Source organism: Oryzias latipes, chromosome 23 (assembly GCF_053564925.1).
Source record: "Oryzias latipes strain Hd-rR chromosome 23, Olatipes_Hd-rR_3.1".
NCBI classification, from domain to species: Eukaryota; Metazoa; Chordata; class Actinopteri; order Beloniformes; family Adrianichthyidae; genus Oryzias; species Oryzias latipes.
In genome coordinates, this window is record NC_136259.1 from 10,200,197 (window position 1) to 10,272,285 (window position 72,089).

General features: G+C 42.4%; 1 protein-coding gene, 2 long non-coding RNA genes and 2 other non-coding genes across 5 annotated transcripts; 4 read left to right on the top strand and 1 right to left on the bottom strand.

Annotated features, from left to right (window-relative positions):
- Positions 1-3,142: 3,142 nt before the first annotated feature.
- Positions 3,143-5,930, bottom strand: LOC110017642 (uncharacterized). Its single transcript, XR_013653546.1, has 3 exons — positions 5,557-5,930; positions 4,428-4,537; positions 3,143-3,315 (listed from the first exon to the last, which is right to left on the bottom strand). It is a non-coding gene; the product is annotated as an uncharacterized LOC110017642 (long non-coding RNA).
- A 3,635-nt stretch (positions 5,931-9,565) lies between these two features.
- LOC144989404 (uncharacterized) lies at positions 9,566-16,039 on the top strand. Its single transcript, XR_013653547.1, has 3 exons — positions 9,566-9,646; positions 11,685-11,777; positions 15,940-16,039. It is a non-coding gene; the product is annotated as an uncharacterized LOC144989404 (long non-coding RNA).
- mir29b-2 (microRNA mir-29b-2) lies at positions 12,288-12,386 on the top strand. Its single transcript, NR_107209.1, has one exon. It is a non-coding gene; the product is annotated as a microRNA mir-29b-2 (primary transcript).
- Positions 12,425-12,526, top strand: mir29c (microRNA mir-29c). The gene has a single exon (NR_107210.1). It is a non-coding gene; the product is annotated as a microRNA mir-29c (primary transcript).
- A 26,701-nt stretch (positions 16,040-42,740) lies between the features above and the next one.
- Positions 42,741-48,392, top strand: net1 (neuroepithelial cell transforming 1). The gene is made up of 9 exons (XM_004082964.4): positions 42,741-43,042; positions 44,779-44,886; positions 44,972-45,136; positions 45,518-45,580; positions 45,799-45,972; positions 46,049-46,306; positions 46,387-46,557; positions 46,661-46,847; positions 46,927-48,392. Exons 1-9 carry the CDS (start codon positions 42,950-42,952, stop codon positions 47,346-47,348), a joined length of 1,641 nt encoding a protein of 546 aa, XP_004083012.1. The 5' UTR covers positions 42,741-42,949; the 3' UTR covers positions 47,349-48,392.
- The last annotated feature ends 23,697 nt before the right edge of the window (positions 48,393-72,089 follow it).

The following is a 72,089-nucleotide window of genomic DNA, read 5'->3' on the forward strand; positions in this document are numbered from 1 at the left end:
CCCCAACCTCAGAGATATTTGGGTTGAGGATGCTCTAAAGGTTCTCAATAGGGTTGAGGTCAGGGGAGGATGGGGGCCAGACCATCAGCTTGTATCCTTCTCTGCCTTTAGCAGCCAATGATGCAGATGTATTTCTTGCAGCATGAGATGGTGCATTGTCATGCATGAAGACAATTTGTTTACTTGTTCATTTTCACACCTTTAGGAACCCTAAAGAACGTTTACATAGAACTGGAAGCCTCTGGAGGATTCTACACCTTGATGTTGGTGCGACTCCTGAGACACCAGCAGTTTAAATTTGTTCTTGCTGCTTTGCATGTGTATTTTAGCAGCTGCTCTCTTGATCCAATGGATTTGTCTGGCAGACACCTTTCTCATTCTGGGATTATCACGCTTAAATTTTCCTGAAATAGCCAAGATTGTCGTACCTTGTCTAAGGTATTTGACTATTTCATGCTTTTCCTAATAAGTTGGAATGCACTGTATGATTACTTTGGGTACTTTAGTTGTTTACATCACAAACAGCTGAAACATTGGCCTAAAATTGAACACTCCCAGAGCTTCTGAGTGAGGCAAGCTGGGACCAGGTTTTGAAATCCATGCAGCAGCAGCAATATTAATTTCAGAAAATAACCTGAAGAACCAACAGGAAATGTCTTCAGTGTAAAGGAAGATGGATGATGACATCCAATAAGCCAATAATTGACCAAGGATTAATATTTTTGAGAAAGTTTTAAAACAGCAAAGCAGGTCTCAGCCGAGCTTTTTGGATGAATGTTTATTCAATGGTCCCTCCTCCCCACCCTTCCTCCAATAGACAGCATAATGGGGGAAGTACATTAGGCATGGAACAACCTCTCAGTCGTTATCATGGTGCAGTGACAGGTTTCTAAGAACCTTTCTAAATTTCCATACAAACAGTTGCCTTTCTGAAGGTCAGTTATTGTCCATTCACAAAATTGGATTATGAAGACACAGTTGGCCCTGAAAGTGTCTGTATACTCTTGTGAGGCAGACTGGGACATGAACTTTTTACACTCCACATCTACAGCATCCTTAATAACATATGAGGATGTGAACGTGGTTTCAAACAAGGAGCTTTTTGAGAAGTCATAGGGGTTATGAGTCCTCAGACAGGATTAGCAGAAGTGTAACCACATCCACTTCAGCCCATTCTAGGAAGCTGTCATGGCGCCAAGCCAAGAGGGAAGCAAAGGCTTGGCTGAAAATTTACAAGACGCTTTGCGGTTAGTGCTTTTGCTGACTAATTTTGTGTGTGCGTGCAGCTGAAGTGTCTGCTGGGCAGGAAGGCTGTAGTGTCGCATTATTAGTTTATTTTAGCAGAGCGTTGCCAGGAATGTGTAATTCAGCTTCTCTGTTTTTGAGTCAGAGCTCTACTGGTCTAAAGAGAAGTGTGTTAGACTGAAAACAACTGTGTGGAATTTGTGTGTGTGTGTTGAATGTGTGTCTACATGCCTGTTTATTTTGTGAGATTGGATTAGTGGTTTTGGGGATGAATGGGAGCTTTTATTGGAAGAAAAATGACTGAACTGGTTTACAGTAACTGTGACGTGTCATGGTTATGGCCGCCCCCTCTCCCCTGCACCCTGTCAGTACATCCCAAGAGCAGTCCTGAAAAATAATTTCTATTTCCCAGTGAGGAGGACCCCAGCAGGCCAGCTGGCTCTAGGACTGCCACAGGCACTGTGAGCCCAAACCAGTCCAGATGTTTAGAACTCTTTTGAAAGAGATGTGTTGTTCTGGCTCCTTTCTAGGGTGGAAATAGAGTTTAAAAAAAAGGATCAGCCTTTTCTGACTGTCATTTTGATTTTATGATAAATCACCAAAAGATCTCATCAGGTGTAATTTGTGACAGTCGTATAAGTTCTGCAGGTGAATTTATTCCGTTTACCACACTGAAGCCGTGAAAGACAGTGAGCTGGGACACTTGAATTTCTACTTAAGCACACTTAACTCTTTAGTTCCAAAATTGTTTCGAGAGCTAAACGAATGACTTGTGTCCTAAAAAGGATCACAAGAAAGGGCCGGTGGATAACTCAGAAAACACATTGCTTAAGATGCTAATTATGCTAACTATGCTAGTTATGCTAATGTGGCTAAAAGTGCTAGCTTAGCGATCAGCGTCATCAACTCACTCAGAAAACACGTGGCTCCATTGGTAAAAGCTACATGTCATGGGTTGATAAAAAATCCACTTTTTTCATAATGGCGTCTTTTTTGTTGATTTTATCTCCATAGCAACCATTTTATGTTTTAGTCGCCTGCGGATGATGAACAGACTGATGTTAGTTTCAGACAAATCTGAAAAAGTTAACTTTTTGATGTCCTTAGCAACAGAGGTTTTTTGCTTAACATGCCCTCATTCCTTATATGGCCATATCCAGTGTGTCTCTATATGTGCAGTTCCAGATATGGATGAACACATTACATTTTCACAGTATTCCATTGAAAAACACAAGAGTTATAACAGTATACCACATTTGCTAGCTCGCCACACGCACAACGGTTAAAACCTACAACTTGTAATTGTAACATTTTTTCCATAGTAGCTTGCCATTGATGCCTAAAAGGTTAGGAGATGATCAATAAAAAACCCAGCGACAAGTTTACGTTTGTTTCTGATAGTAGATGTGCTTTTTTTAATAATTCAAGCTGGCTGCCTTTTCCCGAAGTCAAATGCTGACAAAACTCCAGAGGTGGTTGTAGTCTTACGCTAGCGACATGTGCGTGAAATTTCGTGAAAATCGCTAGAAAAAAAGTTCTTATTCCCATATTATGTTTAAACATGAAAATCGCGAAAACTTTCACACACCTGGATGGGAGGGGTTTGTTCTCCATATACGCTCCGTCCCCTGGGGGAACGGTGCCCACAGCAAACATTGTGTGTCCTTCGGGTTTCTACCAGTTACATGTAAGACTTGAAGACTTTAAAACCTATTTCACCAGAAGCAGAACGAGAAACAAAAATGTGCGCCCATGTCAAAAAGCTACTACATTGTCTAAACTTAGCTTAAATTCAAGTACTAGTGGGAAAAGTTTCCTTACAAGTATTAAAGGATTCTTCAATAACTACAAAAGACACTGAGTTACTAGTTACTTAAAGAGGAATCCATCCATCAAAATGATTCAGAAATGTTGTCTTTGTCCATCTCTGACATTCGTCTGAGTCTCCATCCTGTTTTACAAGTAGACATTTCCTGTGTGTCTCATGTCCCCTTTGCTCTCCGCTTCATCTTGTCCTGAAATGATGCCCACTTCCCGCGGGGTGTCCTCTCTGCATGTTCCTTGCCTGACCTAAGGGAAGTCATGATGCGCAGCTCATGTCAGTGATGAGACGAGCTGCACTGGTCTCCCTTCAGCCTGGCAAAGTAGCATTCATTCATCCATTTTCCAATTCCTTTTGGGGTCACGGGGTTGATGGAGCCTATCCAGCCGGGATATTTTCCCTGAACTTTACAGTGCGACTTAGAGACACACAACCACACACACACATTACACCTATAGGGAGAATGTAGAGTTAACAACTGACTGGAAATGCATATTTTTAGACCATGAGAGGAAGAACCACAGATCATTATGGTGAACATACAAACTCCACACAATAAGGTCCAAGCTGGGATTTAAACCCAGTTTTACTGCTGTGAGGTGGGAGTGCTAACCACTACACCACTGACCAGTGCTTAAATCCTTTGCTCTGATCTGTCACTTATTTAAATACTGCTTTGACTGTTTGACTTTATTGAAAATAATCTTAAATGATCAAAAACAGCCACTAATGTCATGTTTTTACTTGATTGATTTTCCTGCATTCTGAATGGAATTGAACTGAAAGCAACAGAGAGGTTGCAATCATCATTGAAATCAGCGGCTTGACCTTCAAAAATGTATTTTGTGTTTTGAACTTTATTTTTGAAAAATGTTCTGGCCTAACGGGATGTTTGTCATAACCCCTTGGAGATCTTCAACTAGTTTTCGGTTCAGAGGGTAGGAAAAGGACCTTTTTTATCTTCTCCCCACCTCTCCAACACGCATAGTGTTAACTGGTTTGGTTTTTCTCAGCTGAAGGTGTGATGGTGCAGCCTGCAGCAGGTGGTACAGGCTGTGGTGTCACGGCATGACTAATAGCCCGTTGCTAAGTGGTGTGAACATCTTGTGCATCTGTTTTATTTAATTTGACTCCTACATTCACCTTCCAACTATCCCTCTTTTCACCTCTCCATCCTTTCATCGTCAACCTTTCATGCTAACTATTATGCATGTGATCACGATTCAAACAAAACAAAAATAAAAAAAGGAAAACCTGTTACGAGTTCAGTGTAGACGTTCAGTGTGACTCATCGAATCTGTAAATGGGGACAAAGAAAAAAATTCTAGATAAACTTCATCATCACGTAACATCGTGTCACCTTCTCTCCATGCAGACGGAGTCAGAGGTGTGGATGGACAGATTGGTGGACAGATGGAGGGCAGGGGGGGTGGTATCATGGCGAGCTGTCGCTGTCCGTGGTGTCACTTCCTGGGAGAGAATAGAGCAGGAAGCTGGAGTCAGATCTAGCAACAAGAGCAAAGGCGTTGCCTTTGCAAGGAAGTGTTTCCGTCCCAACGGTCAGCGATTGAGGCTACCTAACTCTTTTACCGTAAAGGTTTGTGGGGACGGAGCTGATGTGTCCCTGATGTGGACAGATGTAATTTTATCACATCAGACAGAGTGAGAACTGAACTTCTTCATCAACAAGCTACACCTTGGTCACGTAGATAAGAAAAGTCATCAGACGAATTATTTTTAAGGTGTCTGTGCTTGGAGCAAAAATGGCTAGAATCAGGGCCACACATAATGGGGCTTCTGGGATCAAGATGGTTTAAAAGTGGATGCTGAGAAGCTCAAGGACAAACCAAGGGCGAATTTTTGATGACCATCCTCCAGGAGGAGAAAAGCTATTCTCACCTACCTGCAGCAGGGTTCATCGGTTTATCATTGGACATTGGACCACAGAGGTCAGCGTTTTTGTCTGTTACATGCAGATTTTTTTTTATTTTGAAGGCTCTTCTTCTGTTTCCTCTCTGGATCTTTTCTGCATAACAAAACTTTCCAAAGATGTTTGTTTTTTGTTAACTTTGCTAGCTCAAGGGTTTCAATTTAGGGGTCCGTGCAGCTGCTTCAACAAAGTAGCAGATTTATATTTAACACTTGACTGAGCAGCATTCCTTAAGATGGAGTCAAATGTGGGGGAGAGAATCCAGTAGATTTTCAAAATAAAACCTCCATTAGATTATAAATTACATGGAAAAATGTAGGCTGTGTACTTTTTTTCTCTGCGGCTCGACACAAACTGTTACAAGCACCAGTACAGTCCACAGCCTGGGGTTGGGGATCACTGCTCTATAAGATTAGCTTATTTTCTAACGGTACTTTACCGTATCATCCACTGTTCTGAAACTTCTCAATATAAGTATCATGGTTCACAGAAACTACCACTTTGGCTGTATAGGAAATCTAATCTAAGTAAAGTAGAAGATGCTGAGGTGAAGACATACCTGTTGTTCTGCTGAAAAAAGTTCTCCAGTTCATCCAAAGCGAGGCCCAAACTCTGACATGGAACTGGAAGAGAGCATGCTGTGCACTGCTGCTGCACTGGCCCTTTAACCTCCTGCATCAGAACTATGTCCACCTGAGAATGCTGTACCATCTCCATGGCAACAGCAGCTCCATGTGAGACCTTACATTGCCCTCTTGTACATGTAATGAGGGGATTCATGGAGTGAATCCAGTTGCATGTTCTCAGAATGTTAGTCTTTAGGAGAGCAATCCAGAAGACAGCAGACAGAAGAGGCGTCAAACAACAAAAGTGGTTCCATCCTGGATGTGACTTTAGCCTCCTTGCATTTAACTGACGCCCACATTTCAATGTAATTAAAAGGAAAAGAAATGCTTGTAGTTGATCAGTTTGTAGTTTGGTTGCCATGACAACCCATGCAGTTACATAAGACCTCAGTGCTCGTTCCCACAAATGCTGGTGTGGGGAGGTCTTTGTGCTGTGACAACAGACACTCCACACACACCCCCACAGCTAATGCACGCACACACACACACACACAAACACGCACAGCTAATGCACGCAAACACATACACAAAGACGCACAGCTAATGCACGCAAACACATACACAAAGACGCAGAGCTAATGCATCTAAACACAAACACTCACAGTTAATGCATTCACACACAAACACGCACAGTAAATGGACGCACACACAAACATGCACAGTTAATTCACCCCAACACCCATAGGTAATGCATGCACACACACTCACACACACACACACAGAAACAAACATGCACAACTAATGCATGCACACAAACATACACAAATCTGTACTGTGATCATTTGTTCCTTCTTTGGGTGTCTGTTTGTCATCATGAACCATCTCAAGGAGAATTTGTCTGCCTGTTGCATTAGTTTGTCTAACTAACACCACAAGGAAGTACTACAAACCTCATTCGAAACTTACTGCACTAAAAATGTTGTAGCATTTTTCTCATGATGGAGGACACGACAAAATTAATATTAAAACTGAATTTCTGAGTATTTCTTTATTCAAACTATTGCGAATCAGGAACAGATGGTAAAAGGCCGTTGGAAACAGCTTGTAGGTGTTATGTAGCTACAACAGGAAGCCAAAGTCGTCCTGCTCCGCCCCATTCCGATGCATCCACCTGCAGAAAAATGGATCCATGTACGTCTTTGTTTTCCTTGTCTAAGCTGCAATCTGGATTTAACCCTCGTATTATCCTCAAATATTACTCACACACTTCACCTTTGGGGTCAATCCACCAGTCCTCCAGTGCAGTAAAAACATGTTTTTAAGTTAAACAAGGAACTAAACTACAGTCACTTTATTTTTTCTCTCATTTTTTACATTCATGTTAATTATTCTACTATTTATAGCCTCCACTATTTATAGTTCCTACAGTTGTTTTATTGTGGAATTTAAAGTTGTTTCCCCATTTAGACTGAAGCTGAAGAGAAACAGAATTTCAATTTCTATGTAAGTGGTAACATTGTAGAGATTTACAATAAAGTTACTTTAACTTGACTTGAATTTGACCCCAGGGATATTTTCCTTCAGAAAATGATTTACATAAAATTGTTTACCAAGTTTTTCTGTCAGGCACATTGTTTATTTGTTGAATACATAAATAACCCCTTGATAATGAAACAGATCGTTGGGTTGACCTGTTCTCTAGCACCACCATCAGGCCAAAACTTTAAATTAGAATGAATGCATCTTGAAAAGTTTTTATAAAAATCTTCTCAGTTTTACTGACAACATTAATGATCACAAGAGTATGAACCCTATTGGTTTTGGTGATGATATGACCTTTCCTGTAGTGCCACCATCAGGTTATACTTTCAGTTTTAGAGTTAGTGGATCTTAAATATCTTTCAACCAAATCTTTTCTAATTTGGGGTGCACATTCATGACTTTCACAGAATAAAGCATATTGGCTGATGTTAGTGACCCCCTTTCCTTTTATGAACATATTTATTTACTTAATTTTATTTTTTTGTGACAAATTTGTGGTTGTTCACTATAAAGTCTCACTTCCCCCTCCTCTTTTGTTATCCGGGCTTGGGACCGGCAGTGGCAGAGTTAGAGGTTATTTTTTATCTTTTTTTAATTTTTTTGTGTGAAACAGAAAATCATAATGAGAACATAAGTCAGATAGTCAGACCATGGCACAGTTCTTTATGCCCTGAGTCGAGCTTTTAGTCTGCACTATTGTACACAGAATGTGCAGAGAGTCTGTGCATGCTCCTTGCAGACATATTTCTTGCTTTGAGTGTGTCCCACCAGACACACAGTCAGCCATGTTGAAGACGAAGTCATTATTTGAGTTCTTCATTTGAGAGATGAGATTAAACTTTATTTATCCCACGATGGGGAAATTCTGTTGTCTGCGGCAGCAACAAAGTGACGTTTAGCAAAGTAAAGTGACTTTCAAGTTTTACAGTTCAACATTATCATATATACAGTATATAACATAAAATATGTAACGATCAATTGAAAATATTTTTCATGAGATGATAATTTTAGAGGGGAGGCATGTGTAGTTGGAAAGACTTGGATGTGATCGACTCACAAGCCCACATTGGGTTCCTCATTTTGGCAGGATTTCACACCTCACCACGAAAAATATCAAAGTTCTCGTGGGAATAGTTGTTTTCCCCACCCCCTGTTATGTATCAACTCAAAGTATCAACTCTGCACCTGCAAGTGTGGGGATGTTAGGTCACACACACACAGCTAAAACAGCCTGGGGTCAAATTGACCCCCGAGGAACACCAATGTGTGCACTATGTGTTTAGCACATTGAAAAAAATATAATCATGATAATTTTATGCTTAATCAGTTTTCCCCATCAAATTAGAAAAAGCCATGAAATATGAAGTAAAATCAAAAAGGTTAACTATTATTTCTTTAATGACAAACATTGAATTAGGGTCAAATTGACCCCAAGGATAGTAGGAGGGTTAAACTGTATGGCTGGATAGCTCTGATACTGCTCGCTATGTTTATTGCAGCGCTAATGTTAGCTTGGGGGTGAGAAGGTCCTGTAAACTAGTGGGAGAGATTATAACCAAAGGGATGATGGGAAAGTGTGCAGGGTTACTACATACCAGCAGTCCGGCCCACAACTCAGAGGTGAATTTGTATTATAAACATACGTATTATAAGCTCACCTGTGCATCTGGCGGCATGTTATTTTTTTTTTTACACTTTACTTTTAGCTTTTAATGTCAAGCCCTGGAGTTTTTAAATGTGTTTATTGATGTATTTTTGTATAGCCTTGCTTCTGCTGTCATCCCCCCCTTTTTTTTTCTTTTTTTGAGCAAATTATTTTACTATTCATTGGAATAATATGAGCTTCATTACAATTTTTTTAATACTAATTGAACATGCCAGTGACATTGTTGAGCTTTTTTTCAGCAGTTTAATTTTTTTTTCTATTTAGTGTAATGCTTATTTTGCTTTTTGTTTTTCTGTACAATTTTTCCCATCATATCTGAATCATTAAACCTCTTTACCTAAACTTTGTAGACTTTCTGTTTTAGTTTGTATATATTTGTCTCTAATGAAGTCAAACTTTGCTGCTACTGGAGAAGCTGCATAAAGCTCTGCTGAATCTGGAAGGAAAATTTAGTTTTAGCAATAAGTTAAGGTGATGATGATGATGATGATGATGATGATGATGATGATGATGATGATGATGATGATGATGATGATGATGTGGGGGGTAAGAAAACGATTTTGGCACAATTTTTCCCTCAAATCTTAAGGACTGATGCTTTTTTAATGAATTGTGACCTCTCACATGAACTTTTTAAAACAATGGCATTGGTGTGACACGCTCAGTCCCCACCTGCAAGACAGGTCCAGTCTGCCATCCACAGCTACATGCGCTGTAATGCTAAAAGATGAGCACTGCTGCATGTTGATGCATAGATGTATTCATGTGTTCATTCGCAGGGGCTTTCCACGCTGGTGTCATGTGGTTTTATTCTTCCTTCCTGCAGCATCGCCGACAGCGAGGCAAAGTCTGCGAGGGACACCGTCTGGAACGCAGTGAGTGTTTATTCATTTTTACTGAGCGTTGGTGGCGTCTGAACGGACAGCATTGCTTCACAGCTGCTGCTGTGCGCGTCTGCGAACACGTGCGCCATCATCATGTGGTGTCAGCCTCCATGTTTGTTTGTATTGACTTTTTCTCTCGAGCTGTTACCATGACAACAGTAGTGGTGCTTAAAGCATATGCCCTCTAAAAAGTGTAGATTTTGTCTTTCCTTGAAAATGTTACTCAGAATCCACATGATTGACTCTTCCGTTTGATTCTGCAGTTGTACTTTTGAAATAAAGAGGCATAGCAGCAGAAGTGACGACGAAACATCCTGGTTTAGAAAAACACTAAACTTTTATGTTTAAATATTTAGTATTTTGTCATATGACAGCTCCAATATGTTTTACCTTCACAAACTAGGACTGGGGCTTCAAATTTCTGTAAAGCCTAAAATATTGTGTTGTTTTCACCTAAGAAATGTTTCAATAACTGTAATTTCTATTGTTCTATTTTTCTGTTTAATTAATGTTATTCCTATGTAACATTGGAGTATATATAATCTGCCTTTTAATATGTGAGGCAAGTAAAGACACAATAATTTAGAGAAGTAATTTCAAAATTTCATTATTGGACTTCGACCATATTTCTATATGTTCTGTTTCAAGTTTATAGTGTGGAGCTGCAAAAACCTCACAAAATAAGAGGTGCAAGTATCATTATATGTAGGATTGGAGTTACCTTCCTTTGCTTTTATTCTTCACAGATGCTCTTTATGGAGAGGTAGAATTGGGTTGAAATGATTGCTGATAGAGAGTCTCCCCCTGCTGGTCACATTTAGAAATGCTCCCTGAAACTGCCTAATTTAGCTTCTGTAATGTTTTTGATGTGGGGTTTCAGTTAAAAATGTCTTTTGTCCTCACAATGAAGAAACCACACTTTCCGTAGCATAGACGATGTAAACGTATCTCTGAAATTCATTGATGAAAGAAGAACCTTAGCAGAGCGGGTCGTGTTTGTACTCAGAACCTTGAAACGACAGCTCTCAGGGCCAAGGGAACCTTTTTAGGTGCCTTCCTGTTCCAGCCAGACGATAGAAAGAAACACCAATAAAGCTTTAATGGACAGACAGAAAATCAAAGTTTTGAGTGATGTCATGAGTCATCAGAGTGAGCTCAGTCTTTCATGGTCGTGTAGTGTAGGAACGCCACTTTTTTTTCTAAACTGTCCAAAGACTTTGTGAATTCTGAGTTCTGGTGATAAAGTTTGGTTACATTTTTGTGTGATCATGGTTGTTGAGGCTGCTGAAGATGTTTGGAATCTGAATGTTGTCCTTCAGTGAAAGAGCTGGACTGCAGCCGCTTCACTTGTCTGCTTTTGAACTGAATGCTAAAAAGACATGGAAAGGCCTTCTTCCTCTAAAGCCTGGAGCAAATACGTAAAAGCACCTTATGAGATGCAGTTGCAGTGCTTAACTTTGTGATCATTGAATAAACTGAATTTACAATTTTATTATGATGAAAGACGTATTGAAATTCAGGTAGAGTTTTTCTAAGTCCTCCATTTAAAAAAAAGAAAGAAATCGTGTTCCAATACATTATTGGGATATGTATCGTATCGCCACACTTGCCAATACACACCCTTAGTTTGCAGCTTTGTCCCTGACACACAGAGATTACTTCCTTTTCTCTGACACTTTTGATCAAGTTCTACACTGAAGACTTAAAGATCTGCAAGTCTTTTGCAATTCAACAGTGAAGAACATTGTTTTGAAATACCCTTATTTATTTTACACACTTGACTGGAGAACCTTTTTCCATCTCCTTTTTACAGATGATCTGAACTGATGTCTGATCATTTAGTGGGTCACTGGATGTGCTTCTAGCTGAATCTTTTTCAAACATTTCTGCTTTCCATGCCAACTTTTGTCAGAAAAAAGCTCATTTAATAAATAAAAGTGTCACATGTCTGAGTTAGAGCCTTATCCTCCATGTTCTGTAGTGGCTTGTGCCAGCTCCATAAGTCCTCTCATGTTGTTTGTGTTGGCAGACATCCATTTCAACAACACGACACGAGCAGGACAGGAGCAAGGATGGCTCCTGTGTTCACTGGTGGCCTTGAATGCAGCTCCTCCCTCCTGTGGTAAGGCTCCTCCCTTGTGTGATGAAGCTCCTCCCTCCTGTGATGAGGCTCCTCCCTCCTTTGATCAGGCTTAGCGCTCTGGTGATGAGGCTCCTCCCTCCTGTGATCTGGCTCCAGCACACCTGTTATCCCCTCAGTTTAAGTGCAGCTCAGCTGTTTTCACTTGCATTGAAACTTTCTGCTGCAGCAGAAGCTGGTCACAGTAAAGTGACACTTTACTCATTTCATCTCTGCATTGGCTGTCTGAGAGGAGGTTATCTCATTAGGACAGATCCAACAGATAAAACCAAAGTGACCTTTAAAATAGCATTTAAGCTGACTGTGTGCTTTTTGGCTTGATCCTTGATGGGTAAGTTCAAAGGAGTTGTGTTGAATTATGTGAACATTTTCTAGAAAAGAATGCTTTGCTGCAGCTCTTTTTTTTTCAGTTTCCACTGGAAAAAACCCCATGCGTGTGGAAGGTTCATGGCATCGTGTCAGTCAGAATATCTGGCTTCTCTCAGTGCTGCAGTTGGTCTTCCCTAAGAAGCTGGTTTCACGTGGTGGTTTAGATGTGTCTTTCTGTTGTCTAGCACCATTTGAAATCAGTGTTCTTGGGGACAGCAGGACGGCTTTGGTGCAAGAGCTCCATAAGGACACATGGCACGTACATATGCCACTCAAAGATAACTGATTTCCTCTGGTGTTTAGAGCCTTCTGCAGCCTTCTAGCACCATTTGAAATCGGTTATGACACTGTGGAACACTGCATCAGTGCGATCTCCAATCCTTGAGCTTTCAGAAAGTGGTATGTAGTTTTGATTCTAAGATACTGTTTATGCAGTTCTAATTTGTTGAAAAACTCTTAGTTAAGCAAATGAATAGAAACTTTTCTTGTGCAAGCAGCAGCGGTGGTTTCTACAGCAGCAGTGCTCAGGGCAATAGTGAGAAACAAAGGAAAATGGCATAGAGCACTTGAAAGGAAAAAAAAATATATTGATGCAATTAAAGTACAAGAAACACAGTAATAAATATGCTTAAAGTGTTGTGTACAGTTTTTGGCTGTTTGACAGAGGAATCATTTGAGGATGTTTAGCATTCGTATGGCCCAGAGGAAGAAGCTGTTTGAGTCTGGTGAGTGACCTCATCGACCTCTTGATGAGGTCTCAAGGGAGGCCGGGGGCAGCCGATAATGTTCTGGCTTGTGGTGTTGTGCCTCTGCACAGCCTTTCTATCCAGTGCCGTGAAGCCTGGGTACCACACACCCGGGGAGAAGGTGGCTGTCCTCTCCATGGAGCAGTGGTAGAAACTCACCAGCAGCCTCTGGTCCAGGGGACCCCTCCTCAGGATGTGGAATAGGTGTGTCTAAAACCTGGACAGGTCAGCATTAATGATGGTTCCCAGGATCCTGTTAGAGGGGGTACTGTCCTCGCATTCTGCATTCATTTCTAGAGGGACATGTGCGTAGCCATGTCTAATAGAGTCCAAGATGACTTCTTTGGTCTTCTGGATGTTTAGGGACAGGTTGTCGACCGAGCACCACCTGGCCAGGTTACTGATCTCCGTCCTGTACGCCTTTTCATCACATTTGAGATTCAGGCCCAGCACAGTGGTGTCATCTGTGAATTTGAAGATTACGTTGGAGGTGTGGGAAGCGCTGCAGTCCAATGTGTACAGTAGTAGCAGCGCACAGCAGAGGGGGGAAAAAACAAAAAACACCGAACTGATCTCTGAGTGGTGCTCAGAACGCAGCCGTGTCATCTTTTTTTTTTTTTTTTTAAGTACAGTTTATAGACTTTTTCAGTATTTTTGTGCAACTTTACATTTGAGGCCAGTAAACTTTGACCCTAAACTTTGATTCAGATTTATTAAAATGTTTTTGTTTTCCTGTTTTGCAATTTTATTTTTTTACAGTGAAATTAGATTTTTGATCTGTTCAATAAAGTGAATCTTTGGATATGAAAACAGCTTCAGGTCAAGTCTGCCTGCTCTTTTTCTTGCAAGTAAAAAAAATGACATTTAAGGAAAGCTTTTTATTTTATTTTCCCCTCCCTTCAAATATTCCTCAGAGCAGTAATGTTTCTATAGGGATACCTTTCTCACCTGCTGTAGGGTCAAATACCTGTTCGCAACCATAGATCTGTTTGTACCACGTCACCATCTCTTTGAATGGACTCTCATTTTAGAGCAGCTGCAGCAATTTCTAAGTAGTTCAGCATGGGGGCGACAGAGCGCTTTTGTACACGGCAATCCCCCCCCCCCCCCCCCCCCCCAAATCACCTTTAAGAGGTCTGTGCATTAATTGCTAGGTCATTGAGAAGACACAAATTAAGAGAATATGTCAACCTTTGAAAAAAACGTGTGCGTTTGTGGGTGTATGTATGACACTGAATGATGCTTTGTCTTCACCCCCTCCCATGATAAAATACTTCCACGTCCCTCATTTGTGGCTGAAAAGCTCCCAAAGAGCAAGTTGCTCTGCTATCTGTACTGGGTGCTCGTTCCATTACTCTGAAATCTCCAGGTATGTACTCCGCAGATGGCTAAGAACTGGGACAGGTTGTTGGTGGGTTGCAGTTGGGCCCTTCAGTTGTGAGGAGGAAGGTGTCCTGTAGTGGATGTACTGATTCCTGATAATATCTGCAGCTGGAGGTTCAGCTGCTCCAGCAGAACTTCAGCAGTCAATCAGAACACTTCACGGTAACTTTAAGACCAGCACCAGGCCCTCCTTTACACTCTGATAAAGAGTTCTTATTTTGGTGAGCCTTGTAGCTAAATATTCAAATTTTACATAATTGTTAACTCAGATTTAACTCTAAATAACTATTTTAATTCTTATTCTGGTTGTGCAGGATGTGGAATGCACTGGAGGGCTACTTCGTTGACCCCAAACATTGCGGAGTGTGAGCATCGCAGAAATACCTGGACCCCCGTTAAAATATTTTCATAAAGACTCGATAATGATTTCTGATTGCTCTGATGGCATGTCACTGACCAGTGGATACCCAACACGTCAATAGATTAACATTTTATTGTTGCGTATATTTTGATATCCGGTGTCTGATTACCAAACATGAGTATGCACTGGTCCAAAGCCCTGAGATGTGGTGCCGTTACTGACATATTAAAGTGGGACCGATTCTTCAAACTGAAAGGAAGTTGAAAGGAAACTGTTGTGTTCAGGGGGGAAATAGTTTTACGCTCTATTTCACAAATGTTTGTTGTGATTTATAGAAATTCGGACCAGTTTAGTTTAGCAATCACCTGTTGTCTTTTATAACTAATTTCATATTTTGTATAATTAGTGAAGCCTGTTCAGACAACAGTGTTGTACTAGGGCTGAACAATTGAAACTTAATTGAATTGAATACAGTGATCCCTCGCTATAACGCGGTTTACTTTTCACGGTTTCGCTGCTACACGGATTTGCATCGTGCATTGTGTTCTGCATTCTGATTGGCTAAAAAGTCACTCCGCATCTTCTCTACCTGTGCGTCAATAACGTTGCAGTTTAATATGTACACGTACGTAAAACAGCTTGCCAAATTTACAACACGTACGTGCAAATCATCATGCAATTTCGAGTTTCTCTAAAACCCATAGAAAAAAAAGCGACAACTGCATGTCACTATGTTCTTCTCCAGAACCCACACAGCTGCACCGCGGGCTTCAAAAGAAGAAAACACTGCAGAGCGGAGTCAGAATGCAGGGGCTCAGTCTGTAGAGCAGTGAAATACACCTACGTCACTATTTGTCTGTACTTTGCATTTTTTTAAAAATCATTTTAAATTTTCTCCCGTTTAATCCAATTACTCGGGTCGCGGTGGGCGGGGCTAATCTCCGCAATATGAAGCCTTCTGTTCACATTGATGATTAAAATGATTATTTGACAGTACAGTCCAGAAGTTATTTGTTGAAAAAAAAAGTTTCTAAAGTACTTTTATTTGTGAAACAAATGCTTGAGCCTGTAAAATGGTTTGTTCTTCCTTTTCAATGTATAATAGAGTATTTAATTGGATAATAATTGTAAAAAAAAAAAAAGGTTTCTACTTCACGGATTTTGCCCATCACGGGTTCTTTTCGGAACGTAACCCCCGTGAAAAACAAGGGTTTACTGTAATGCAAATTTCTAATCAGCCAGTCAGATGGTGAGAACTCAAAGCATTTCTGTGGCCTTTTTACAGACGATCGGCTGCAGTTCAAACATCAGCATCAGAACCGGGAAGAAAGGGGATTGAAGTGAGTTTGAACATCCGAATAGTCCAAAAAGAGAAAATATCCAGTAAGCAGCAGTTCTGTGGGCAGAAATGCCTTGTTGATGTCAGAGGAAAATGGTTCCAACTAATAGAAAGGCAACAGGAATAAGAACCACTGGTTCCAACTGAGGTCTGCAGAAGAGCCTCCTGAACACACAACACATCCAACCTTAAGGCAGATGGACTACAGCAGCAGAAGACCACATCGGGCCACTCCTTTTAAAAACAGGAAACTGAGGCTACAATTCATACAGACTCACAGAAGATTGGAAAAACGTCTGGACTGATGAGTCTCCATTTCTGGTGCCACACCAACATTTTCATTGGAATTGGTCTTTAATAAAGTCTCTAATTGAAAAAAGGACTGTCCACTCAATGCACATTTCAAAGTCTGTTTTAGGCTAACTTTTCTTTCCTTCTGTTTGCATGAAAACCACTTCAGAAGAGCAGAAAATGATTAGTTTCGACCAGTTGACTGCAAATGATTGACCTTCTGCAAACATCCATTCAGACAGTTTTTATTGGAACTGGCACCTTCTAAAACATGAGATGAACATTCTTTTGGATGGTCAGAGGGATTATGTTGGACTCTCCCATCTGGTGTCAGTAAGCTAAGCCCCTCCCTGGTGTCCAGCTATTTCTGCATGAAAACATGGAAGAGCATCACCCAATATCTAACCTTCATGACAAAATTGGATGACAAAAAAATGCTGGCAAACCCAGGTAGGATTAGCTGTCACTGCTCGTGTGATTTTTGTTTCCCTGTTCTTTGGTTGCCAAGCAGGATTCAGTCAACTTTCAGGCCTGCAGAACTATGCACTCATTGTTCCTGTTACAGTATGGGCTGAGACAACATATAAATGCTTTTATGAGATGCTTGAACTTCAGTAAGCTAACATCTTCATAAAACTGTGGTCACTCTCTAACTGCCAGGGCAGCAAGGGACAAAAGCTAGAGGAAGGCATGCAGATAGTGGGGTCAGCAAAGGGGGAGTGTCGGAGTTAGCAGGCTTTCACAAAAATGGGCAAGGCTGATGGAATTTTAAAGCTTTGACTCATGCATCTCTCTGTGCCCTGAGCAGGTAAACAGTGAGGAAGAAGTCTTGTTTCCAGGCCGTAGGGGCCCACACATGCATTTTGGTCTAGATAATGTTTCCATGCACACTGGCAAATATTCAATTCAAATTTCATACATGAAAAAAACCATGCACGTGATGAGTCAGCCTAGTTCACACCCCAAACTGGAACTTAAGCACTTTGTTTTTGTTAAATGTTTAGCAGTTAATGCTTTCCTGCCACTGCATACTGGAAGAATGGCTAAATTGCAGGACAGCATTTGCACAAAGTGTCTGATAATTACAAAGATTATGTTCTATGTTTTGTAAAGATGGGTTTCAAAGGTCTCAAGCAAACAACAGAGTTTCTTTTCTGTCAACGTCACTTTTCAGTCTTTGGTCTTCATTTTTTTCAAGTTCTGCACTCAGTAGAGAAACAGATCTACCTAGGACGGATTAAAACCAAAAGGAAGTGGAGGCAAAGCAATTCAGTGTGCAGCCACTAGGCATCCTACAAAACCAAGCTTAACCTCTTAGCCCTATAAGATCATGGGGGGTTAGGGCTACAACTTGTATGACGTCAGACTATTTTGCCATTTTGGAGAACTTGTTTTGATAAAAAACCAGGTATAGGGAAAAATGCATCTTCATTACTTTTTTCTGAGGGAATTCCGCTTTGCTGTTTATTTTTTAATGTGGAAATTAAAAATCCCACGAATTACTTTTAAGTTTACCTTAAATATTTACATTAAAACATTCATTCCTTCATCATTCATTTTCTTCCATTTATCCCTTTTGGGGTCATGGGGCTGCCGGAGCCTCTCCAGGCCAGTTATGGGGGAAGGCAGGGGACACCCTGGACAGGTCGCCAGTCTATTGCAGGGTCACACATATCGCACACCCATGCACACTCACATTCACACATATGGACAATTTGGAGTGACCAATTAACCCAGGAAGCATGTTTTTGGATGGTGGGAGGAAGCCGGAGTCCAAGAAAACCCACGCATGCACGGGGAGAACATGCAAACTACACAGAAAGGTCCCCCATTGTTGTTCTGTTTCAGGTCCCCCAGCCGGGACTTAAACCAGGGGCCTTCTTGCTGAGAGGCAAGAGCGCTAAACCACTGCGCCACCATGCAGCCATTACCTCAAATAGTTACATTAAAACAGTTTTTTAAAATCACCAAACTAACTGAATTTTAAATGGAAATTAAAAGTATTGACTTGGTATCAAAGTGTTCATTTTCAAATTTTAAAGCAAAACTCATCAAAAAATTGTGAATTGAAATTGATTCATGAATTTAGCAGTAATTCTCAGCCTTAGTTATTTAGTCCAATTTATAATCAATGAAATTAATGTTTTTTTGCTATTTAGAAAATGGAAACATTGTTTTTTTAAACAGAGCTCTTTGATGTTCAGTTTTCAGAAAATATATTATGTGTTTTAACATTTTGAACATGAAGACAAAGTGCTGAATCTAAATTACCCAGAAATATCAGTTGTGGATTGGTAATGATTAGACTGTCCGGTCATCAGGAAGATGTTTGATTGTCTTTCTTCTGTGTTCAGAATAGTCTATTCCCAAGCCTTTGTGTAAAGAAACATGTTGCATATTTGGCACCAGTATATTGAAATGTAAAAAATCTATACAGGGGATCTATACAGTGTATCATTGATATTTTCCAATCCTTAGACAGAAATGTCACAGTCCAGCCTGGTTTCCAAGGATCAGCAATAGATCCAAGTAAAGACCTGTATTGGTTGGCCCTTTGATCTCTGTGGATGTTCATGAATTACGTTCTTCTGCCTTTAATAGGAAAGTAGAAAAGTAGCTATTGGCTGTCAGAAGTCATTACATGATGCCATCCCATAATCACAACATCTTTTCAACCCTTTTGAGAGAAAAAAAAAGATCAAAGAGGTATGCAGAGACTTTAAAAAAAGGTGCTAATGAGGTTTGAAAAGTTTACAAACATAGCAAAAAAGTAATCAGCTTAGTAGCACTGTTATGAACAGCTTTCTGTTGGAGCTTCCCAGCATGCCTTTGGTCTTTCGTGTGAAAGTGGACTCTTTTACATGTCCTGGAATTGGATCATCTGTCATCAAAACAGAGGCTCCCAACTCTGTGAGACTTCCCCGCATCCTCTTGTTCTATTGTCCCTGAGCTCTTTTAACACGTGACTGTTTTGTGGTGTCATTAGAATCTATCAAGGATGTGTAAAACATTTCAGAATTACCAATCTTTGGGTTTTTATGGAAGTTCCAGATTTATCATCATCTTTACTTGAAGATGTTCAGAAAAGTCTTTAAATGGAACTTAGGGGATAGCTCCTCGTGGAGTTACAGAAAGTGTCTGAATTACATTAACATGGTTAGACCCTTCTCAAAGCCTGGTGTTGAACTTTCAGGTGGTTAAAGGAAGACTGACGCCTTTATTGGAGGAAAGTGTGTTGGAGCTGATTTTAGCTGCAGATTTAACCATTAAAGTCAGAGCGACACCTGCGCTAATCTGTGAACTTAGCTGTTCCCTAGGCCCCAGAGAGCCCATTGGTGTTCTTGGTTATTATTCCACTGCACATGCTGTTTTCCCCCACCCCTTCATGGACCAGTAGTCTTTGGTTTTCCTGCATGTGTGGTCCTTCAACTAAAGGACAAACATTAACTGTGTAGAATAAAGTGTTGTTAGATTGCAAACGCTATCCGGGACCTGAACCAGGACGTTCTTCCTGTGAGGTGAGAGCGCTAACCTCTGCACCACCATGTAGGCCCAGTGCTTCATTTGACTTTAATTAAAGTGAGTTCCCCTCCATGCAGAGCTTGGCTTTCATTCTGGGTTTTTGATGTGCCTGGCCAAGTGTTGAGGGTTGGTGGAGTGGGACGGGGCAGTGGAGCTGGTGAGAGGGCTGTTCAAACTGCAAAGTACATTTTAAAACAGCCAGATCCTTGCTTAGCAATCATGAGTTACCGCTGTAATCCAATTGCAGCGACAGGTACCAGCACAGCTCATCACTGGTGGACAAATCCGAACCATCGACCCTGTGTTGGAAAAGACTTTAATACCAAGTCCAATCAATCCAGATCATGTCCGCCAGAAGGACACAACTGCCATAGATTCCTACCAATTCTTCTACAACTGCAGACACTCAGCCCAACTACTTTCAGAACTTCACCCTTCAATTATTGTCATTGCCAAGATAGTAGAAAATGTTTATTTTTTCTAAGAGGGGAGATGTTGTGAGATTTGATCCCCTGTACTTACCATACCTGTGGAGGACTGACCACTAGGGGTCAGAAGTTAAATGTTTTTCTGAAGAAACGTGTCTGTTCCTGCAACGTGTGGTAAGCTGCTTTTGAGATGACAAAGCAGTGTTGTGAACGACAATCAGTCTCATCTCTCCACCTATAACATGACAAAAGTGTTGCCCTTTTGATGGGTGGGGTCATAGACGTGCTGATTGATATTAAAATTATCAAGTCAAAAAGGAAGGTTAAAATACCCTAGTATTAAAACCTTTTCCATTTTTATAATCGAAGACAGAAGGTCTCTAAAACCATGTAAAACTTTTCCCCTAATTAATGATCCCATATTAACAATGATAAATGCCTCTCTGGAAATGGGTTACGTGCCACAGTCTTTTAAATATGCAGTTGTTAAACCTCTTCTGAAAAAGCCCAGTTTGGATCCTAGCATCTTGGCCAACTATAGACCGATATCAAACCTGCCCTTTATTTCTAAAATCCTAGAAAGAGTTGTAGTTAAGCAGCTTTACTGCCACCTACAGGACAACAGCCACTTTGAAGACTTTCAGTCGGGGTTTAGACCCCACCACAGTACGGAAACTGCACTAGTTAGAGTCTCTGATGACTTGTTATTGGCCTCAGAAAAGGGACTACTTTCTATTCTGGTCCTGTTGGACCTCAGTGCAGCCTTTGACACTATCGACTACGGTATTTTACTCCATAGATTAGAGCAGGACATAGGGATCAGAGGATCTGCTCTCCAGTGGTTTAAATCCTATCTGTCCGATAGGTATCAGTTCGTTAATGTAAATGGCCATTCCTCTCAGTGCACTCGAGTCAACTATGGAGTCCCACAGGGCTCAGTCTTGGGACCGATCCTGTTTACGCTTTATATGCTACCCCTAGGAAACATAATCAGGAAACACAGCATTAATTTTCATTGTTATGCCGACGATACGCAGTTGTATTTATCCATGAAGCCTGACCAGAATGACCAGATAGAGAAACTGAACGCCTGCATCAGTGACATCAAGACCTGGATGACAATTAATTACCTCCTCTTGAACCCAGAAAAAACTGAGGTCATTATACTTGGTCCTAAAAACCTCCGAGATACTTTTCTGCTCAGATAGTCTCCCTGGATGGCATAAGTATAGCCCCCAATTCCACAGTTAGAAACCTTGGGGTTTTACTTGACCAGGATTTATCATTTAAGGCTCACATATCTCAGGCGTGCAGAACTGCCTTTTTTCACCTGCGGAATATTGCTAAGATCAGAAATATACTTTCTAAGAGTGATGCTGAAAAACTCATCCATGCATTTGTTACGTCGAGGCTGGATTACTGTAACTCCTTGTTAGCAGCGTGTCCTAAGAGTTCCTTAAGAAGTCTCCAGCTTGTTCAGAACGCAGCAGCTAGATTGTTAGCTGGAACTAGCAGAAGAGATCACATCACTCCTGTGTTAGTTTCGCTCCATTGGCTCCCAGTTGATTCCAGAATCAAGTTCAAGATCCTCCTGTTAACCTATAAGGCCTTACATGGAATGGCCCCGTCCTATATTAAGGACCTCATAGTCCCTTACCATCCAATGAGAACACTTCGCTCGCAAAATGCAGGACTGCTTGTGGTTCCTAGAATAAGTAAAAGTACGGTTGGATGTAGAGCGTTTAGTCACCAAGCCCCTGTCTTATGGAATAAACTCCCAGCTCATGTAAGAGAGGCCGACTCAGTTTCTACATTCAAAGCTAGACTGAAAACATTCCTCTTTGGACAGGCTTATTGTCAGACTAGTTAGTATTCAGAGATTATTTAACTTAATGTTAATTTTTTTTAAATTAAACTTAATAATAACTATTTCTTTTAAAAGGCTGCTAGAAGTTGAAGCTGGGGTAACTATGGTGCACTGGGGTTCTGTCCTCTTTCCTTTTTTTTTTACTTCTACCCTTCCTCTCCTCTATTCTTGATCATTATTCATCATTTAGTTTTCCATGCCGCTGTTTGGTGCAGTGCGATTCATGTATTGTCCCTCTTTTCCTCTCCCCTCCTGGGGAGTGGGAGTGCTTCCAGACTCCAGTTGGCTCATCCGTGCTCCAGTTCCTGACCGTTTACCTCGCCTTTGCTCCTGCTCCTACACCTGGCTGTGGATCCTGCCTCTGGCTCATCTCTGGCTCGTCTCTGCTCTGTACCTGACCGAGTACCTCGCCTCTGCTCCTGCTCCTGTCTGCTCCTGTGGTTCCTGTCTCCGGCTCGACTCGCGCCCTTGACTGTCCCCACAACCACGGCTGGATGAAGCTCGTCTGCTGGACTTTTATATATGTAGTTGTAGATTTAGATAAGTTAATTCTTCTCTAAGATTTCTGGTAAATCGCCTGTCCGTCCTGGGGGAGGATCCCTCCTTCATGTGGGCACCCCTGAGGTTTCTTCGTTTTTTCCGGAATCCGGTTTTTTGGGAGTTTTTCCTTACCGCGAAGGGGGGTCTAAGGGCAGGGATGCCAGTATAGCTTAGTCAGTTTGTTAGTTCATTTTAGTATTTTTCTATTGAACTCTTTGTATTCGTGATCCTTTTGATTTCATGTTTTACTTCGAAGCCCATCGAGACGACTGTTGTTGTGATTTTGGGCTATACAAATAAAATTGAATTGAATTGAATTGAATTGAATGTAAAAAGGGAGCAGCAGGACCAGGGGGATGGTAGACTAACACACAATAAAATGGATCTGAGGAATCAACCTTGAATTGCAGAGATTCAAAAGAAGAGAGTTATGGCATTCATGTCTTTGCATGTATAGTTGTCCTTGTACACAACTGCCACACCCCCACCACGGTGAGAGGGGCAGAGAGTTTGTTTAAATCAGAGGTGACGCATGCGGCTCTCGGCCAATAAGCATGCGGCTCTTTGTGGCTCATCACATTGTTGCAAATCTTGTGTGTAAATTTCCTCACCATGAGTTAGGGGGCTGCGAGCAGAAGTAACATCCATGCTGTTTGGCTGTTTGGGGTGTGTATGCAAAGAAATGGGTGTTGATACTGGAGAGGAGAGTATACTAATTGCTCCTCTTTTAACGATCTCATGCAGACTGTTACCCTCATGGTCAAAATGGCAATCATACATTGATTGAAGTGTTTTTTTATTTTTTGATACTCAACGTTCATGATGTAGTGTTTTATTAGGAAAAACCGAGTTGAAACGATCCGGAGCCACAGCACGTTGTTAATAGGAGCCATGGTAAAGTGCAATGAACTGACGCTGATTCCAATACAGGGGAAACAATGCAACTGGTCGGGAGACGTTCAGAATTCATTTCGCATTTCTGAAGCGTAGTTCGACCAAACAAAGCATTTGGCGCGTCATACGTCAGCCACCACGTGATCTGCGCTAGTTGACACACGCCCCAAAACATTGTGCCGAAACACTCTCTTTCATGAAGGTGAACCGCGCGCCGTGTCAAGCGGGCCATCCTTAGTCTTATGTATCTGTTGGGGTTCAATTGGTCATTCTTGTCATGAAATCTTCTGAACTTGTCTTTTTGGCTTTCCACCAGCCAATCCAAAGGTGCATGCTAACATAAGTGGTCTGTGCCTTCACTGCGGTCTACAGGACTGACTAATACTGTTTGCTTGTGGAATGCAGAATAGAAGGTTTGTTTTATTTGTCTCTAACAGACTGTGGAAAGAGTTAACTAAGCAGAAAAAGGTTAATTCCCTCCAGGATGGAGTCGGGACGCTGCAGCTGGCTGTCGACTGCAGCGGGATAGTTGGCAAGTGCTTGTGGTGGGAATGACTCATTCTTATGAGAAGCACTTGCAGCAGACACAAGACGAGTGTTTCTGAGCAGCTCAGCATTCTCCGGATGCTGATGCCTCTTTCACTCCCACCACGTTAGCCCCCCCATCATCACATAAATATCTGTAATATCAACAGTTCTGACACCCTTTATGATCAGGCAGGTGGCTCAGGTCCAATTATGAATGGTTGAGGTTCCAATTCACTTCAGTGTTTGTTGATCCGCTTTTTTGTGACGGTTCCTTTAAACATGTTCCACTCTTTCTGAGCCACCTTTACCAGGATTTATCCTTTCTTTTTTTATTGGAGGTTAGTTTCTAAATAAAATCCTGACAGCAGAAACCATGTTCCCTTCACCAGCTACATTTTTATTGGTTCAAAACCAAACATGTCAAATCCAGAAACTCTCAGAGGAACAATAAAAAGAAAGTCCACATCTTGAACTGATGATACTTTAAAAAACTTTTATTTAAAATTATAATATATTTGGTGGCAGTGCTCTCAGTAAAAACTTTTTCTACGGTAAAATCATTGTCATTCTGTCTTTTAAAGACCCTTTCTGATGATGTCTTTGTGTGTTTTTAACATGTGGCATTTTTCTGAGGGTGGATAACAAGTAGAAAGAAATGTAAGCTTAAAATTGCTTTACAGAGTATTTTATGTTCAAAATGTTGGGCAGCGGAAAAAAATTGCAGTTTGAAAAAGCTTGTACTTGTGACTTTGAAACGACAACCAGCGGGGCACCTGCTCCGCTCCATTCTGATGCATCCATTTGCAGCCAAATAGATCCATGTAAGTCTTTATTTTCTTTAATTTCTAAACTGTACGGCTGGCTGGCTCCGATATTGCTCACCATTTTTGTTGCACCTCTAGCTGGGTAGCTCAGTTGGTAAGGTAAGAGGCTAAAATGCAGGAATTGTTTATCCCCCTCGATTCCCGGAGGGGGATAAACAATTGTACTGGGTCAATTACCATATCAATGGCGAGCAAATGAACATCACCCAGTGAGGGCCCTTGGGCAAGGCCCTTAATGCTACTGCCTCCCAAGCGCTGTTAGGCTGCAGCTCACCGCTCCCCCAGGGGATGGGTCAAAATGCAGAGAAGAATTTCCCCATTGTGGGATCAATAAAAGTATCAATAATGTAAAGGCCTGTTCACACCGGGATGAATTTCGCCGGCGATTTTCGCCGACGTTTAACGCCTCGTGACTAAACAAAGGGCACCAATGAGAGTGTGCACACCGACGCGAAAAAACGCCACGCGACAAAGCGTCAAAAAAAAAAAAACGCCTCGGGTTCGTTTTTTTTTTTTGACGCGTCGCGTCGAAATCTATTCGACCAATGAGAATGGCGCTTTTGCACACGTGTCTGGAGCTTCTGAAGTTACAGTAAAACACAACTTGGGGGCGCTCAAACACAAAACTGCCTTGCTGAGCACACATACCAGCGAAGAAGATAGACGCCAAGTAGCGTCAACACTGCCGCAAAGAAATAATGACGGACATTCTTAAATATCCCCTTACCAAGTACCAGTTGGAGCTACTGATGCTTGAAATATTCATGTTTTCTTTGTATTATTCTGACAAGCGCGTAAATACTTGCTCTCTTCTTCTGAGTGAAAAGCGACTTTAAGAAGCGTAAAGTTGCGCAGCGCCACCTTGTGTACAGGAGTATTTCTGTTTACATTAAGCGCCATCTAATGTCAGGGAAGGAAATTGCATGTTCGCTCGGCTCACCGTCAGCGAAAATCGCCTGGGTGTGAACACAAAAAACGTGGCGAAAAACGCTGGCAAATAACGCCTGGCGAATATTCGTCCCGGTGTGTACGGGCCTTAAGGTTGAGGTTGTGAGGGGCCATAAGCAAGTGGGAGAGAGTGGGAGAGTGAATAGAGAGCCCTCTGTAAGGATGTGGGGAGAGGCGTTAATTATTCACACTACAATAGATTAGCTGTTTTTAATCATAACAATACAAAACAAAAAAACTAAAAGTAATACTTTTGAAATTGGACGGCTATTAATAGCTGCTTCACTTGTTTCATAACTCAGTCTTTTATCAAACTCACTTTTAACTTTTAGTGGGTCAGTGGGTGTTCTTCAGGGGATGACTGACATTTAGATGAAGAAGTCCTCCCTCTGTTGTCACACAGGTCTAAGCTCTGAAGACTCTCAGTGGTGGATCAGTTGATGATAGTGATACATCGCAGTGTTTGGTTTGACTATGGTCTTTCAGCAGCAGCTACATCATTCTCAGGCCCAGGTAAATGAAGAGAAAAGATGTGTCTGGATTGTACATTTCTAACAGTCCTTATCATCTTATAAGAGCTTTGAACTCAGCATTACTCACACTGGAAAGACTGCAGGTCAGGGTGAACTCTGTTGGAAGCTTGATCTTTGCAGAATAATCCAATGAAAAGAAAGCTAGTTTACTAGCAGGCAGACCCTTCAGATGAGCTCTCAACATGTCCTTCCAACATTTCATTTGTTTTCCTTCCTTTTCTTTACTGTCATACAGTTTTCTCCTAAAAGGATGCTCATTCAGCTTTATCACCTCTGGACCTCAGTGGCACTTCAATTTGATAAGTAGTGGCTTTTGGTTTTCTTCCACTGCAGATAAACTATATGGTACTGGAGTACTAACCAAAGTACACGCAGGCAGATGGTCTTCTGAAATTTCTTATTTCAGGCCACATTCACATGACAGCATTTATTTTGCACTGCAGTTCATTTCCACTTGCCTAAAGTGAGAGCTTACCTAAACTCTGGTGCAGACCAAATATGAAAGGGGGAGGCCCATTTGATTCATGTTTGCACACCCAAATATAAAGCATGCTAAGAAAAGAAGAACACAAGCAGGGGGAGGCTCGGCTTTGGTCTGGGCTGCTTTGATGCTTATATCAAAAATGTGCAGGTTCAATCAAATCTCATGACAGTCAAGTCTTTGTGAAACCAAATATGCTGTCTTAGTTTCACTTACAAGTCATAGGTCTTCTAACAGGGAGACCTATGAGCAAAAATTTTTTTTTTGCCTTGGTTGTTTCCTCCATGTTGTTTCTATCATGTTGAGTTCTGCTTCCTGTTTTATTTTGAAGGTTTCCTGGATATCATGGTTTTGAGTTTTACTGCCCTAGTCCCAATCTCTCTTGATCGTTTTCACCTGTGTCTTGTCAGACTTGTTTGTGTATATGTCTTGTTTCTGCCTTCCTCTTGTGCTGGTCCATTTCCCTGTCCGTCTTCTGCCTTGATTGCCTGTTTACCACAGTGAGTTATGTTTTGGGTTTCCTGATCGGCAGCGCTTTCTGTTAGTTAATAAACCCCTGGCCTTGGAACCATGTGCCTCTCGTCTCTGAATTTTGGGTCCTTCATGTTCATCAAGCCTCGTACCTGACATGGATTTTTCCAGTCTGAATACACCCTTAATTACCACTAAAAACAGCAAGGTATGAACAGTTTTTTTGAAGACTTTACACAAGTCCTCTGAGTAATCTTTACCAAGCATTTAGACGGATTTTAAATTTCCCATTTGAAACAGTAAAGAAGAGCACTCCGAAAGAAAGCCCATGTTAACACAAGAATGAAGCATTCCTGTAGTGCTGTAAGTGGATAATAAATTCAGACTAAATGTTAATCAGATGTGTTCAGCAGCCAGATGTTAGGGTGCTTTTTGTTTGTTCGAGGACAGCAGTACTCACCACTGAAGAGTTTTAGACAGTGATGAGGCACTTCTCATCTGAATACTTGTTTATTTCTGCATCCGTTTTTTTCTGTCTCCCACTGAAGATGAGCTTACTTGACAGAGGGAGAGTGCTGGAGGCTAACAGCAGTGAAACTGCTTAGATTCTCCTGCAGGCTTTGATTCGTTTTTTTAATTAGGTTTTGAGATAAAAACATATCTTGCTGTGTTTTTATCCCTCAGTAGTTCACGACCTTGAGATTCATTGAGCCTTGGTTTGTTTGGGTCATCAGAGAAGTGAGATTCTTACATTTGTACTATATTCCAGTCCAGTTTTTATCTTATTTAGCTCTCTATCTAATGTCTCTCAGAAGGATGGCAGAAATTAGGCTTCCACAGACCCAAAGCATGGGACCTAGAGAGTTAAATGGCTAAAAGAAACAGATTTACTTTACCTAAGGAACATAATTGCAGTCAGAGCTTTACTGTCCTGAAAAGATTGTCTTCTAGTTTACTGTCAACTTCAGACAAAAAGATGATTAGAACCAGAAAAGAGTGCACAGTTTAGGCAGCATGAGCTGTGGTTATCCTCCCAACACAATCCATCACTCATCTGAAGGCAGAGGAGAAAGAACAGAGAGAGAGCGAGAGGGGGACTGATAGCTCTTTATCTCATGCCAGCTTGCTGCCTTTAATTCTCATGGTAGACTAAGATCATCCTTCTCATAAACAGCTGGCATCAAGAAAACTCCTGAGTGTCTTTTTGTGTGAATTCCAGTCTTGTCTCAACCAAACCGAATTTTTATATGTTTGCCAAACCTTTGAGTTACAAACATGCTATAAAGTGATTTTGAGGGTGAATGAAGGGATGGAAGGGAATGCGTTTCTTTCAGCAGTGAGGTAATATCACCTTAGTTTTTGGGACATTCTATCTGACTGCGTACGGCGCCAGCCAGACCTTTTAGGTTTTGTTTTGTGTTGAACTTATGAGTTAGACTTCTAATAAAATGCTAAGCTGGAGAACATCAAGACAGACTGCTGCTCTGTGGAATGTGCAGGTGATTAACAAAACCAGGAACCATAACAAGTTCAGGCAGAGTTTGAGTGGTGTGTGCACAGTGTTCCATCTTTGATCACTTGATAGGATTTGATTTGACTGTTAACTGCTGAATGAAGTCAGGCTAACTTTGATTTTCATGTTCTTAACCCCTTAGAAATGAAGACAAAGACAAAAATGTAGTTAGATAAATTTACCTGTATTTTTTTAATTTACAAAGAAACTTAAAATTCCACCTAAAATCAACAAACTGTCACAAGAACAGGCAGACGGCTGGATCCAAGTGCAGCAGGTTTATCAGCTCAGTTAAAACAGTGTTTTTCAACCAGTGTGCCATGGGAGATGGTCAAGTGTGCCGTGGGAAATTCCCCTCATTCACTGATCTAAAAACATTTCCCATCTCCAGGATTTCAGCTCTCTGTTCATCCAAACACGCCCTGATAAAACACTGAGGAGTTAAGAAAATAAAAGATCGTAAAATACTTTTTCTTTGCGTTTATTTAATTTTATTAAAGACATTATGATAAGAATAACGGTACAGTACCGCGATTCAGCTGCAGCTTCTGCTGTATTTTGGAAAAGTCCCGCCCCTTTAACTGTCTCCACCAATCATTCTTGGGGGGCTTAATCACATGTCATCAGTCTGACCAATCAGAAGTGGTTAAAGTCTTCACTTCCTTGTCCCGATTTAGCTCGTAAAGTCGCTCAGTTCTAACAAAAATACCAGCTAAAGCTCGTCTTTAGCGGTGTAGCTTTCCAAAGAATCCGGTATCAGACCGTGGAACAAGTGAACAAAACAATGAAGCTCAGAGACGCGATCGCCGGCCGTTTTATGCACTACATCTCCCATGATGCATTGGGTTGTGAGAGTGACAGCGCACAAGGAGATCTGTTGTTAAACGTCTTGAAACCAACGAACACACATCAAACTGTTTTTAAATCTTCTAACTTAACTTTTATTGCATCTTTTAGAAAAAAACAGCTGCAGCTTCCAGCTTTTTCTGCAAAAATTATCTCAAAAATGCATGTGAGATTGTGGAGGGGCTGTAGATCAATACAGACTGTGAGTTTCTCTTTTTTTTTAAGTTTTGGATGCTGGTGTGCCGCGGGATTTTTTTTAAGGTTAAAGTGTACCGTGGCTCAAAAAAGGTTGAAAAACACTGAGTTAAAAGTCCACAAAGCTAAACCAGGGTCCGGCAGGCAAGAGTCAATAACAGGCAATAAGTTCATCAGGTAAGAGACAGGTTGGTCAAAATCCAGGCGAAGGTCGGGGCAGGCGGCAAGGCAAACAGAGTCAGGGTCAGGACACAGAATATCACGTCCAGATATCACGTTCGGTAAGGAAGGCCGTATGGCAGAAATCATACTTCACAAAGACCTGAGCTCAGTACAAAGCTTAAGTATGCTGTGGTTGATTGAGTGAAATAAGAGTCAGGTGTGCAGCATCCTGCGAGTGGCACCGGAAACTAGGGGCCCTCCAACGCCAAGGTTGGAGCGCTGCTCGGTATGGGTTGCCGGAAGTGCCAATCAGGGAGGGGTCAAGGATGACGTCAGCGGCAACCCAGGAGCATTCCTCTGTGCTGTACCCCTCCTAATCCACCAGATATTGAAGCTGATCCCCCCCCCTGTTGCGGGCAACTAGGATCTCTTTGACAAGATCGGCCGCCTCGCCATCCACCATCAAGGAGGGCATGCCGACGTCTGCAGGATCAAAGGTCCATTGGCATGAATCAGCAGGGAGACATGGAAGGTTTGCGAGGTGCAGTATTCAGGGGGCAACTGCAGACAGTAGGACACAGGGGTGATTTCTTTCAGTGTTCAGTAACAGCCCCACGTACCTGGGACTTGCAGGAAAGCCACAGCTGGAGGTCTCGGATGGAGAGCCAGACCCACTGACTGGGAACCAGATTGGGACCTTCCTGTCTGCGCCGGTCAGCCTGCTCTTGGGTCTAGCGGACAGCTTGTCGGAGCTGCACATGAGCTACCTCCCACGTCTCCTCACAGTGGCGGAACCAGTCGTCCACTGCTGGCAGCTCTGTAGGCTCTCCTGCTTAGGGAAAGAACAGGGGTTTAACCCCCAGCACACACTGAAAGGGTAAGAGCTCCATGGACGCCTTCTTCAGGGAGGTCTGTGTGTATTCGTCCCAAAACAGGAATCGGCTCCAATCCTCCTGATGTTGACTACAACACGTGCGGAGGAACTGAGTTATTTCATGGTTTAGGCGCTCTACTTGGCCGTTGGACTGAGGATGGTAGCCGGAGGTGAGACTCACGTTAATGCCAAGACCCATGCACATCTCGCACCACACGTCTTCTGGGACCCCATAATGCCTTAACACGTGGTCGTTGAGCTTTTCTGCCGATTTCAATGTTGTGGGCAGCTTAGGCAATGGAATTAGCCCGCAGGATTTGAAGAAACGATCAATAACTTAGAGGATGGTGGTGTTACCTCTCGACCGGGGTAGATCCATAATGGAGTCCACTGCAATGTGCAAACAGGGTTGACGCGATATGGGCAGTGGATGCAGGAGGCCAGCTGGAAGCTGTCGAGGCCACTTAGCCATTTGACAGGATGCACATTGGGTCATGTATTGGGCTAAATCAGTCAGCAGTGTAGACCACCAGAAAGAGTTTAAGGTCAGTGCTTGTGTGCTGGCCATACCTGGGTGTACGGTTGCAGGCAAGTCGTGCACAAGGTGAAGAACCTGTTGCCGATGAGACGGAGGGACATACACCCCCATCAGCCGGGCAGGACGGCAAAGGAGCCTCAGTGGCATTGCATTCTGACAACTTGGTCATTATTTCTCACTGGACAGGAGCTAAGATCAATGATGAGGGCAGGACAGGTTCTGGTTCGACAGATCCTTCAACCGAGGTGTCGTATAATTGTGAAAGTGCATCCGCCTTTCCATTCTTGGACTCAGGGTGATACGTGATCTGGAAGTGAAAGCGCGAAAAACAGAAAAACAGAAGCCAACGTGCCTGCCGTGGGTTCAACCACTTGGTGGACTTTATGTACACCAAATTCTTGTGGTCGTTAACAAATGCCTGAACCAGAGAGGGGGCATTACAGAGACCAAAGGGCATGACCAGATACTTATAATGTTCTGAGATGGTTGAAAAGGTAGTCTTCTATTCATCCCCTACTCGTATGCGGATGAGGTTGTAGGGACTCTTTAAATCCAGCTTTGTGAAGAAGTGTGCTGTGCGGAGCTGCTCCAGAGCTACAGGAACCAGAGGAAGGGGATAATGGTATTTTACAGTCACATCCTTAAGGCTGCGGTGGTCAATACATGACCTCAGTCCACATCTCTAAATTCTACTTTGTAGCTGACCAAAAACAAATCAAAAACAGAACATGAAGGCAGTTAATTTCTAAACAGACTTACATTTCTTTTTCTCTTTCATTTTAACCCACAAAGACTTAAAGTTTCTCCTCAGGTGATTCCATCCATCTATTTTCTATGCCCACTTATTCCTGTTCAGCATCAAAGAGTTGCTGGAGCCTATCTGCTGTTGGCCAAAGGCGGGGTAGTTCTCCAGACCATTGCATGGCCACAGACAGATAGACAACCACACATACACACCTATGGGAACAATTTAAAATCATTAGTAAACCAATGAACCGTTTTTTTAAAAAGTGGGAGTAAGCTGGAGAAAAGCCAGACATTTACAAGGAGAACATGCAAACTCCACAAAGAGAGAACCTCACTTGGATATGAACCAGGTCCTTCTCACTGTGAGTGCTAACCGCTACACCACTGTGAACCCTTTATACTCATTATCATAACTCATAATCCACCTACAAAATCTTATTTCTAGTACCAGTGTTAGGCATCACGGTCCAGCTGAATCCATTACGGCTTTTGTTGTTCAGTCATTGGTGTCATGAGTGAGAGACGTCACGCTTTTTCTGAGTTAAGCTTCATCTGTCCTTTCTCAAGGCACGTTTACTCCCACTAGACGATAAATGTGTTTGCTTTTATAGCACTTTCTTCCATCTCTGTTGGATTAAATAACTTTTTTTTGTCTAATTTGTTGATAATGGAAACACTTCCCAAATACATTAGAGGGGCTTGTGCTTTGAGGGCTAACAGGCTGCTCCTAGCGTGATGCAGGAATACTGGGAGGATTTTCTATCCAAACGATTGCAGCTCATGAAGCCTTTGTACTGCTGCAGAAATTTTAGTCAGTCTTTTGGAGTAGTTAGACTCCAGAGATTAAATGTCTAATAAAATGTGTTTATTACAGTACCTTCTTTTATTTTGGATTGTAACATGATTGTAACATAAAAATTGAATATTTATTGTTCCAATAAGAGGCAAGATGCCTGAACAGTCATCTGTTTGACCCTGCTTACTGATGAGACCGTGTGTTTGTTTCAAAAAAAAACTCTCGCCTCTTCCTTCTATACAACGGTATACAGCATCCAACAGCTGTCTGACATTTCTGTATGTTTCCTGAGTTGGACAGTGATTTTTCTGATAATTCCAAAACGACATGAACGCAGCATTTCTCAAAGTTTACGTTTTTTCCCTGAAGGACATCATCCCGTCCGTGCATTTGGCACCAAAGCAATAACAGAAGCCACAGTTTTGAAATAAAACTCCCAAATGCTTTGTTTTAAAATGTATCCAGCAATTTTTTATCAAAATTAAATCACGTTTTAATCCAGATTCCATGTCATTTTTAATTGACTTGGATTACCAAAACACTATGCATCTGCTCCTGGTCCACCCCTCTGTCAAATTTTAGAACCCTTTGTGGCCTCATGAGTCAAAAAGTTTGCCCACCCCTGTCCTATTCCTTTCCGCCATGACGCATCGCTTCTGTGGCTCACTGTGCACGACGAATCTCCTGTTCTACAACGCCGTAAGAGTTTGTTCTGTCTCTGATGTGCCTCAGAGATGGTCTCAGAGCAGAACCAGAGATTAAATGAATTCAGGGTGACAAGGAGCACCATTATGTGGATGCAGATGGGATAGATGCTGCTGCGAAGAACCAGGAGTTTTTTTTTTAATGCTGACAGTTATGAGCCAACTTCCTGGCTAATTTCTTCTCCAACAGTTTGTGTACAACTGCAGGAGAACGTTTTACAAAGGAAAACACAGTTTGAGCATCATTAAGAGAATTTTTGAGCATCAAGACATAAAAAAAACAACATTAAAATTATCAATAAAGTTTTCCTGTGGTGCAGCACACAAACATGAAGTCCATCTGATCAAGCTCCAGAGTTTAGCTCCAGTTTTCTTCAAAACAAGCTGAAAAGCATTATTTTTCTCCCTGCTTACTAATATTTTATTACATGTTTTCTCTTTTCTTGAAAGAAAACATCTAAATCTAACTGAAAATAGCAGTACTCAAACCAGTTTTAATTAGACTGCATAAACACACACACAAAACAAAAACATCAAACTAAAACATTTGTTCTTATCTTCATCAACTTTGAACCAAGTGGCGACCCATTTCAAGAAGAAATACTGCAAGTCCAGATTTCAAGGCTCAACTTCAAGTTGGAACCACAACGGAAACCAAATTGCAACTAGAAGGAGCTGCATTTCCAGAAGAAAATGCAGGGCTGAATTCTATATTGGTGAAGGAAAATAAAACTTAAAGCGTAATAATTGGCAAATAAATAGAAACAAAGAAATGATCAAAGTTGACCATAAATAAGTGAAAAAAGCACTATAACAATATAGATATGTTTGTGAAAAATGAAACGACCAGGTATAGATCCGGTAAAGTTGTGCACCACAGCTTAAGTGTCATGCCATTACACCACCAACCAGGTACAGCAGACGGGATGTATAATTAAATGATTGATTAATTGATTGATTGACTCGTTTCAAGCATTGTCGTTAAAGCAATAAAGAATGTACACAAATATCAAACTCATTTGAGAAATGATAAAATGCATAGATTTAAAAAATTTAAATCACATTTGCTTAATCAAATGTAGTGATCAATAACTAAAGTTACGTAGAGCTTGATTTATTACCTGAAAAGGAGTGGGAAGAAGCAAGCTCACATCAACCAACCCCTACCGAGTTAATTCATTTTATAGATTTACATAGTTTTCGTAATCCAGTTCTGATCTGATAGATTCTTTTTAAGTAACAAAATCCAGTGCTTATAAATAATTGATTATCTTCAGAAAACATTCATTGGTGATTTCAGTAAACAGTAACGGTAACCTTTATGTCATAATCATTGATTATTATTAGAACACATTATCACATAAAACCAGCAATTATTGCTAAACATTGCAGATCAAGTAAAGAAAATCAATGGCTCATTGACTGTAATTCAAACATTTCAGTAATCATTATTGTACAATACACAATGTGTTACTCATTGATTGTAATTAAAAGAGCTTTGATTATTTCACAACAATCAAGTTCACACATGTAATTGGAATTATTCAAACACCTGTTGATCCTTAACTCCTCTTATCTTTACATCGTGAAATTATTTTCTTTATACATTTTCTCGAATATTTAGATATTTGAAAATTGTTTGAGCTCATTACTTAACCCGTTCCAATGTTTAGTGCCACACACAGCAACTTTTCTTTGTGGTTCTTATCAATTTGATCTTGAAGTTCCTACATCAGTACCTCAGTTTGTAGCCTCCTTAATTTTCTAAGAACTGCTTTTGGATATTGAATGGTAAGGATTTCCCACTGGCTCTGTATAGAAGTTGCGCAGTGTAAAAATCAACAAGGTCATACAGTTTGTGTCCTCACCTTGTAAGACCAGCTTCTTCACTTATCTCTTGTTTAGACTGTACTGGGTAAAAACTTCTCTAATTCCTGCATGCTCCAAATAAGAATAACCTTGGATTGCTCAGAGAAGCCACAGAGTTTGTCATAAGTTTTAACAGTCTTTGACCCAGGTTCCTTACATTTTTCCCAGCTTTTTCAAATGACGTGCCCTTCTGGCGATGTCATCATTCTTTTTAGTGAGGTTGTCATTCATTAAAACGTTGGTTTCTTTTCAGGTTTCGTCCTTGCTTCAATAAAGCTGTTTTGTGTTTCTAATTTACAAACTTTAAGAGGATTGCTGGTTTGTCGGTTTCTCTCCTCCTGGGAAGCGGTCGGCAGATGTTCACATTGGTTGTGTCCAGAGAAATTCCTTTGGACTTTAGGAACTCTTCCACCTGTTTCTCCACAGAGCCTGGTTGTCGGATTCCTCACCGTTCCTGGCGATCACTGCGTCAGTTATTGCGCTGCTGCCTTCCTGCAGCCCGCCTGCCTCCGCACTACCGTCGAATGTGTCCGGTCGGCCACTGACTGGTGTCAAAAAATTGTCCTGTCCCTGTCCTGTTTAACTTTTTCTGAAGACGTCTGTCGCTGCCACATGGTCACCTGCTGATTTTGCGGAAATACATGAATTTAGGTTGCCGCACAGTGGCATTTTGGGATATGTGACCTAGGTTTAGGGCCTAGATGTTGGGCAATGTAAGCATTGCTGAGGTGGACTAAGAGACCAATGGGGCTGCAGCATCGTTTGGGACAGATAGCCTTGATTGAGTAAGTAAGCCCTCAGCCCTGCTGACACAAACAAGGTGGAACAAACTGCAATGCTTATTGTTATGTTAAGCTGTCAATCAGACACGACAAAACCTGAAAACAGGCAGAGGGGGTGCGGAGTGTGGGGGGACATTAAAAGTGTTTGGTTAAAAATGCCAACAAGATAGCTCAAAAGTTTTGGCTTAGGTGAGAATTCAAATTGGTCGACTCAGCAGACTGAAAATCCTTCACACCCATATAACCACACTCTACATACAAACACCAATCCAGGACCATTACTACAGATTTTGTCCATCCTCCTCTCACTGATCAGTCAGGTCTTCAATCTTTTTTGCTGGCAGAGGTGCCAGCCTGAATGCTTAATGGGAGGTGTTAACAAAGTCCCAGGGGTCCCAGAGGCCAGCAGGCCTCACTTCTGTCCTCGTCTGCTAAATCGTTGTCTCTGACTGACTGACCATGCAGGTGTTAATGCGTCCCATTACCTAATAAACTCTTTCCTGTTCCCAGCTGCACCCCCTGCAGTGTCTTCACTAAATACGATCAGCTGAAGCCTCAAAACAGGGTTAAGAATTTGAACTCAACCAGGTTGTGTATTCCTGTTAAACTAGGCCAATTTTAGCAAAAAAGTAAAAATAAACTAAAATGTATATACTTATTTATACACTCACTGTCCGCTTTATTAGATACACCTGTCCAACTACTCATTAATGCAAATTTCTGATTAGCCAATCACATGGCAGCCAATCTATGCATTTCTAGAAATGGTTCAAACGATCTGCTCGAGTTCAAACCAAGAATCAGAACGTAGTTTGAACGTGGCCAGACTGGTTATAGCTGACAGAAAGACAATAGGAACTCAAATAACCATGTGTTCCACCTGAGGTCTGCAGAAGAGCATCTCTTGTGCAATTCCAAAATTGCCATTTCTTTTGACTTGCTGTATTCATCTATTTGTCTGTATAGATGTTAGCAGTGAAACCCAATAGTGGTTTGACAGCGAACGACTGAAGTTGTTTTTCCATGTTACGTTCTGCTCACAGCTGATTAGAGAAAAAAGAATGCTGCAAGGCCGCTCAGCCTGTTAAATAACACGCACTCAAACATACCGACAATCAACCAGAAACTCCTGCTGCTAAAAGAAAGTCATTACTGTTCACAAAAGCAACAATATTTAATACTTTTTTTTCTATTTCTAGTTTCACTTGAGTTCAGTAAACGTTGCCAGCGTACATGTTAAGGGGAGGGGCCGTTGATCTCGGAAAAAAGGAAGTTTAATCACATCTTAAATCTTAACTGATGTGTGATTCCCAAATCTAAGCATCTTAAAGGAAATCTGCTAAACGTGGGCCTCACTATTATTTTCCTTCTGAAGGACCAGGCTGACCATAGACTCATGAATACATCATCATTTATTCAGAGTCAACCAGATCAAAGATATACTGTCTGAACATCTGCAACCAGTTTGATCAGTTTGTCTCATTTTACTGAACCACGCTCACCTCGTGTCACTGCGTCTAGGTGTTCCTCCTACTTTCTCTTCCGGTTGAATCACTACCAGCGCAGAAAAGACTGCAGCGTTTACAGGAGAAGCCAGCCAGCATTTGTGCCCTGAAGCTGTAGTCCTCACCATTTACTTCAGATGGATGTTCAGCTTTCTCTGAATCTAATTGGCTAATTGAGCTGTTTTGTATTTGCAGTTCATTTGTAATCAATGACAAAACAATAGCTCCCTTCAATGTTCAATGACATTTGAAATGATAAAGAAGCATGCTTATTCCCTTTTTTTCCACCCAAAGGATGATTATATATGTGGGACACCTGGATCTACTGTCTTTCCTGGAAACTACTCTGTGATCCCACCCTGGTGAAGTGAGCTTTCCAACTCTTCATCTTCATAGTTTGGTGAAATGTTTTTCCTTTGCTGTGCAGGCCCAGTCCTGCCCTTCAGATCTGCTAGTTAATCTAGTACCAGAGAGGGACAAAAGGAAAAGAAAGTGTGTTTTTGAGGTTGACGTGCAGGGAGGTGGTGTAATGATGCGTAGCCACCAGGCCTGTGTTAACCCACAATGCACGTGTCCATCGCCACCGAAATAGTTTCTGGAGAAGGTGTTGGAATCCCTGTTTTGGTTACCTGTGCTTTGTTTGATAGCAACCATAGTAGCAAAGGGTGTGAGCACTGACAAACACTGTGTGGGAGTTGGTCTGGTTGGGGAGGTGCATTGTTTCGTGACTCTAGTTTTGTTTTTAAAGAGATTACTGTCAAAAGTTCCTGTCCGACACTGCAGAAAGCTATAAAAACTAGAGGTGAACACCTGTGTTTGTTCATCATCGCCACAACAGGAATTGGAGTCCCTTAAAGTATCATTTGGTTTTTTTTTTATAATAATTTCTAAACAGCAGGTTGTTTTTCTTCTTTTTTTGTTTCGATATTGTTAACCCTTGTGCTATCTTAGATGACCCCACCCTTACTTTGACGTGTTCTCCCTACCATGAAAAAGGTGGATAAAGGTGGAAAGATTTCATGTAATCCATGGACACCAGTGAAGATCACAAATCATTGAAGAAAAAAGGTTTAGCGCACTGTCTAGTGGGTCTAGATGACCCAACTCCCAATGTTAAAATGCCTAGGATAGCACAAGGGTTAAACCCAGCTTTACTGTTTTCTTTCTAAAATTAAAACTTAAAATGAAGTGCATCTTTTGTATAAATGGATCTCAATTGGATTTGAAGTGGCTAAGTTAAGACTTAAATGTAGCTTATAGCATGACAGAAGGAAAAGCCACCTGTCTAGGCAAAATTTAACAAGTAGAAGCGACTACCTATAGTTAAGAAAAGAACAATTTTCTTTTGTTTATCTATTATTGATGATTGTAAAAACAATGAATCGTAGTCCATGAACATGTTAGCCTAGTCAGAAAACATTTTTCTGATTTAACTGTTTTCCCTCATTTTAATGAAGTTTTTTCAGTATCTTAAAAGTACTAATTTTTTGGCCAATTTCAGTAAAATACTTAACAAATTACGGCCAGTTTTCATTGGTTCCCATAACACAACAGAAGGCAGAAAAGAGCTTGTTTCCATTTAATTTCTTAAAAGAAGAAGAACATGAGCAACACTTCCGTCCTTATTTGTATCTATATTCTAGAGTTCACCTTGTTTCAAAGTTGATCATTTCTGCAAACTTTCAGCATTAATTAGACTTGATGAAAGAAAGGGTGAATGTGACTCAGAAAATTTAATCAGTAAAGGAATGTGTAAGACAATACATCAAAAACCAGACATTTTGAAACTGAAATAATAGCTGTGGGTTTAAAACCCTACTAAACACATTACAACTGTGATCAAAAACTACGGTTTATTCTGACATCTAGCATTTGGAGCGGTTATTGTTGAGCCATCCAAACCCCAACACACAAGTATGAAAATGTTACCAGAGGCCTCACCTAGAGGGAATTTCATAGAGGCTGTTTCTTTCTAAAAAAGCTGGCCGTGTCAAACAGTACACATTGCACTGATGAAAATTGGTCATACGTGAATATACGTGGAAAAAGTAAGAAATGTTGTGGACAGACATCTGTGCACATCAACAAATGACGATAGCAAAACGTACGTGGAAAATGTGCGAAATGTTTGTATGGATGGAGGGATGGATGGATGGAGGGATGGTAAAATCATCAAAATTCATTAAACAGAAAGGTATTATTTCATAAAGAATTCCTGATTAAAGTCTGTAGACAATGAATTCTATTGTCTTATGCATTGGATGAAGGCAGGAACATTACAGAACTTCAAAACTCAGATCAGAAAAGTACAAAAAATATTTATAAAACTTTTTGTTAATTTCTTTAACCTTCAGAATATTTTAGATGATTATCTCACAAATGTCCCCTAACCAGACACCAGTAGACAGTAATATTGTGTGTGACACGTCTTAAACAGAACACTGTGCTGGTGTCTCTGTTTTAAATGTGTAGGTTGGTGGACTTTACTCCATCAATCTGTCAAAGGGGGTCTGGAAGGTGAGCCTGCTGACTTTACCGTCTAGTGCTGCAAGCTCCGTCAGCAGAGGGCAGCAGCCTCTCCACGCTAAATCCGTCAGCGCTCTGTACCTCTCTGTGCTTCTCTGTGCTTCTCTGCCTCAAGCAGCCTTCACCACAGCTGTAATTATACTCTGTGAGGGCTGCATTTTCTCCTGGGTGGAGGTTGCTCTGAGCTCTCTGTGATCAGGCCCCGGGGCCCAGATCCTAGCGTGACAGCGGTGAAAATCCACCCCTCATTGCATTAGTCATTGTGCTGAGGTTGCCGCTCTTAGACAGAACGTAAGTGCACCAGCTGCTGCTCCGTGCGGCGCGGGGTGAAGAGGGCAGGCAGGTCTAACCATGCTGTGTTTAGATTTTACGGTGCAGGGCCAGACACGAAGCTGATTCAGCCTGAAGTCCCCCATGCAGTGAGTAACATCAAGTCTGCACATGGTGTCTTCTGCACACAGACTTTATCCCTTACTCGTCTGTGACTCTGCCACTTAGCCCCCAATACAAACCCCTAACCATGATCTTTTTTTCTGAGGCTAAACTAAACCTTTTATGATTTTATACCACTTTACTTGGACTTTGTTCAAGGAATGAAATCCAGACTTTGCTCTAGTTTAGTTGTAGCCAAGCTTATCTGTTCATGAGTCTTTGCACGCATGCACAGGGTTGTGTTTGAAAAACCTCAGTTTCAGCCAGACCAGCTTCTTTCCATGCAAACAGTTGAGTTTCAGCTGCAGTAATCAGATTACCTTTGTGTAAGTGTCCTAAAGTTGAGCTGGTCTACAGCAGGCGATGCGAACACTGTCAACAAACCCAAAAACATCTGTACACCTTTATCTAACTCACATGCACACATTTGTGTACGCACATACGTGCACACACACGATGGGGCAACCCACATTTTACATTTCATGCTTTCATGTTGATCCAACTTCATGAACAGACTTGCCCATTTGTCCAAAACTCGCCCATGTCAGCTTGGACACCTCCCCCGTGTTTGTGTGCCACAGCTGTTTGCGGTGCCGACTTCAGGATTGACCTTCTGCGCTCTACCTGTACGTATGAACCCGAGCTTCTGCTTTCATTTTGCTTTTCCTCCAATTTCTCTTCTGTACTGAAACTGGTAAATGTATCTGCATATGAAGCACAGTCGAACACCCACACCTCTTCCTCCCAATCATTCACAATAAGCAAGTTTCAGTTTAAAATCAGATTGTCTGCCAATCTCACCTCTCACCTCATTTACAAACGAACCCCCCTCCCCTCCCCAGCCCTAACAGAGGTGTTGATTAGCGAAATAGAGCTCTGTTTGGAGCACAGGATAGTGATTCTTTTGATGAACTAGTTCATCAAAATGAATAGACTTGCCCATTTGTCCAAAACTCGCCCATGTCAGCGTGGACACCTCCCCCGTGTTTGTGTGCCACAGCTGATAGTGCCACAGATAGTGATTCTTTTGATGAACTAGTTCATCAAACTGCCATGTATTTTGTCAAAGTGGTCATGTGACATCATGTGACATCATGTGTTCGCACAATATGCCCTTGGATGTAAAACAACTCAGCTTAGAGAGTGTGATCATCTATCTTATTCGTCTGTGTGAATGTCATGTCTGAAGTGTTGTGTAGTTTCTACATGTCAGCAGAACATCACCTGTCATGGTTAGGGAAAACTATCAAGAATGAGGCAAATGGAAATGAGATTTATGAAATTAGTAATTTAAGAGTTTGTTAAAATAAAGTACTTTGATGACTAAGCCTTAATTTGTTAGAAGCAAAATGCACAGTTTTCCCAAAAACAAACACATTTCACAAAACAAAGATAGACACTTTGTTAAATTTTTCTTTTGAAACTTTACTTTGCTAATAGTAAATGTGCTGATTGAGGGTATTTTTAAACTTTTAATTATTTTTGTACAGATGATACAACTTAATTGCTTTTAGGCTGTATAAATCCTTTTAGCTGTCTGGAAATCTGGAACTAAACTCCTTATTTAAGGACTAACTATTACCAGTAACAGTGTGGTGTCATTAAAACATTTTTTTTGCCCTTTTAGGAACAAATGACAGCGTTGATATGTTTAAACCTGAACGTGCAAGCACGCGTTGGTTTTTTGCCCTTCGTTCACGTGTGCAGACGTCCCTCATATGTTTTATTTACTCCAAAGCACTTTCTTCTAAGATTTGCTGGTGATCTTTAAAATTCTGACTAATGTTGTCACTTCTAGCTGAGCATCAACAGAGGCTGCAGACAGCCCCCCTCCCCTCCCTCTGTAAACCAAACCCATTTCATCAGCAGGCTCGAGCAGGAGGCAGGCTCCTCCCACAACTCTATAAAGAGCACCCACTCTCCGGTTTGCCTCATACCAAAGTTTAGAAAGAGTGAGAGGACAGCTTCAGGGTGGCTGTCTTAGACGGAAAGACCAGCAGACAGGGGGGGAGGCATCTTTATTGATTTTCTTTTTGCTCCCCATCATTCCTGGTTTTTATAAGCTTATTTTTCTCTTCAGTGGATTACGTGGATCTAAATCCCTGGAAATAACTGGGATACTGTTTCTTTGCTGAAAGCTATGGTGGCGTACGATGAAGGGGGTATCTTGGTGCCTATCAAACGGACTCTGCAAGTGATAGATCACCAGAACCAAGCCAACAAAGAGTCAGAGGTGAGCCCCTTTGGAATGTTAATGCATGGGATTCTGAGTGAAACTACAGCTCCTCCATGAATGTTTGACCGGCACTCCCTCGTGTGAAGTCATAGGTTTGTTTGTGAAAGTATCAGCTCCTAACCTTGCTTTATCACACTTGGGCACGCACGGTCTGAGACTTTGACCTGAGTTCTGGCTCATTTAGAGCAGCATTTTGGATTCTTTCCAGTGTCAACAGGCTTAACAGTTTCAAACTTTAAGTTGATTTTGAAGTATGACCCCCCCCCAGCAAAGGGATCTGGGTTTTAGGGACTTGGAAAATAAGTCTGCTGTGGCTGCAGACTGAGAAGAGAGAAGACGTTTAAGATTCTCATCTCCTAACCCTACATCTACACTTAACTCAGCTTTCAGGCTTTGCCATTTTTCAGATAAACCGTGTTATCTGTGCCGCAGATCAGGCTCAGCAGCCTGGAAACATCCCCCCACCCAGTTACAGACAAACACGGACAAACGTAGGTGTTGGTAAAACACAGGTGAGCCCCTTGTAAAAACAACCCATTTCTAGTATTCCTTTTCCTGTTTTTTCCTTCAAAGCTTAAGATCTGGTTTGATTGACAGGAAACTGGTGTTTAAAGGGGAAGTTGAATGAGTCCAGTCTGTCACAGACTGGCTTCATTTACAGCAGGTCAGCCGACTTCCAGTCCCATAATCAGACACTTATTAGCTCTTAGTGTTGTGTTTCCCACCAGCTGCACAGGGCAGAAAAAGCCTGATGCTTCTGAGGTTGGATGTTGATGCATGTGGTTGGTCCGTGTGGCTTCCTGACTCCAGCTCAGCTCCCAAAAAAACAGGAGTAGCAACTTTCTCTGCTCCATTCACTTTACAGCCTGACAGACAAAGAGCTGGACTAGTTGCCTTTTGTAATTTTGGGGCCATCAGCCTAAGGACAGGAAGGGCATGACGGCCTGCTCTGTTGACTTTGAGACCCGCCCGCCCACCTCCCCTCATCTGCTTCTGTTCCACTTTACACATTTTCTCTGTTGTATTTTGCACATTGGACTCTGCACCGGGGTGTCTGTCGGGGTGAACCTGGCTGCAGCAGATGCCCTCATTTACAAAAGGAAGCCCGTGGGGTTGGTGGTGTTTGGGTGGAGGTGAAGATTCTCCTCACACTCAGCCTAACAGGTGTTCAGGAGGGGAGTCACTCAGGTGGAGTACTGCTGGTCTCAGTTTTCACAGCAGTAAACGTTGCTGAACACCTCCCTCCAACACGGGGATGTTTTTTTTTTTTCTTCACGGGTCTGTCTGCTCACGGGGAAGTATTGGTTCCACTTTGAATGACGTAGCGAGTCTGTCTGTTGTTGAACAGCTGAGGAGCACGGTCCGCCGTGCATTCCTGGCATATCTCCAGAGCCCCTTCCCCACCAGAGCAGCAGTCAGAAAGGAAGTCTTTGTACCGGGGGGGTGGGGGGCTTCTCACATGATGGAGTTGACAGCTGCTGATGCAGCTTCCCTCCGGTTTTTATGTGTTCCCTCGTCTGTTCTGCTCCCCAACCCTCTTCTGTGCTCTGCCCAGAACAGGGAGTGTTTGCACAAAGCGAAAAGCTGTGACTTGACTTGATGCTTTTTATACCTGTAAGACAGAAGGAGGAGGTTGGATTAGATCTGAAGACAAGTGGGTTCATCCTGACCCAGTCTTTGTTTTTAAGCTGTGACAGCATAATGGACCAGCTGACCCGTTTCTTCTTTTTTAGGAACCCAGCAACAAACGTGTCCGTCCTCTCGGCAGGGTGACGTCGTTAGCCAACCTTATCTCTCCGGTGAAGAATGGGGCCGTCCGGCGCTTCGGCCAAACTATCCAGGTAGGCCCCAACTTCCCTGAAAAAAGAAAACTCACTCACTCAGCCACGTCTGCCAAAATGCTTGAATCCTTTTGCATGTCTGCAGGCCTCTTTCCGAGGCGATGGCAAGTCGCCTGGCGCCCCCCAGAAGCCTTGCGGCAAAGTACCGGCCCCAACTCCACCCAAAAGGAGAAACAGCATACTCTGGTCGGAAACGCTGGACATTCACCAGAAGGGAACCTTCTCTACTAAGGAGATCAAGCGACAAGAGGTGAGCAGCACAGAAACATTAATATGAAACACAGGAAGCCAGGAAATGCAGACAGTGAAGAATTTGACCCGTCTACCAGACTAGTTTCACAAGTCCTTGTTGTATTTGTGTCAAACTGACCAAACAGGACTGACAGCCCTCCAGGGCTCACTCTCCCTCCCAACTAAACTCATATGCCTCCCACATGCCCCTGCCAGCTGTCTGTACATTTTAAAACACAGAGACCATAAAATTCAGGGAGAGCAGCCAGGGATCTCCAAGGAGTGTTCAGCGGTTTGGACTCAGTCCCGCATTACACCAAACCTAACGGCTAATGCTTAATACAACGGAATGTCAAACTGGATTGATGTGTTTTGTTAAAAAGCATCTTTCTGTCTTCAGGCCATATTTGAGCTGTCTCGTGGAGAACAGGACTTGATCGAGGACCTCCAGCTCGCACGCAAGGTTTGTACTTTCTTAAGTTCTGAGTCGAGGGAGGACATTTAAAGCAAACAGATTAAATAAAAGGTCTGGCATGCTTTCTGTGCAGCTGAGCCAGGAGCTATAATAAGACCAGAATTGTTCCTTTTGTTCTTCCCTAACAAGCTATTCTTAGGAAGGACCCCCCCCCCCCCCCGGCAGATTGCATGATTTTGAACCCTTTTGGTTGTTCTTCTCCAAAGGCATACCATGACCCCATGCTGAAACTCTCCATCATGTCTGAGGTTGAGCTCACACACATCTTTGGCAATCTGGATGCCTACATCCCACTGCATGAAGAACTGCTGGCTCAGCTCTCCAAAGCCACCAGGCCAGACGGGACCGTGGGCCAGATCGGACAAATTGTCATAAACTGGGTAAATGCCGTTCCAGAACAGCCACCTAAAGACAGTTTGAGAGAGGCTGTTACTTAACTCATAATCTGCTCTGCAGCTGCCGAGGCTTGATGCTTACAAGAACTACTGCAGCAATCAGCTGGCAGCCAAGGCGCTGCTGGACCAGAAGAAGCAGGACCCGCGGGTGCAGGACTTCCTGCAGCGCTGCCTCGAGTCCCCCTTCAGCCGCAAGCTGGATCTCTGGAGCTTCCTGGACATCCCACGCTCACGGCTTGTCAAGTATCCCTTGCTGCTCAAGGAGATCCTGAGACACACACCAGTGGACCACCCAGACAAAGGCAGCCTGGAGGAAGCGGTGAGTCCAGATACAAAGACCAGAGAACGTCTGCATATCCATCTGCAGCCAAGTTCTAAACAGGCCATTTATGCATTTAGATCACCATCATCCATGGTGTTCTGTCTGACATCAATGTGAAGAAAGGAGAGTCTGAGTGCCAGTACTACATCGAGAAGCTGGAGTACCTGGAAGAGAGGCAGAAGGACCCGCTCATGGAGCAGTGCAGGAGCCTGCTGTGCCACGGGGAGCTGCGAAATAAGAGCGGCACGGTGGGCACCACTTTCCCACTCTTCACAGTGACACTCTCTTCCCTCGGAAGAGGCTTTGACTTTAGTCTTAGGTCTAAATGAGTCTCTCTTGCTGTTTTTGCAGAAGCTGCACGTGTTCCTGTTCACAGAGTTGCTCGTTCTGACCCGCCCTGTCACGCGAAATGAGCGCCAGTGTTTCCAAGTGTACCGGCAGCCAATCCCAGTGCATGATCTGGTGCTGGAGGACCTGCAGGATGGAGATGTCCGAATGGGCGGCTCATTCAGAGGCGCTTTCAGTAACGCAGACAAAGGTCCGTCTCCAGCAAAGATAGACATGAAGCTTTTATTTTGTTCTTTCGTCTCATTCCAAATTTCCTCCTTTATCTCCAGCTAAGAACATTTTCCGAGTGCGTTCTCAAGACCCAAGCCATTCTCAGTCCCACACGCTGCAGGTCAACGACATCTTCCAAAAGCAGCAGTGGCTCAACTGCCTCCGCAGTGCCATCTCCGTCCACCGTCCCTTCAGCGAGCCCTCCAGCCCCAGCCTCCCCCCGACCGATGCCTGCCACAAGCGCCGCCCCTCCTCTGCCTCAGCCGTCATCCACCTGGAGGAGCCGGACGAGAACTGCCTGCAGCCTGCAACCTCCCGGTCTGCTCCCAGCTCGCCCTGTAGCAGCAGCACCCCCAGCCCCACATCAGCGTCCCCTTCATCCCGCTCTTCATCATCATCCCTACTCTCCATGTCACACAAAAGCAAAAAAGACAAAAAATTGATTTGTTCTTTAGGAAAGAGAAAAGAGACAATGGTATGAGGGGAATGGGGTTAGAAGCAGGACTCCTGATGGACTTTGCGGATTCCCTGACCTAAAACCGAACAGAGCAAAAAGGGACTTTTATTTATGTGTCTGCGTGCGTGCACATGATCACAACAGTGTTTTGTGTTACTGTCCTCCTCGGCAGCTATTTTTTTTTACACCCTCCATGAAAAGTGCATCTAACAGAGACTTGATCCTGGGGAAATGCACAGCTTTGTCTGGCACACAAAGGGACAGATGGCCAGAAATCAACCAGGTTTAATGCAAATCTATTGATTTGGTGAAGAAAGGGGTGGTGCACCATATCCTGTTTACTAGCCATGTGATATTTAAGCGCTATTTTAAACCTGTTTTGGGCTAAAGAAAGTTTTACATTTTTATAATCAAAAATGTATTGTAGGTTTTTTAGGTTTATATAAAGCAGCACTTTTTAACCTGTAGTGCAGATTTTTTTTTAAGTTTTTGAGTGTGTTTAGGAAAAGAAAGAAAGGAAGTGAATTTCTTGCATCAGAAGATGTCTTATTTTGATGACATTCCTAAAAGAAGATCTTTGGGACCTCGGACATTCTTCACAGGCATTATATCAAACAAAGGATCAGCTTCTCAAGTGGAAGCACAGCAATAACTATCAGATGTTCAAGTCAGAGTACAGACAAGCTAGATTTTCAAGTTGTAAACTGAGCCATGTTTTTAAGCTTTTTCCACAGAGTAACAGATAACTTTTCAGTCAAGCATCAAGATGGGCCTTAAGCTGTGGTCAAGTTTCTGTGAGCAGAATGTAGAAGAGATGAAGAAGAGAGCAGAGATGTGGTGGACAAAGTGGGTTTTGGACCTGAAAGAGATCGTCAGTGCGAGACCGGACTCTCGCCTGTTGGTGTTGGATGTAAGGAGGATAAAACAGATGGAGAAAGGAAGTAGGGGAGGGTTGAAGAGAGGTTTTGCACGTTTTAAGAAAAAGTTTTTGAAAAGAAGAAGCTTTGGTGCCGTGAAAGTTATGGATTAAAAAAAAACAATAAAAATCTGTGTAAGATTTGAAACTCAGCCTTGGATCTGTCTTTATTCTTCAGCTGCTCTGGCCACTGGTTTATAAACCTTTGCCTGGTTTTTCTGAAAATCTAACTAATAAATCTCTTGTTCGGCTATTAAAAGTTTAAAATGTCATTTAGTCCAATCAGTTTAAATCCTAAATTCTGGAAAAATTGAATTGAGGTCAAAACTAAAAAGACTTTAATCACATGAGTCAGTTTTATATTCACAACAAAACATTCATATAAAAAGTTTAAACTTCGACAAGTGAATGTATTGTTTATTAAATGAGAGTTTTACAATTGCTGCTGCTGCAAGATCCAAAATAATTCATATGGAGGGAAGATATGAAAATGGTGAAAAATGAGAAAAGATCCACCATGATAAAGTAAAAATTGTCAGAGAAACTCTGATTTCTCTGACAATGCATGTACCACCGATGTATAACTTTTATATCCCATATACGGTGCACATATCATGTTAAAATTACGAAATGAACACACATCTCACTAAGACTGTAGCAGTAGCAGCGTGTTGGCTTATGGCAGACGTGTAGTGGAGGTTGATGAAAGCCAATATCTGGGTGAAGAATCCAAGTCTTTGTGTAGAATGAATGACAAAAAGGCTGCACAAGCCCCCACACAGAAAGAAAGAGTATGGAACCAACAGAGACAACCATAACAAACATCTCTGTGTCCCTTAAGGCGTGGGATTCATAAAACTATAAAACTACTGATAAATCTACTCAACACTCAAATAGAAAGAAAAAAGTTCACAGAATTCTATTGCGGAAGCCCAAGAAACAGCATCTGACCATCAACAAGTGCCTGGGGGCCGCTTCACCAGACAGCAGGTCACAAGGATTCACAGCAACGTTCCATTAAAACCTGGACTCTATGTTTATGTCAAAATACTCTGCTCTGCTCTTCCTGACAGAAGCCTGACGGGAGCCTGACAGATGTCAGGTCATCACTCACATCTGAAAGACACTCACCTTAATTTGCTTTTTTTACCAAACTCTGTGTCGGGGATTTCCTTTGGCTTCAGGACAGGACCTGGGAGTGACCGAAGAAAGATCAAACTTCTTTTATTACAGGTAGGATGAAAATCTGCACAATATGTGTGAACAGCAATTGTTGCATGCAGTAAAGTTTGGCCGCAAACCGCCCCAATGCACGCTGGAGGTCCTGGCTCGATGAAGCCAACAGGACAACATCATCTGCAAAAAGCAGAGAGGAAATCCTGTGGTCCCCAAACCAGATCCCTTCTGGCCCCTGGCTGCGCCTATTCTGTCCATAAAAACTATGAACAGAACCGGTGATAAAGGGCAGCCCTGCCGGAGTCCAACGTGGACCGGGAACAGGTCTGACTTACTGCCGGCTATGCGGAGCACCCCCCCACAGGATGCCACGGGGGACGCGGTCGAACGCCTTCTCCAAATCCACAAAACACATATGGACTGGATGAGCGAACTCCCACAATCCCTCCAGCACCCTAGATAGGGTGTAGAGCTGGTCCACTGTTCCACGACCAGGACGGAAACCGCACTGTTGTTCCTGAATCCGAGGTTCGACTATCGGACGGACTCTCCTCTCCAGTACCCTGGCATAGACTTTCCCAGGGAGGCTGAGGAGTGTAATTCCCCTATGGTTGGAACACACCCTCCGGTTCCCCTTCTTAAAGAGGGGAACCACCACCCCTGTCCGCTAGTCCAGTGGTACGGTTCCCGACCGCCACGCGATGCTGCAGAGACGTGTCAGCCAAGACACTCCCACAGCATCCAGAGACTTGAGGTGCTCAGGGCGGACTTCATCCACCCCCGGGGCCTTGCCACCAAGGAGCTCGTTGACTACCTCAGTGACTTCAGCCCGGGTAATAGACAGCCCCACCCCAAAGTCCTCACTCTCCGCTTCTTCAAAAGAAAGCGTGTCAGTGGGATTGAGGAGATCCTCGAAGTACTCCTTCCACCGCCCGACAATGTCCCCAGTCGAAGTCAACAGCTCCCCACCTGCACTGAAAACGGTGCCTGTGGAGAACTGCTTTCCCCTCCTGAGTCATCGGATGGTTTTCCAGAATTTCTTTGAGGCCAACCGATAGTCCTTCTCCATGGCCTCACCGAACTCCTCCCAGGACAGAGTTTTCGCCTCCGCAACAGTCCGGGCCGCAGTTCGCTTAGACTGCCGGTACCTGTCAGCTGCCTCTGGAGTCCCGCAGGCCAGCCAGGCCTGGTAGGACTCCTTCTTCAGCTTGACGGCATCCCTTACTTCCGGTGTCCACCACCGGGTTCGGGGGTTACTGCCGCGACAGGCACCAGAGACCTTGCGACCACAGCTCAGAGCAGCAGCAGAGACAATGGAGGCGGAAAACATGGTCCACTCGGACTCAATGTCCCCAACCTCCCCCGGTACCTGTTTGAAGTTCTCCCGGATGTGGGAGTTAAAGACTTCCCTGACAGAGGGCTCAGCCAGACGTTCCCAGCAAACCCCTCACAGTGCGTTTGGGTCTTCCAAGTCTTTCCGGCCTCCTTCCCCGCCAGCGAATCCAACTCACCACCAGGTAGTGATCGGTGGACAGCTCCGCCCCTCTCTTCACCCGAGTGTCCAAGACACAGGGTCGAAGGTCGCCTGAAACAACTACAAAGTCGATCATTGACCTCCTGCCTAGGGTGTCCTGATGCCAGGTGTATTGATGGACACCCTTGTGCTCGAACATGGTGTTCGTTATGGACAAACTATGACGAGCACAGAAGTCCAATAACAAAACACCACTCGGGTTCAGATCAGGGGGAGCGTTCCTACCAATCACACCCCTCCAGGTGCCACTGTCATTGCCCACGTGGGCATTGAAGTCCCCCAGGAAGACAATGGAGTCCCCCGTTGGGGCACTTTCCAGTACCCCTTCGAGAGACACCAAGAAGGCCTGGTACTCCGAACTGCTGTTCGGCCCGTAAGCCGAAACCACAGTTAGAGACCTGTCCCTCACCCGGAGGCGGAGGGACATGACCCTCTCGTCCACCGGGGTGAACTCCAACACTTGGCGGCTGAGCTGGGGGCTCACGAGTGAGCCCACGCCAGCCCGCCGCCTCTCACCTTGGGCAACTCCAGAGTGGTAGAGAGTCCAACCCCTCTCTAAGGACTGAGTTTCAGAGCCCAGGCTATGTGTGTAGGTGAGCCCGACTACATCTAGACGGTATCTCTCAACCTCTCGCACCAGCTCAGGCTCCTTCCCTCCCAGAGAGGTGACATTCCATGTCCCAAAAGCCAGGTTCCATGATCGGGGTTTGGGCCGCCGAGGCACCCGCCCTCGACTGCCACCCAAACCACATTGCACCGGCCCCTTTTGAGGTCTCCTACGGGTGGTGGGCCCATGGGAGAGTGGTCCCACGTCGCTCCTTCGGGCTGTGCCCGACCGGGGCCTGTGGGAAGAGCCCCGGCCACCAGGCGCTCGCCTGCGAGCCCCGACCCTGGGCCTGGCTCCAGAGCGGGGCCCCGGTGACGCCAATCCGGGCGACGTAATCGGATCCTTGTTCTTTCTTATCATACAAATGTTTGGAAGCTCATTTGTTATTTAAGATTTGTTAATGTTTTATTTATTGATTGGTGGCTTGCAAGATCTCTGCAGTCTGTTGATGAAGCCATCGGTATCCCTGCAGCTGTCCACTACAATCCTTTCTTTCTCTACAAAAGACAAGATTCTGAGTGTCTGTGTCTGAGAGTCTGTGTGACGCTTCCGTTTCAAAGGCGCCCTTTTTGGCATTTTCAATGTTCTTATGCTAATATAACAGACTATTTTCATTCTTCTTTGCTGTTTTATATTGAAACGAGACATCTTGAGGAGGGAATGTATGTAACAATATTTTCCTTCCACTTTGGTGTTTTGCGCATGACAGGTTCATGACGTAAGGTGACAATTGGACTTCTGGGCATGTGAATGAACAGGGCTGAGTTCTTCACCCAAACCCAAACCAAAACCCATATGAAACTCCGCTTGACCGACAACAAACCCCGGGAAGCCGGCCACACTAACAATAATTTGGTTTTGAGTCGCCAAAAGGTTCAGAATTTCTTTGTTTTTGACACCGATCCGGAAATAAAGCTTCAAAATGATCCACATCTTTTACCTTCAAGCTAGGCTAAACAGACAACTTTGGTGCTTTTTCTCGTTAATTTATGACTTTTTTTAATCATAAATCTACAATTTTAAAGTTGTAATTTAACTTGCACAAAGGTCAGTATACAAAACCTTTGTGCAGGCATAAAGCCCCACTGTCTTCACTGTGGAGATCAAACCTAGTTTACCACTATGTGAGAGATTTCTGAGCAAACAGTATTCATCCTTCAGCATATTGCCCTGTGTGCCGCTGGGATTTAAGCTTGCTTTCATTTCCTCTGTATGAGGCCCAAAGCCTCAGATATGAACAGCGTAGATTTGTAGATGAAAGTCAGTCATGCCAAACTCTGGGTGAGTGTTTGGTGCTGTTAGTCTGAGGCAGTGAGTGATCACTGGCTGTTTACAGATGCTGGCTGAGGGAAAAATCAGCAGACAGCAAAAATGCTTTGAAGGCTTTTTTGCCTGCCAAAAGCAGTATGATGACTTACAAACAAGATGGACATTTTTGCAACTTAAAAGACACGCTCTTCAATGAGTTTGAATGAAAGCACACAAATTATGTTTAGGAGAAAGGCATGCTCTTTTATTTAACATTTCCCTCAGTCACGAGAACCATCAAACTGGCATCTTCTCCACATGCCAGGAATTTACTGGTTAAACCAAAACAAAAAGAGCATCTGGAAACTTTTGTGACTGCTAAATTGTCTAGATTTTCTCCTTCAAGAGGATCACTCTTCGGGTGATCATTTTGTTTTAAAGCATGCCACTGACTCCTCCTGTCAAAGACCAGAGGTGGTTAATAACCTACTTAAGTAACTTTTTGGGTAAATTGTACTTGTGAGAGTAGTCATTATACAACATACTTTTTACTTTTACTTGAGTACATATCTGAGAAAAGATATGCAACTGTCACTCCAGTATACTGGGCCTCTTGCTGCCTGTTATTGTTCGTTGTGGAATAGAATATCAAAGTGATCTAAATTGATCATGTGGCGGAGAAACTTCCACCAAAGGCTACGTAACGTGACTCCGTGTGACCAATCATTCAAAGCCAGACAGTCACGTGACTGCACACAAACTCTCTGATGTCAACAATGGAGACAAAAGACGCCGGATGAAGCGGAGACCCCCTGGTCTTTCATACGACCAATGTTTACCTTACAATCTACAAAATGTCTAGTTATGTCATGCGCTGTCAGTGTTGTTTACACAAAAAAGTGGACATTTGATCCTAAAAGAACTCAACATTGAACTTAAGTAAACATGTTGCAGTAAATCTTGACTAAATACATCCCTAATACATCACTACTATTGCAAGATCTTTCATAATTGTGTGTGTGGTGGGATTGTAGTAAAGGACAATAAAAGTTTGCTGAAGACAAATACTATATCTACACAGTTTAGAGCAAAACTGTTAAATATCAGGACAAATACAGTGTTCGCGCTTCAGTATTCGATTTTTACGTATTCGCTGGATTTTTTTATCAGTCACATGACTCCTCTGGTTCATCAACTCAACTCAAGACGCTTTTATGAGACTTTAGCGTCTGAAGGAGGTGCTGCGGGAATTTCTGAGGAGGGGAACAGAGATGAAGAGCCCGTCGGCCTCCAACAGCAGGTTCTACCGGTTCCTGAACTGCTGTAACTGAAGTTTGTGCCCCTGAACAGTGAAATTAGCTGACTATGAAGCGGCCTGAAAATATCCTGAAACACAATTATAGAGAATGATTATCTTCCGGATGAATGAATGATGGATGAAACCAGCCTCTTCTAGAAGAAGATGACCTCTCTCACTAAACAGATGAAGGAGGAAGAAACAGCTCCGGGTTTTAAGGCACAGAGGGACAAAGAGACGCTCCTAATGTACGTGATAAAGTACGCTACGGTCCAGTCCATTAATCTGAACAAAAACTCATTATATTGAGAAATATTCCAATGTTCTTTAATAAATGATTTACAAAGCATCAGAAATGTTTCTGAAGGCTTTTTAATGAGGAAGGATTGGTGACGGACATTCTTCAGCCATGCGTATTTGCAGGTCTCTCTGCTCCCTAACCCCCCGCGAATAAGGGAGGAATAGTGGACTCCCAATTCACTCCTGAACACAGTGGAAACCAAAATGAAAATGTTTATAGGATATGCACACATTAGACACATTACAAATCCAACCTCCTCATTCAGATTTAGGATGCATTTCACCCAACACTAGCTCAGAAGTTCATACAGGCGTAATTAGTAAAAATAAATCAAAATCACACAAACATCACATTATAACCCGTTACCTTTTTTATCTAAAAAAAGGGCACGCTTGTCTAACACTGCTGTACGAATATGGTTTTATGGTTTAATTGTAGGAATATACATTTTTGTGGAAAGTCCTGTTTGTGACAGTGGTGACCATGATTTTCTCTTTTTTATATACCGGTACTAATTTTTATAATCACTATTATCTAAGCATAAGGATATAAAATGTACACTTTTCCTGTACAAAAGGTTTGTGTTCCATATGCAGATGTTTTTATTTGAATAAAATCATCTCTCAGGCCTCAATGTTTTTTTTTTCTGTGAACAGAGGATTAACCCAAACAAATTGATGAAGTAGACAGAATTGGTTGATTACAACAAAAAAGCGAAAATCTTCTTCCTCTGATGAGGCTCCTATAAAGAGTATGAAGATCAAAGATTCCTTCACCCCTTTGCGGTGAGTAACACAGGCAACGCTTGATAGGCTTGTGTTAAATTTTGTCTTTGAAGCCGACCAACCATTTTCTGTGGTTGAGACACAATCTGTCAAGATAGAAACTTTGCACTCTGACTGTACACAACAAGGAAAACGTCATGCTCTAGAATACAGGAAGCTGTAAAGAACATGAAGAGCATCATTCAGAAGTTGACTGCTGTGAACCATGTTGCTACCACAACAGACAGCGTAGTTATTTAGGTGTCACTTGTCACTGGATAGACCCTACCACTCTGAGACATTTTGCTGCAATGTCGACGTGTCAAAGGTTCGCACACATTGGCTGTCTTTGCTGCTGCATTACAGGACATACAGTCTGACTACCACATCAGGGAAAAATTTGACCAGAACAACGACAGACAGTGGCTCAAAGTGAAGGCTTTTCGGTTATGTGGAGTAGAAGAAAAAGAGGATGCATGTGCTGATGGACAAGAGAAGAAAGATTCCAACATGGATGAGGCATCATAGGATGAAAGTGAGTCACAGTTGGAATACCAACATGTATCTGCCATTCTGGATGCTGACCTGGCCTTGAGTACCAACTTCTAAAGCACCAAAAATGCACATCTTCTGAATCTCATAAAAACAGTTGATGTCATTGTAGCAGAAGTTGGTAATGAAACTTAAGTTTTAGCAAAATGTACTACCTTGTGGAATACAACGAGCAGGTCAAGCACAACGTTTGAAACAGTGAAATATGAATGCAATCTGCAGTTCCACAAATCAAACTCGATGGAACTCTGTGATCCTTGCTGAAAAAAGAGTGGTGCGCATTCAAAAGGAGCTCTTAGAAACAGCAATTTGCAATGTATGCAAAGCATTGAAGATCAAATTGTAAGTTAGACCTCAGATTGTTTCAACACAATAATACAGAAAATTGCTAAGTACTATTATAGTACGACATATATGTTTTTTAACATGACTTTATGATGAACTAGTTTATCAACTTTCATATTGTATGTATTTGTTTAAAAAACATGCATTTTCTATTGTTCCATTCTTGTTCTATTGTTTTAAAAAGAATTAACGATCTTCCAGTTTTTGTCTGAACATTGTTTAGGTTGAATCCAGCAGAGATGGCATTTTTAGCGGAGTACGTTGCTCTGATGAAGCCTGTTGCCATGGCCCTCGACTTTCTATAAGGGGAATCGAATAAGGGCTTTCTACTTCCAACACTTCATCAGTTGCAGGATAAGCTGAAGGTGGACCACTGGAGGGTACATGTTACAAAGCTGGTAAATATATAGCTTATAGTGACAACAGTCCAACAAGCCTAATCATTTTAGATTTGTACAGTATTACTGGCAAACTGTAGGTTTCAAGCTAGGTGACCTTTGCACTGAATGAGTTATAAGAGCATGCAGAAACAGTTTTTGTTTTTAAAAAAAAAGCAGGCCTCGACTACATAAAAGATTACCTTGACATCGACCCTGATGATGATTGCTGCACAAACAGTAGCCTCTGAGATGAAGAGAACTTTTTTGGATCCACGAAGCCCAGAAAATCTCAAATAGGAGAGCTGGAGAGGTACTTTTCATGTCCATCCACTGGAGATATGGATCTGTTACACTGTTTTCCTAAAATCAAGAGGCTGTCACTCAGCATCTGCAGCTTGTGAGACTTTTCAGTCATGCAGGACTTCTTTTACTGCTAAAAAATCCCAGTTTCACTGCAAAAACCTTGAGAGACAACTACTGTTAAAGCTCAACAGTCACCTTACTGAGTTAATCTTCTTTTTTCGGGCTACAGTTGCATTTTTCTGCTGTAGCAACTCACACTCAGTTTTTTATGTTGTCATCTGTTCCATTGATTTAAATTTAGTATTGCACATATGTAATCTATTGCATGATTGAACCCTTGTGCTATCCTGGGCACTTTAACGTTGGGAGTTGGGTAATCTAGACCCACTAGACAGTGCTCTGAAACTTTTTTCCTTCAATGATTTGTGATCTTCACTGTTGTCTATGATTACATTAAATCTTTCCACCTATATCCACCGTTGTCATGGTAGGAATAACGCGTCAAAGTAAGGGTGGGGTCATCTAAGATAGCACAAGGGCTAAAGGAAAATGTTTAAGTTCAAGAATAACAGTACTGTTTAAACGGTTTCAAAATTTGCACGACTAAAATCAAAGCAAAACATGATCAAGAATGTCTTGGTAGAAAAACTAAAAAAAAAAAGAGGGAATGGTTACAAACAATTTATTCTCAGTTTGTTGCAGCAAATGTTGACTCATGTTTTATTTTGAAAAAAATAGATGTACTTATTTCCAGCCTTATTAAAAGTTATATTAATGCATTATTTGTGAATTTACTTGTTCTGTTGTTATCACATATATGGGATATTACACATAAACTACTCACCACTTGAGTAGATTTTTTTCTAAGAACTTTATTACTCTTATTCAAGTAATCTTGGATGCCTACTCTCTACTTTACCTTGAGCACTATTTTGCTAAAGTACGGTAACAATATTTTTACTTGAGTAAAATTTTTGAATACTCTACCCACCTCTGTCCAAAATTATAAATTCTAAAACAAATTCAGGAAAAGAGAAGCACAAAAATAGTGAGACTGTCAATAATTTCTGATCAAAATGAAAACTGAAGACTTAACTCTACCAGCCTTTTGCAGCTCCACAATCCATAAATGGGCCTGTAATTTTCCATGTCTGTATCAGGAGCCACAATTCATTTTCCATGGAGGATTTTCTGACAGCTTCCTGGCTCGGGACCCGTTACAGTATGAACTCCACAAATATGCTTTGATGGGCCTTGTGGGAATATAGCAGCAGCATTCCCAGGTAATGGTTCCATTATGAAACCTGAGTCTATAAATAAAGCAAGTGATTCAGTTGCTAAAATGTCACAACTGTTTGTGCCATTTTCTGTTTTTGTGTCCTTCATTTTGAAAAGTATTTAATGAATTGTGAGGGAAACATAAGTGGAAACTTCCTGACAGAAAGGAAAGAGAAAAAAAACAGAACTGATGGTCAAGACTGCAATTTTTGATGCACTAATAATTTCAGTTCAGGGTCATATTCTTTAGAGAATTCATTGTTTTGCCTGTAGTAAACACCATGACTGGTTTCATAGTAAAAGAACAGAGTGACAGAGAACCCAAGTTAGCAGCTGTGCAACTGAAAATGTCTCCAAACTGCAAACACTTGATTTAGATCCAGGAAAAACATTTGTAAAAAGTAAAATTAAAGATCCAACAATTCACACTACAAAATAAACTTTTTCAACTAAATCAACCCCGCAGAATCATCTGCACACAATATATATGCAGCTGAACTTGTTAGGCTCAATAACACAAATATGTTTTTTTTTCTAAATAAAACATCTGACATGTAACATTCCTCCATCAAACTTTGTCTTCTGCATCCTCTCCTAACACCAGCTACCTTTCTGTCTTCCTTCACTGCATCCAGAAATCTCCTCTTTGGTCTTCGTCTAGTAGACCAAAGAGGAGCTCCAGACTCAGCATCCTTCTCCCAATAGATTCACTGTCTCATGTCCATCTCAGTCTGGTCTCTCTGACTTAAACTCCAAAACATCTTACATGTGCTGTCCCTCTGATGTCCTCATTCTTCATCCTATCCATCCTGGTCACTACCAAATAGAACCTCAGCATCTTCATCTCTGCAACCTTCAGCTCTGCTTCCTGTCTTTTCCTCAGTGTCTCTAGGCACAACAACATGGCTGCTATCACTTCTTCACTTCTTTTCCACACTCTCCATTCATCTGAACTGTTAACCCTAGATATTTCAAACTTCAAATCTTCCACCTTCTTTCAGTTATTTATTTATTTTATTTGTTTTTTTACTTGTCAACTTGTCCTGTCCATCAGCTGAGCACAGATAGGAGCTGAAGGCCTCTTCTGTTGGACATATTTTACTGTTACAACAGGAGGATCTGGATCTTCTATCACACTAGGTTTGTATTTGTATAAACCCCCTTTTGTGATTTAGGCTAAACTTTATTTAAATTAAATACATTTGTATCCTTTTTTTTTGTTGGACCGGACAGAAAAGAAGAAGAGGAAAGAAGGGAAGGATGTTGGAGACAGAAGAAAGGGGGGAAAGGGGGGTTAAGAAAATCTAGAGGATGATTACAGAGGTGGTCGTGGTGGTGGTGGTGGGGGCTACGATCATAAAGCAACAAGATGCTGGAGGATTATCATTACTGTCTGGTGTAAATTTTAGTCAAAAGGGGCGGGGCCTGTTCACACACATACTCAAGTGTTACATACATACCTGTTGGCTCCAAAAATATTTACGTACAATCATGTCAATATGTACACAACAAAACTACAGTTCATACACACAAATGCATACAAACCAAAAAATGTAAAACATTTCATTCTGTCACACATACTATTTGTGCAAAGGTGAGCTGACACCTGTGCTCCAGATGCCCTCCGAAGCGGTAACGGTAGCCAGGGCCCCCCGACACCAGCATGGTATAGCAGCTATAGGGAATCCGCCCGCCAGGTAGACCAGCCAGACACAAAGAGCAGGGAAGCATAAATGCAGAGAGAGTTCAGGCCCGAACCCAGGCGGAGGGTTACAGTTAAAATTGGCGGGTGGCACGCTAAGACATTTCCTGCTTGTTGGCAGTGGTGTCCAAGCAACCCCCTTACAGAGGGTTCTGCATGTCGAAGGTGCAATTAAAAAATCCTCCACCTTCTTTATCTCTTCTCCCTGTAACTTTTCCTATTGGGTTCCTCTAATTCCCACACGTACTCCATCTTACTGCGGCTAACCTTCATTACTCTCCTTTCCAGGGCAAACCTCCACCTGTCTGCTGCTCTCACTACAAATCACAATATAATCTGCAAACATAGTCCATGGTGATTCCTGTATAACCTCATCTGTCAGCTTGACCATCATCATTGCAAACAGAAGGGGGTTAGCGCGCTCCGTGTCTCCCCTTCCTATCTACTCCGACACCTCTGGCCAGGGCGGCTTCAAGGAGGAGCACTTCGTCCCCATTGCGCCGGTGGAAGGAGCAAATCGTTTCTGTGCAGAGCAATCTGACTTAATACTGTATTTTTTGTGTATGAGGGGCGGATGCGTTGTTACGTGTGGGAGCCATCAGACTGCCATCGGCCCCGCAGCCCTATACGAGCAGCAGGAGAAGATGTCTCCAGCTCACACGGAGGCTGTGAGCTTTTCAAAGCAAAATTCCGCTCAGTCCTTAGAAACCGTAAAAACGATCATGTCGATTTGTGTTTCCAGTCGTGTCCCGACAAAATAAAGGCTGATGTTATTCCCATATATTAACGTGCAGCCAGCCGAGTCACTGACTCATAGGTAAATTCACTCCGGAGCATGCGCTGTTCTCTCCCTCACGCAGCTGACCGGCTTTTCCAAACCCGTTGGTGATGGTGGATTTTTTTCACGCTGCTTTTAACGATTGCTTTAAACTTGAAAGCTTCATCATATTGTAGCGGCGATCACGTGCACGTTGGGTCTGATGGCACCAAAGGATTCTGGGATGCGGCCGGGCATGCGTGTTTCGTTTTGTTGAACCATGACTGAAGTGTCTAAGACCTGAATTCAATTCTATGCTGTTTGGCTGCTTAGAGGTGTGTTGAAAAATAAATGCCTTGTGCTTGGTGCTAGATAGAGAATTCAAACCATTCACAGAGTCCGAAAGTACGCACATGGCGGCCGCCAATTAAATCCATAAATTAGCCGTGTCACTGAATAAGCCGGAGGGCTGTAGGCGCAGGAAAAAAGTAGCGAAATAACGGTACTTTTTCTAACTTGGCTAATCATATTTATCATTGTTCTCATCTTATAATTCTGTCATTTTCTGCTAGTCTTGTGTTATTTTTTAGTATTTTCTTTTGCTTCTGTGCAGGCTGACTGTGACTCCGCCCATTCTCCAGTGAAACCTGTTAACCAGTCACAGCTGCCTGCATTTTAGCAATTAGTTTATGTGTATTTAATAACTCTGCTCAAGCCTTCAGCGTCAGCTTGTTTTGCTTCCTGGCTAGTTTGCTGTGCTTTTGTACTTTGTTGTATTATGTGAATAAAATCTTTGGACCTTTCTATGTGCTTGTGGTTCTTCCCTGCAACTGGGTTCATTCCTGCTTACTAAATATTGGCAAATTACTAGATTTTGTCTTAGTAGAGTTTCAGTGTGGAAATGTAACCCACACATTGTCATATTGATGATACTTAGCTGTAGTCCTTCATGAACTTTGTAGAAGTAAGACATCAAAGGTCCACACTGCATATGGACTTCAATGACAAAAGATCATTTAAGCACCGATAGCAAAAGGAAAGTCAGGGAATGTAAAGTGAGTTTAAGATCTGCCCAACAAGTGCAGTTTCCTTAGTAGAGAAGAGACTTTCAAACAATCATCATGTCAGTGTGTTGAAGTAACAGTATGTTGTAAAGTGAAATGTTTACTGTAGTATTTTAATGAACCAGACTAAATAACATAAGAAATCAGAAAAGTTACAGGCCTTTCATGGAGACATGAAGGCCTGGATTAAAGTCAGACTAAACAGATGCGTGTTTGGAGGTCTTTCTTCTCCCTGCCCACTTACAAGTACATACCAGTCCACTGTTACACAAAACATGATCCGTAGAGGAACAATATTGAGCTAATGTAAGCAGCTGCTCTCCACCCACAATGTGTCTGCTTACAATGGTCTCTTCTGTGCAGACTAGGAAGCATAGACATAATGATCATCAAATCTTGCATCATTTTTGCATACATTCAGCATAAACACCCTCAGATTGCACAGCGCCTTCTTTTGAGGGCATAAGCTGCAGCCTCGCTTCTGAGCAGATGGACAGAAGACCATCTTTATAAAGACAAAATCCGCGAGTTTTTTCTGTTTCAAAATTACCCAGAGAAAAATAAGAAGAGCAACTAGTGCTGGCAAGTTCCACCAACAAGTTCCACCAACCTCGGATAACTCTGAAACTAACTTGATACGTCTGTGGTGTGTCTGCATGCAATGTTTGAAAGCAAAAAAGTCAGGCCAAACGGATGGAGTCAAGCCAGGAAAACATAGTATGGGGTAAAACCATGGAAGTCCCAGCGCACGTGCTTCCCAAGCAAGCTACGCAATGGAGCTGTCAAGTCAGAAAAAAATGTGGCATTAATCTAAGGTAGTTAGCAGCCATCCCCAAGAAAGTGGACTGCTGGGCTGGTGACTGAGGATCTGTAAAAGACAGAATGCCCTCTGTGTGAGAAATACTGGGGGCTATTTCTGCCTGTGAGGGCTTGAAATCTTAAAACTCAAGCTCCCTAACTCCAAACACGCACTTCCCAGCATTTAGTTTCATGCCATGCTGTTTGAAACGTCAAAAGACTTGCACCAGATAAGCGTTATGCAGTGTCATGGTGGGTGCATGTACAACCACATCATCCAGATAGATGGAGACACCCGGGATACCTGCCAGTATGAGTGACATAATCTTCTGAAAACACCTTGAAGCTGAGGAAAGACCAAAAGCTATGTGTTTAAATCTGAACACCCCCACATGTGTAACAAAAGCTTTGAGGTCCACGCTAGCAGGTGCAAGGGGAACCTGCAGGTAGCCATTACGCAAGTCCATCTTGGTACAGAAAGTGGAGCCATGAAAATGGCTGGTGAGCTCCTTAGGTGTAGGCAAAGGGTACTTATCAGGAATTATAGCTTTGGTCACATCTCACAAGTCAACACAGAGATGCAGACTGTCCCCCTTTCTCCTAGCTACCACCAGGTTAGACACCCACGGTGGGGCGTCAGCTGGTTCTATAACATCCTCTTCCACCAGGTCACACAGCTCAGCCTCAACTTCGTCACGCAGGGCCAGAGGAATGTGCCGCAGCGGTTGGATAACATGGCAGAATGATGAGTCAACAGTGGGCAGGTGCACAAAAGCGGACATGCGACAAAGCCCTGTGAAAAGTTTGGGGTAGCGATCAGGCCAGGACGCTGTGACCTGCAGGACACACGTGCCACTAGAGTCCGTTAACGAAAGACCGAGGGCAAGGAACAAATCCACAACAAAATGGCTATAACCAGACAGGTTCTTACCTGTAGCCTTTGTAATCACTGGTCTCTGGCAGAGTGTTGATTGGAGCCACAGTTATTACAATGCCGGGACCCACTCATTCTGGGTCCACTGTCCACTCTCTTGACAGGTAATTCTTCAGGAGCCTCTGCGGGCAGTATCACGGTTTGCGCCAGTAATGATGACGGCACAGGCGGGTTTACAGTGCGGGCGAATCTGTGCGCCTCCGACAGGGCAGATTCCAACTGCTCTCCATCTGCTAACGTCATGGAGCCGCTCCCTCAGCTGATTTGGAGACGTTTTTTTGATTAACTGGTCGACTATGAGTCCATAGCTCTAATATCCCAAAATCACAGAGCTTTGCCCCCTCACGTAATGTTGACACAAAATGTGCAACAGTCTCACTCAGCTAATGATAGCGCTGCTGAAACTTAAAACGATGCATCCAATAGCTCGTCCCTGAACAAAAATGGGACTGCAGAGTGGCCGGGGCCGTAGTTGTAGCGTACTTATCATCTGATAAGGTGAGCGTTGCAAAAATCCGTTTGCCCTCCTGTCCAAGGCAATGGTGGAGGAGCGCAAACTTCCGCGCTTCTGCCAGATCCGTGTGGCCCAAAGCAAGCAAATAGTCCTTGAATGACACCAGCCATTGGTCCCACGGCACCACGGGACCCTCTGGAACAGGTAAGAGAGGCAGCGGTGGAGGCAAAGTGAATTCCGACATCCTCGTTCGCCAAATGTTGTGTCTGCATTGAGACAAAGATCACGGCGTGTTGCTGCTGCTTAATCTGAACACTTTCAGACATAACACCAGGGTTATTACATTCTGGCATAAAAATTATGAGGTTGTCAACAAAAAAATGGTTTGTCGTTTCCAGAACATGCAGATAAAAGGATTACTGACAGACACTCAACAATAACCAACTTCGTCCAATGCTTGAAGTTACACAAAGACAGCTAAATTCTAATTGAAAGCTGACACTAGATTATCAGCTAACCGGTACCTGCAGTTAAATCAATGAGACCCCAAACTCTCTGTTAGCGTTACATTGTGTCGGCAGCCAGCTCTATAGTCACAGCCTGGCCACAGGTGATTTAGACATTTCAACCTTCAAGATCCTTACCTGTAGCATAAAGATCTGGGTCTTCTCGTATACTGTCAACTGGCGGGACGCAAGCAGTGTATAATGGACAAGAGCAGTCATTGTGCGACAGAAATGCAGAAAACAGTCAGTAGGGCAGCTGGGGCCTCAGCTCAGCTGTTCTCTGTATTTTATTTTGTTGTTGCTGTTATTGTTGTTGTTTTAACCCTTGTGCTATCCTAGGCACTTTAACATTGGGAGTTGGGTCATCTAGACCCCACAAGACAGTGCGCTGAACCTTTTTTCTTCAGTGATTTGTGGTCTTCACTGGTGTCCATAGATTACATGAAATCTTTTCACCTTTATCCCCCTTTGTCATGGTAGGGATAACATGTAAATGTAAGGGTGGGGTCATAGGATAGCATAAGGGTTATAGGAGTTAAGTTTTGGCTGCTACTGGATGGAGCTCCCGCACAAGGTTTTTTTTTTTTTTTTAGTTTGCTAATTGTGCTTCATGGTGTCGTGTTTTGGTTAAAAGCCCCTCTTCTCTCTCTGGGGTCTCAAGCCCTTCACTTTCTAATATTTACTGTTTTCCTTCTTTTTATTTCTTGATTTACAGCTTAAAAGGGTTTTTAGTCTGCATGTGTGGACATTGATACATGTATTTCAGTGTTTCACCTGTCATCCTCCCCACCTGCCATCATGAGATGTTTACTTATGATAGAAATTATTTGCCCTCTATAAATGCAATTTAAATGTTTGATTGTAATCATTGTAATAATGTTTTTATTCAAAATCTCAATATTCTGCGTATTTCCTGTTTAATTACAGCGTGATCAAAGTATTTTCGCATCTTTACAAAAAATACAAATTTGATTTTACGTTTGATTATCAGTTTGATTACTACTTTTCGTTGTCTTGAATATTTCCTCTATTAACTTAATGTCAGAAATATACACGCCTGTGACTCATGACGTGTTTTTGATAGTAAGTTAAAATGGGAAATTCTGTCTAGAAAATTTTTATTGAATAGGTCTATAACAATCTGGAAACATTTAAAATAATTTCAATTAGTTGTCATTGATCTTTTGCTTTCGTGACATGTAACTTTGGTTTGAATTGTAGCTTTATAACTAAACTGAATTGAACTAAATGGAGTTTATTTGTTGATCAAAATCAAATGACTAAAACAAAGATCTTAACGGAAGCGTTACTTTTTGATGGGTTCTTCACTGTGAACTGGAAAACCTTGTTTTGGTCATTACAGTATTGTTTTAGTGCTCACTCATCTGACGTCAACGCAACAAAAAAACGAAACGATTCCCAGGCATGCAATGCATTTTAGAGTCAGATGTGCACCTTACCCACTGAAGGCATTTTCATAAGCGTGAGAATGCTGCAACTGTGAGCTGTGCCTCGCAGGCAGGCAAAATCAGGTTTCTCTGTAACCGGAGAGTCACAGTCATTCCGTCCTGACTTCCGTCCTGACTTTGTCTGAAATGTATTTCATTTTGTTTCTAAAAGGTGAAATCACAACTCAGTTTGTCTCAAGATGCAATGCAGAAAATGAAAGAAAAACATCAAACCAAGGCCATCCGAATATTTACTATTGTTTGTCTGACTAATCTTTTACTTCTCACCTTTAACACTACATTCTGCTGCAAACTATTGAAATATGAAGAAAATCCTTTAAAAAGAGCACAGACTTCTGTTCAACATGTTGCTGGCCAGCAGAGCTTCATGCTGCCTTCCTGAATCTTTTCCTTTCAGGCCACAAAAGAAGAAGATGGATTTTTGAAGTTAAACAGCTTCATGCAGAGTCTTTAAGCTTCTTCCGTTTTCCAAAGTAAGAGCAGGTTGTTTGAAACCACAGCAGAAAAGCTGCCTCTGATGTTTGCAGCGTCACATAGCTGTGTGGTTTGGCTATATGGAGTTGGTGCATTGAACCAGGTCTCTTCATGTGTCTTCAGACCACTGTGCTCATCTGACACAGATCCAGAGCTTCAACTGGATGTTTCAGAAGCAGCTTCACAGGTCAGAGGTCAGGAGGTGAAGGTTCTCTTCTGGAAACATTAACACCAAAGGTGTGCAAACACCATTTCTAAGCTTCAGAAATAAAACCCATTTGACTTTTAGCATTGAGTCATGCAAAATATTTAAAGTGAGTATGTCTCATGAAAACAAAGTTTTAAATAAGTTTGTTGCGTGCTAACGTTTAACAAACCACCTGGTCCTCCTCCTCCCCCTCTATGAGGATGTAGGATTACGTAGGCCATTACTCATGCCTGTTCTGGATTACTCATACCAGTCCGTCTCTACTCTTCCAAAGCAGGGTTTTTGTTTGAGAACAACCTCATCACAGACACTTCTGAAGGTCCCTACACACCTCTCACCTGCGGGGTTTGACCATAAAAACAAAGCCGGCTCCCTTTTCTTTGCAGTGACACCTGCAGCACCTGAATGAGGTGCATGAACAACAAATTACTAAGACACAGTTATGTAAGTCCAAAAACAATCCCCCATGCAAACAATAAAGGGACTACCACTTCAAAACTCTCAAATGAGAGCAGAGATATCAAATGACTTTAAGACTCACGCATATGCGCTCTGATTGACCACATTTCTGCAAGGTCTGTGCAGAGCTCAGGTTAGGCTGCCCCATATTATATAAGCAGGAACACTGGTTTCATCTCACTTTGATTAATGCCCTACTTTCTTCACAGCGTTTTCTTTGGCCTCAGAAAAAAAGATGATTATCTTTGTTGCATTAATGACTGCTGGAACCACCCAAACCATCCCAAACGTTCTCTATTGGGTTGAGATCTGGTGACTGTGGAGGCCGTTTGAGTCCAGTGAACTCATTTTCATGTTCAAGAAACCAGTCTGAAAGGATTCCAACTTTATGACATGGTGCCTTATCCTGCTGAAGGTAACCATCAGAAGATGGTACACTGTGGTCAGAAAGGGATGGACATGTTTAGCGACAATAGCGACTCGTCGCATTTCGGGCAGACACTCGGCAGAATTGCAGGTTACTCCCCTAGGGCGTGTCAGTTAATTAACCCACCTGCTTAACGTCCTATTTAAGTCAGGTGTACAATTGTTCATTCTCTCTTACCTTCAGCGCTCATTTTTTGCCCCTCCCTCCTCCCTGGCTTCCACCTGTGGGCTCCGTTACGGGGGTTGTTACCCGAAAGTGTATGGAAAAAAAAAAATTGTCTCAAGGAATTGAACGGAGCCTTATGCCAAAACGAAGTTGTGAATCAAATTGTGAATGTCAACCTAAAGATGTTGTGAAAACCTAAAGATGTTGTGAAATAAATATTCTTCTGCAAGAGTTGTCTGACTGAAATACTCATGTAGGCTGTGGCATTGGAACCATGCTCAGTTGGTACTTAGGGGCCCAAAGTCTGCGAAGTAAATATCCCCCACACCATGACACTAGCACACCAGCCTGAACCATTGATTAAAGGCAGGATGTAGCAATGCTTTCATATTGTAGATGCGAAATTCTGACCCTTACCATGCGATTGTGGCAGCAGTAATGGAGACTCGTCAGACCAGACAATGTTTTTTTCCATCCTCTTTTGACCAGTTTTGGTGAGTCTATGTGAATTGTAGCCTCAGTTTCCTGTTATTAGCTGACAGGAGAGGCACCCGGTCTGGTCTTCAGCTGCTGTAGCCCATCTGCCTCAAGGTGGATATGTTGTACGTTCAGAGATGCTCTTCTGCAGACCTCGGTAGGAACCAGTGGTTCTTTGAGTTCCTGTTGCCTTTCTATCAGCTGGAACCAGTCTGGCCATTCTCCTCTGACCTCTGTCATCAACAAGGCATTTCTGCCCACAAACTGCTTCTCACTGGATATTTTCTCTTTTTTTGGACCATTCTCTGTAAATCCTAGAGATGGTTGTGGGTGAAAATCCCAGTAGATCAGCAGTTTCTGAAATCCTCAGACCAGCCCATCGGGCACCAACAACCAAAGTGTGGTTCATCTTGAACATAACTGTCAATGTCACTCAAGTTTTAGAGGCTGGTTTAAATTAGGGTGAAATTTGACCTATGCCCTAATAGGACCCAGCTCTTGGTCCAATCTGATCAAAAGAACTTCATAGTAATACTTTATAGTAATCTACAACATTGTATACTCTGACTTGGTGCATTAAAGTCTGAAACCACTTAAAGTAAGTTTATAGTTTTGTATCAAGCAACACACTAATGCTTAAACACTGCAGGGTTTAGGGGGGGGGGGGGTCTCTGAAATCACCTGCATCTAGAAAAAAAACTTTCCAATATTCTGAACTCCAACTAAAAGACAGTCAACAATTTTTGAAAGCATATTTTTATGAAATACTGGGCTACCAGCTAATTTACACACACACACATATGCATTTAGACAAATAATAGCAGAATCTTATCAGCAAATATCACCAGTAACTAACTACCTTTAAGACTCTCAGGAAATCCCATGTGAATGAGCCAAGTTGGCAAATATCAAGACCAAACATTTAGGAAAAATTAGCCCAGCAAGAATTTCCCATCATTCTAATGGCTGTGACCTCCCATCTACCTTAAACACCAGCATGGAGTCGACATTAAATCGTTCAGTGGGGGTAAACCGTTTTCATGAGCGCCTGAAGGAGCCTCATATAATGAGAGAAAGCAAAGAGCAAATAAAAGGTTAGGTCTTCACTGCTCCAGCTCCTTCATACTTACTGTGCTGGTTTTCATTAGGAGCTCATTAGATGAGCTCATGACTGATGGAAGAATTACCTGTAATTATTCAGAAATAGTTGTTGCTCATTTCCTCCCTGCTTTAAGCAGCTTATGAAGAATATTGGCTGCTGTTCTTCAGGTTAAGGAAAAACAAACACATTAGTAAAAATTCAACCACACATTTTGCAAAGTTTTCCAAAAATACGTTTATGCTAAGGGCTGCACAGAAAGCAGTCTCGTCTCACATGGAGGAGGTCCTGGTTCGAATCCCGACTGGGTTCGTTCAGTGTGGAGTTTACATGTTCTGTCCATGGGTGTGCTTTTCTCTGGCTTCCTCCCACAGTCCAAGAACATGCTTCATGGTGACCTGGTGTCTCTAAATTGTAACTAAGTGCGCTTGTGAATGTGTATATGTGGCCCTATAACAGACAACATGTCAAGATGTACTCTTCCTGCAGTGGGTGGGATAGGCTCCAGCAACCCACAAAGGGATTCAGCAGGTTCAGAACATGATGCACAACACGAGTGGTTCAGGCACACTAGAGAAAATTGGGGACTCAACCAGGTTGAGAAGTCGTTCCAACTTTTAAAAAATATTATAAAAAGAAAATAAGACAAGATTAAAACATTTTAAAAAAAACATGAGGGGCCTCAAGCCCGCCTGCAAACAGAGCTGGTACACAACAAAAACAGAACAAAATCACCTCATTCACATGCAGGTATACATTGTGAAAATCAAAGCAAACAAACAAGTGAATTCTCACTCGTGTACCAGTCAGTCACTGTTGCAGGAGGCCAGGAAGGGGTAGGTGGTCAGGAGTCCCAACAGGCCTCCAAGTCCCAGGAGCACTTGCGCAGGCACTTGCTCAGTGGCCTTGTGGTAGAGTGTCCACCCTGTGACTGGAATGTCGGGTGTTCAAATCCAGGCCGAGTCATACCAAAGATGGGACCCAATGCCTCCCTGGTTGACACTCAGCATTAAGGGGTTGGATTGGGGGGGGTTAATCCATCGAGCGCGAGCTGTGTCTGCAGCTCACCGCTCCCCTAGGGGATGGGTCAAATGCACAGAACAAATTTCACACAACTAGGTGTGTGACAGCTAATATTACTTCAACTTTAACGTGGTCGGCTGCAAGAGAGGTGGGAGAGGAGACAGTGCTGTTCAGCGGTTGACCCAGTGGAGTGGATGGAAGGGACCTGTGAAAAACACCTGTTAAAACACTTCCAAATGAAGGCTGAAAAACCCGTCCCAGCAGCAGTAGGTTCCACCAAACACCCGATCAGCGCTGATTGCACCTGAAGGGACAGGCAGGGAGCGACACGCTCCGTTCCAACTCCTGTCACACACAGATTCACTGTGTGACCAGGGATTATGACAATCACTGCACTGACAGAGGAGCAGGAACCCAGAACAGGAGGCAGTCTCAGCCATGAACTGAGGGAGAGCCAACTCAGTCCTATTTTATAGCTGGCTAGGTGCTCATCAGCAGCACCAGGATGAGTGACTACACCTGTGCCTCAATTAGCTCATCATGCCACACATATTGATGCTTTCATATTGTTGTCATGTCTGCAGGGTTTTGTGCTCTCCCTAAAGTCAATGTAGAAAACGGATATTTCTGTGCAAAAGGTTTTGATTTGAGCAGGACGTTTTATGTTCTGCCCTCTTTGATCAGATGATTGGAGGAGGTAACATGCCTGTCGAAAACCTGGGACTCAATGCAGGCCGAGTAGCAGCCTCACAGAGCTTGTGAGTTACTTGATAACAGGGTTAAAGATCAGCTAAAAGCCTAACGTGAAGCAATAACTTGGGTGTTGCAGTGCTCCTTTGTCCTCTCCACCTCAAGTTTTGTTCGAGTGTCCTACTTTTGCTTTGACCCACATTTATGCTTGGCCTCCTTTGTCCTACAGTAACTCTGAGCGTTTGACTGATTGTTGCAGCTGATCTGCGAGCCCTCGTGTTGGCCAGCCTCCGAAAGCTTGTCCTCACCGCTGAGGATCTGCCCGCATGAGATAGGCTACGGGTAAACCCTTCAGCTTTTTCATCAGCTGTATTCAGAGCAGGCGGGCTCATCCCTGCAGCAGCGATCTTCACAGCAGAGCAGCTTTTGTTTCCATCAAAAAGACCGATTGCTTAAATGTTTACAGATGCAGGAGGATAATGTGACAATATTTTACAAAGCTTCAGATGAAGGCGTTTCATGCACGTTTCATAGAATACCTTAGTCTAACCTGGTTTAGAGTTTTTAGACCTGAAGTCTATACAGCATGAAACTCCTGTATTCTTCTGACTTCCAGCCTTCATGACAGAGATGCTGTCTGCTGGTATTTTCTCACTGGCTTCAAATTTTAATTTAAAGTGGTTCTACTCCAAGGTTTTATCCTGAAAGAGTCACTTTATAGTTCGTGACACTTAATTAAGTAAATTCTGGGGGAAAAAACAGTTTTAAATCAATAAATCAGGTTAAATCTCTGTGGATTTAGTCTCATATAATATTTTCTTATTTTCTTTTGGAATCTTGTTTTTGGTTACAAGATTGAAAAAACTTTTAGAAATCTACTCAGCAGTCTTTTTTGAATGTTCTTGTTTTTATAAGGCACATTTTCCTCTCGAGAACAGTCATTTCTAAGTATAGATTGGTCAATTTTTCTAACCTTTTATCCAACAAAAGCTTTTTACGAAGTAAGTGTTGTGAATTGTTCAGAATAGAAACTAAGGTAAACTCTGCTTTATAAAGGTCTGAACCTTTATGAAACTGGCTGCTCTCACACCTGTGTGAGGATTTGTCATTTTTTTCTAGTTTGGATAAAGCCATGCTTTGTTTTTTGTTTTCTGATTCCCTCACATTCCAACAACTTAAAAAAACACGTTTTCAGTAGTTTTAGTCCAGATCCTCTCCTCTGAACTCTTTCTGCCAAAGCAGACTTCAGGTTTTTGCTTTGTTATGTTTTAGTTCAAACATAATAATTATATGTACAAGAATCTGAGGCTTTAGTAAATTTTTAAAGAAAATCAAGTTTGAGTGAGAGGCAGTTAACA

Excerpts from the sequence above, each read along its gene's own strand:
- net1 (XM_004082964.4), top strand. The coding sequence starts at position 42,950 with ATGGTGGCGTACGATGAAGGGGGTATCTTGGTGCCTATCAAACGGACT. Across the intron at positions 43,043-44,778 it reads AAGCCAACAAAGAGTCAGAG|GAACCCAGCAACAAACGTGT; the intron begins GTGAGCCCCTTT and ends CTTCTTTTTTAG. Across the intron at positions 44,887-44,971 it reads GCTTCGGCCAAACTATCCAG|GCCTCTTTCCGAGGCGATGG; the intron begins GTAGGCCCCAAC and ends GCATGTCTGCAG.